General features: G+C 43.8%; 2 protein-coding genes across 3 annotated transcripts; both read right to left on the bottom strand.

The window, feature by feature from the left end:
• Positions 1 to 16,145: 16,145 nt before the first annotated feature.
• galnt12 (UDP-N-acetyl-alpha-D-galactosamine:polypeptide N-acetylgalactosaminyltransferase 12) lies at positions 16,146 to 47,436 on the bottom strand. Its single transcript, XM_071375208.1, is given in 11 exon segments — positions 16,146 to 18,806; positions 20,476 to 20,634; positions 21,955 to 22,068; positions 22,340 to 22,471; positions 24,931 to 25,107; positions 25,993 to 26,021; positions 26,024 to 26,109; positions 26,307 to 26,492; positions 32,557 to 32,746; positions 33,433 to 33,602; positions 43,975 to 47,436. Coding segments are annotated over 11 exon segments (1,740 nt in total). The 5' UTR covers positions 44,331 to 47,436; the 3' UTR covers positions 16,146 to 18,665.
• A 370-nt stretch (positions 47,437 to 47,806) lies between these two features.
• LOC139559316 (polypeptide N-acetylgalactosaminyltransferase 4-like) lies at positions 47,807 to 70,064 on the bottom strand. Of its 2 annotated transcripts, none has more exons than XM_071375205.1 (11): positions 69,712 to 70,064; positions 62,569 to 63,024; positions 60,864 to 61,033; positions 60,302 to 60,491; positions 60,026 to 60,211; positions 59,539 to 59,656; positions 55,297 to 55,473; positions 53,051 to 53,182; positions 52,532 to 52,642; positions 51,052 to 51,204; positions 47,807 to 49,822 (listed from the first exon to the last, which is right to left on the bottom strand). In XM_071375205.1, the coding sequence occupies exons 2-11, from the start codon at positions 62,955 to 62,957 to the stop codon at positions 49,682 to 49,684; spliced, it is 1,767 nt and encodes a 588-aa protein (XP_071231306.1). In that variant the 5' UTR covers positions 62,958 to 63,024; positions 69,712 to 70,064; the 3' UTR covers positions 47,807 to 49,681. The 2 variants fall into 2 exon arrangements, with proteins under 2 accessions (XP_071231306.1, XP_071231307.1); XM_071375206.1 differs by lacking the exon at positions 69,712 to 70,064 and adding an exon at positions 69,478 to 69,616.
• Positions 70,065 to 72,089: the final 2,025 nt, after the last annotated feature.

The raw sequence follows: 72,089 nt of genomic DNA, 5'->3' as shown, positions 1-72,089 counted from the left end.
CGTTTGAACTCACGGGCTAGAGCCCAGTGTACGACAGAGGTAGAAAAACTAGTCATTTTTTCAGTAGACTGAACAAGGTGCTGTGAGAAAACGTTGATTCAGAAATCTCGAAAAGAACATCCAACACAATATGCTTTGGAGGCAAATAGCTCAACAAATGAAAGTCATGAAAGATGGATGAGAAAATCAGTCGTTCATTCATATTTAATCGGCAGGCTTAAGATGTATTACGCAACCAAAACCAACAACCTACGGACAGAGGAGGAGAGACATAATGAGGTGTGTGGATGGAAGTACCTGCAATATGCTGCTGATATCAGCTCTAACACAGTGGCCAATAGTGTGGTATCCAAATACTTCACTGTAACACCAATTAAACCCTGTCTCTTTTCTTATGTAGAGGCAGTGATGACATACAGGTACACAATCATGCACAAATATGCACATACCCACACAAACACACTCTTACAGTACACACAAACACACACTATACACACACAGTACACAAACACACCTGGTGCTCCCCTTGGTATTTCCTCTCTCAGTGTGTCATCCCATCAGGCCATTAATGGGCCCAGCCACGCATCAGGTGACTGAGTCAATCGATAAAGCACACAGACTCTCTTCATTAGAGGCCCCACGGCTAGGCAACCTGCCACTCTGCTGCTCTGGCACACAGGGAGATGGAGCACTGTCACCCACTCTCGCTATGTCTCTCTCGCTATGTCTCTCTCTCTATGTCTCTCTCGCTATGTCTCTCTCTCTCTCTCTCTCTCTCTCTCTCTCTCTCTCTCTCTCTCTCTCTCTCTCTCTCTCTCTCTCTCTCTCTCTCTCTCTCTCTCTCTCTCTCTCTCTCTCTCTCTCTCTCTCTCTCTCTCTCTCTCTCTCTCTCTCTCTCTCTCTCTCTCTCTCTCTCTCTCTCTCTCTCTCTCTCTCTCTCTCTCTCTCTCTCTCTCTCTCTCTCTCTCTCTCTCTCTCACACACACACACACACACAAACACAAACACACACTGACTCACACACGCATACTCTGAAAGACTTATCAAGGTGGACAGACGGGTGCAGAAAGAGTAATTGAGAAAGTGAGAGAACAAAAACAAAACATAAGGAGAGAGAAAGAGATGGAGGAGTGGAGGAAAAACAGGATGACTCATTCAACAAAGTTGGTAAAAGAGAAAAAGATTTGGAAAACAACATGTTACATCACATTTGTCTGGTGGTGGTGAATAAGAGCTGTCTGGTGAATAAAACCTGTCTGGTGGATAAGATCTGTCTGGTGAATAAGATCTGTCTGGTGGATAAGACCTTTCTGGTGGATAAGACCTGTCTGGTGGATAAGATCTGTCTGGTGGATAAGATCTGTCTGGTGGATAAGACCTTTCTGATGGATAAGATCTGTCTGGTGGATAAGATCTGTCTGGTGGATAAGACCTGTCTGGGGGATTATACCTTTCTGGTGGATAATATCTGTCTGATGGATAAGACCTTTCTGGTGGATAAGACCTGTCTGGTGAATAATATCTGTCTGGTGGATAAGATCTGTCTGGTGGATAAGATCTGTCTGGTGGATAAGACCTGTCTAGTGGATAAGACCTTTCTGGTGGATAATATCTGTCTGATGGATAAGATCTGTCCAGTGGATAAGATCTGTCCAGTGGATAAGACCTGTCTGGTGAATAAGATCTGTCTGGTGGATGAGATCTTTCCGGTGGATAAGATCTTTCGGGTGGATAAGATCTGTCCGGTGGATAAGAGCTGTCTGGTGAATAAGATTCAGCTCACTAACAATGGAGTGGTTCATAATGCAATCCATTAAAGATGTTGATTCAGATGTGGGGGTTAAGGAAGCAGGGCAAGACATGCATCAATCTCAGGGTGTGCTAATGAATAACGTTGTCTGTTCGTTTACAGATCTTGGACACCATAATGGCCTTACTCTTCAGGCTGATGAAAGGAGAATATAAACTAGCGGCCACTCTTTCAAACAGCCAAAGCTCTCTTTTGTACTGAGCTGACTCAATGAAGGAGATTCTATACTACATGCATCATTTCCATAGCAATACCCACTGAGTGCTAGAGCGCTTTGAAGTTTCATTAGACAATGCATTACATGATGTGATGTAACAAGTGACAGTTTACTATGCATCGTGGGTTAAGGTTGGGAGTATTTCTAAAAGATAGATAGTGTTAAGCCTATACAGTAGCCTTACCTTTTAGTGACGGGTTGGATATCTGCTGGGCGGGTGGGTTTAGGGTCATGAAATGCGGGTGGCATAAGTGCTTAAACCTACTGTACGAGCGCCAAATAGCCTACATGCCGATCGCCTAATCCTTTTGGAAACGGGCCGAAAAAGTTAAGGTCATCCATGGAGGCAAAAGGACAATGTCGGAGTTTAATTCAACAAGAGAAAAGCAGCGAAATGGAGAGTTAAAAATAAAGAGAAGGGCAGAAAAGTAATGTTTGGTGAAGTGGTAAAAGAGGATGATGGCTGTGTTATGTGTGATGATTGTGAGGCGCTATACAAATTCGACAGTGACAGGACTGAGACTTCAAATAGGCCTATGGCACATGAAGGGAACTGTAGCCTACTGTTCAGATGGGTTAAACGGAAACTGAAATCTGGACACTGACTGTAGGTCTGTAACCTCTCAGGTAGCCTTTATTAACTCCTGCAGAATTAAGCATTTCTTGCAGTAAAACGATACACCAAATGTAGGCTAAATTTTGGCTCGGGAACAGAAGAAATAGGATTTCTTTCTTTCAGCATTTTGAGAGAATGCAAATGGAAGTTAGATACTGTCTGTAGTGGCGTGATCTTTATCAGCATCATAAAAGCTGATAGTATTTCAACCACATAAAATATGCATCCAAGCAGAACTGAAATCTTATCAGAAACATGTTGGGTCGTTGAAACAGCATTATATTGTCTTACAACCGGTCTAACAGATGTAATTTAGACATATTGCAAATAAAATCTTTAGTTTCTTTAGAGTCATTGCATTATCTCCCCGGTCCCTAAACATCTTTGTGCCGCGAAAGAAGCAGAGAGAGAAAAATGAACTTTCCAGACGTCAACTAGATTGAAGCATTCATCCTATCCATTGATGACATTCTGGTGAGGAAGGGTTTATTTAGTCTTCTAGGGCATCAATTAATAACAGAAGAGAAGCTGCATGTATCTAATTATAGACAAGTTGACTAACAAATAGTCCAAAATATCAGAAATTAAAAGCAGATATATATCTAAATCAGGCAACAACAAAAAATTGCCTGCACCCCCTGTTATTTTGTTTTCGCTGTCTGACTTTAGCCTGCAGCGCATTTTCTATATTAGCAGGTTAGGGTCTGGTGCAGGCCTGGTGCAGGCCTTATCACCTATAGTGGGGCGGTTGCTAATGGGTATTTAGCAATTGTGGTCGGGTGTGGGTGAACAAACAGCTGACCCTCGCATCACTTTTACCTAAAGAAATTAACCTCTGTGTGACAATGGCAGACATTTCACTGCTATCCCCTCATTTGGCACCAAATTCAGATCGTAAATGTTTGCTAATGTTTGTTCATGTTTCTAGCGTTCTCAAGTAGGCCTACATTTCTATTGCTAAACATGTCCTATAGTTGTTATAGGCTACAAACGTTCACATACAAGAAGGACTGTTTATCACTGATACATTATCAGAGTTTATAGTTGCTTTATCGCTGACCTGTACTCACCACCAGAGTGAGCGCAGGTCATGAATATATAGTTATCCAGCAGGTGCGCGTGCTCAGCAACTAGAACATTTTATCTATGTCATTTCCCCCCCTAATATCTATCTATGTTTATGTGATATTATGTGTTATTATGTCCTTAACTGTTCAAAATATTGATTATAGAGTGACATATTAATGTTAATTGATGAAATACTTGTTTGGACTTCTAACCTGTTCAGGTTGCTCATTTTGAGGAGAGCTTAGGCTGGAGGGACATGTTGTCCCAGGGCTCTCTTAAACTCAGCTGTGTGAGGATTTATCTAAACTCAGTGTTATAGGTTCTCTGCCTAGTTTAAAGGTGCTCTGCCTAGTTTAAAGGTGCTCTGCCTAGTTTAAAGGTGCTCTGCCTAGATTAAAGGTGCTCTGCCTAGATTAAAGGTGCTCTGCCTAGTTTAAAGGTGCTCTGCCTAGTTTAAAGGTGCTCTGCCTAGATTAAAGGTGCTCTGCCTAGTTTAAAAGTGCTCTGCCTAGATTAAAGGTGCTCTGCCTAGTTTAAAGGTGCTCTGCCTAGATTAAAGGTGCTCTGCCTAGATTAAAGGTGCTCTGCCTAGTTTAAAGGTGCTCTGCCTAGTTTAAAGGCCCCAGTCGTAACTTCAGTTATTGGCCATTTAGATTATTGTTCGTTAACTTGTAAGTCTACATCTATGTCAGTGTTTGTCAGCATCTTGTAAATGTCCTTTGAGCCAGCTCACCTTTTGCCCCTGTAAATAAATACCACCTTCAGAACCATTCTGTCTGACCCCCCCGAAACTCAGTAAGCCCTGGTTCATACCACCAGGACAGGCCCAGCGGGGATCCCTTCTTAGCATCCACAGGCAATTAGCACTTCCTCATCTCTGACTGTTTGTGTGAGCTTCCTGCCTTCCTCCTCTCCCCCTCAGCTGAGAATGTTCCGGTGTCCCCCAGCGATGAGCCTTATCGATCATCTCCTTTGGAAAAGGTTGATACCTTGGCTACTGGCTGGGCACCGGGACCCCCTGCCAACGCCCACACCCTGCCAACCCCATGCTCATCAACACCCCCTACCTACTGCACTGAGGATATTGTTATTCCTCTCTCTCTCTCTCTCTCTCTCTCTCTCTCTCTCTCTCTCTCTCTCTCTCTCTCTCTCGGAGTCAGACAGGTACCTCGGCTGTAGTCTGTGACCACGCACTGTGCTTTTAAAACCCCATTGAATGTGTGTCTCTGTGGTGCCACATTGACCATTTTACAGGATGTTGTAGGAATACACTGCAGGCTCAGATGCAGGCTTGGTACAACATCTTTTTCCAAGTGGCTAGAGGATATTGTGGGTAATGTACCCATGAAATATGATAGCAACATTGCCTTTTAACACCCAGTAAAAGGAAAAATATTCTAAAGTTGCCACCATCAGCAATGTAAAGACCATAGAGTGCATAGCTGCTTAAACAAACAGTTGTTTGTCATTTTATAAACCAATCATTAAATTGTGTCAGTGATGAATTATGCATGAAAAATCTTCCTACAGCTGGATAGGCCTACATCTCATATCTGAGGAAAATTAACGTTGTGCTCTCTTAAATGAACATTATCTGAAGCTCCTCTACTTGGATGCCTGGGCTTTGAGCTTGGTTGATTCCACAGCTCCTTATCCACTCTGCCTCTGCTACAGTAGATAAGATTAATAGACTAGAATAATTAATTCCACAGTGGGCAAATTATTTTCTAAAACACTTTTCAAATCCTGTAAGCCCAAATATGTTAATGTTGTTCAATTGAGTGACTCATACATTCAATTGAGCAGAATGAGAAACAGATGGGAAAAAAAGAAAGTTTTGGCCAGGGTCTGGTATGAGGAGGGTACATGCTCACGAGACCAGAACTATTTAGCTCTGGTCAGCAGTGATGGGATTTGAATTCACACAGACAGCAACTGATCTTCTTGTGAGAAAAAAAACATACAAGTCCCACCGTCCCAGAGCAAATCCTCCAGGTCAGCAATTACACCTTGCCACTGAGAAATTCAATGCCAATAATCTTTCTCATTCAGTGAAACTGAGGAATCAAAAAGATGGATGCCTTGAAAGCTCTCTCTGGCAACAGGGTGACATCAGGGATGAGGTAACCGTCGATCTCATTCAGCCAATTGTGAAAGGTGCTGTTCCTTCTTATTGTGTCCACCAACTCCTGAGTCAACCTCTGGCTGGGTGTTGTCCCTTCCTCCTTCCTTCCTTCCTCCCTCCAGCTCCAGGAGCCTGAGCCCCCTGCTTCTGCCTTGTCTGCCCTCCACTCCTACCAGAGGCGGACTGGCCATCTGGCATTTCGGGCAAATGCAAGATGGGCTGGTTCACTTTTATTCTAGTGGGCCTGCCTAACTAACGTTTTTTGCACACAATGATAATTATCTGGATAATGGGCCAGTGTGCCTCGAGGGATAAAAAAAATGGGCCAGTGTGGGGGCCTCAAGGGAAAAGAAAATCTGGTTTGTCAGAAATGCCAGAGCTGATTTCTGGTCCCAGTCCATCTCGACTCCGACCCTCTCTAGCAAGGCCCAGGTCTGCCCTGCATGTGGGGGGACTCAGCTGTTTCTTGCCACCACTACTCACTAGCACCCTCTCGTGGAGCTTCCTGGTGTCGTTCCTGTGGCAGACTTCCCTCAGCTTCCTGTAGAAGACGCAGCTGAAGCCTTCCATCCAGCTGAGGCTGATGTGGTTCTGCAGCACAGTCAGGCTGGGGTAGAGCCACAGGCACCCAGCACACTGGTACTGGAGCTCCCCGTCCACCTGTTCCATGGTAGAGGCCAAGCGCAGGAAGTTGAAGTCCAGGTTGGTAGCCTCGTGTCTGGGCTCTACTGACTTGAACCGCTCCTTGGCTGAAGAATGAGTTGGATATGGTGGATGTCCCTGTCCCTGAGGCCTGGGTGGGGTGTGCTTCGGGGGGATGCAAGGAAGGTGAACAGGGGTCTGTCATACTGGTGGCTCTGCTGTCCTCAACACCTGGAGGGAGGTTGGCTGTCTCATTGAGTCTGAGACAGAAAACAAGAATTGAGGAGAATGTATGTATGAAGAACCTTGATCTATAAAAACATTGCTAGGTGAACACAAATCAATGCCCCTGACTGGCCATTGCAGTTTTCAGATTTCTATTCAGTACAGCATTTGAGAGGTAGGCTAAACTCAAGAAAGCAGGCCATTGAAAACATCTAGCATTTTGAAGACACGGAAGAAGTGCTCTAACCTCACTAATGAAAACTACACAAGAATGTTATCAATGTTGTTCTGTCGGAGGAGACTCTAAATTCACAAACTACAGCAGTTGTGAGAAGAAAATAACATGTTTTTTCTCTACACACCAACCTTTCATGTTAAATGTTTAGCACATGGAACTGGATAGTTGGACTTGCAGACTAAAGTTTGGTGAGCAAGTGTGATATGTGTTCTGACTGTTCTCATCCCTCCATCACCATGGAGATGCTTCTCAAAATAAATACGTGTGACGTCATAAACCTCATACAAGCAGTGCCTTCTACATGGAAGCATTGTCTTCCGACAGGTGGCATCATTCCTCAATCATCAGTGCAGACGGAATTGTTGCACTATCTGACGTAAGCCAGTGACATGGAAGATGGCATGGAGATTTGAACCTTGGTGAATGAAAACCTCTTTTCATCTCTTCAATTAAGATCATTTCAGATGTCCTAATTTCTGAGTAAAACACATTTAACAGAGAAGAAGTAACCTACAGTACATTATGTTTGTGTATTATTTTTATTTTAGACAAGTTAACAACACCCTGTCAGTTCTAGACAACCCAGCAACAATACTACAGTACACACATTCTCCAACCAACTCATACATAACTGCCTCAGTGAAGTGATGCTGTCACTTCTGTCTTCTGCAGCCACTTTTGGATCATGTCTCCCTTATCGCTTGTCTCAAGACCCTTCCTCCCAACGCTGTCGGCGGGCTGGGGTGCCAGAGCCAGCGAGGCCGACCCCAGGTATGTGGTGGAGGAGCTGGAGGGCTTAGGGTCGTTATCCATGGCAAGAGACTCCCTGCTCTGGCAACTCATCATGACCATGGGCCTGCGGTCCTGCATGCTCTTCAGCTTCCTGTAGAACACCCTGCAGCTGAAGCCCTCCCTCCAGCCCTGGTCAATGTGACCCAGCAGGGTCCCCAGGTGATCGTAGTACCTCAGGCAGCATGAGCACTTGTACTTCCTCTCCCCACAGACTAGTTCTGCGGTCGTGACCTTGCGGATGAAGAGAGGATCCAGCTCGCCGCACAGTGATCTCTGGGAGTCGGAGGTGTGGTGGCAGTACATGGTCTGCGGCGGCCGGGGATGAGGGTCGGCGCCAGTCGAGTTGTTGGACCCTACCGGGGTTGGAGTGGCTGGGTTGAGGGAGTAGTTGTGGACCATGGCGTCGTAGTGGAGGTGGTGGTCGGAGGGTCTGCTGGCGGGGTGCTGGCCGTGGCCCGAGCTGGTGGTGCCCAGTCTGGACAGGAGGTCTGAGATGCTGGGGTTAAGTCTGGAGGGTGTTGTCTCTATGGTCTTTGACTGCACCTTCAGGCAGTCTGTGAGACTATCACAACCTGTACAGACAGCATGCAGTTTTCAATTCCAAGGTTTCATTATGGGTCTAAAATGTACTCAGTGAAAAGAAAAACATGACTGCATGGCCACTAAAAGTCAGTCTAAATGGAAATAAATTGAGTGTTTTGAGGGGTGGAAGTGAGTGAAAAATGTCACTACTTTGTTCCATAGCTAGAGGTGGGAAATGCGTTCGATGCACTACAGTTCACTAAGATATGATGGCCTTCATCAAGCCAACAGCATCTAATGGATAAATCTTTTGAGTCTATCTGTACTTTTACCAAGATTGATTCTGCTCAATCACCAGCTTCCCTTTATAAATGTCATCAAGGTCATCCTATCATCTGATAAACACGTTTATATGTTGACATTTCATCATGTCACATAACTAGTGGCATAAAAAGTTAACATACCGGATGATTCTTCTACAATATTTGTCTTTTTTTCCTTAGTCCTTCTCAGAGCATCCATGCTTATGACCATTTAGGTTCTCATACCTACAGTGTTTCAACAGCTACTTTGAGCAGATAACACCCTTGTGGTTTTCTCTGTTCTCTGAGTAACCATCATGTATCATCACAGGCCAGAACAGTGATGTCACAAAGGGAACTCTGACTGAACATTTCACTGTGATGAACATTTTTGATAAACCAGCTAAAATGAGAGTAATATTGAGTATCAGAACAAGCATTATTTTTCCAGAGGTAATTTATCTATCACAATAATTACCGTAGCTACAATATGTAGGCTACATCTGTTGTGGGTAACAATGCCAATATAATTTACCTCTCTCTGCAGCCCTAGTGTTATCAGCAAAGTCATCTGTGGGATCATTCTTTGGAGAGTCAAGTTTCCTATAGTGTCCCCTCATATGATACCTGGAGATATCCAACTCTAGTCAGACAGAGAAGGATGCAAATACATTACTGAAACACTCAGTGGCCATGATAAAATAAATGTAAGTGCACGTACTACATTTAAATAAGTAAGGCTACATATTAAAACAAACAATAAAGAGAGGCATATTATTTAAAATCTTATATTGAGAGATGGGGGAGTATTGAGGGCAAATTGAGAGCATAATGCATGTGTATTCAGGGCCAGATAAATAGCAAGCTAACATTCGCTCCGATAGTCATTTGATTTTATCAGCAAGAGTTCACTGTACCCATAAATGTTTTCATAAACAAAACATCCCACTCAGCTATCAGATTCATGACTGTAAATGTACCTTGAATCTTCTTCACAAGAAAGTCCATTGGATTTCCCCCGTCTACAATTTTGTGTACAATTCTGTTTAGAGTTCTTGAAGTCCTAAAATGTTGCATGCTTCAAATACTTTGTTTCATTGTTTCCTTGTTCCCTGGGAAACCAGAATTATATGAGATCAGAGGGTTCCATTCAGAGAAGAGATACAAATTAGGGATTCATAACGGTAACCGGGATCCGGGATTGTCCCGGGACCACTATTCACATTTCCCAAATTTTTTAAATAAAAAGACCTGGGAAATTATGACATTCTAACCCAATGTCACACTAACGCAATTCTAAGAAATAAACAACATGCGCGGCAGTAGATTGGCAGAAAAATAATTATAACATATTATACAAACTGGTGGTCGCATAGTAGCCTTTAGCCTAGCGTATTTACTTCACACAAAGTAGCCGTAAATTCAAACCACATGCATAATTGACACTGCCGGACTGCACACGAGAACCGAATTGCAGTTTAGAGTTCTCATCAGAAGCAGAACTTGAAATTCATTCCTGGTCAGACTCTGGTGAGCTGAAATTAAATGAAAGAATAGCGCGGCGGAGGCAAGTGGCAGCGGAGACGAGGAAACAGCCATTGGACAGTAGTAAGATGGCGCTGACAGATATGGCAGCTCTGCTTCTAGCTCCTAAGAAACTTTGCTGTATTTTTTTGTGTGTTATTTCTTACCTTATTAGCCCAGATTCTTTTTGTGTTATTATATACAGCCGGAAATAACTTTTTGGATATCAGAGCAGTGGTAACTCACCAGCATTACGACCAGTAATACGACTTTCCCAAATTGGACCCTTTGTTTGTACCCCCCAGGGCAATTTAACTTATTCCAGAGGCTGCTCCAAAACACCACTGGCGGAGAAGAGGTATGCGGAGTGAAATTCTAGTCCGACTCAGGAGGCGTGCACTCCATCCACCGCTTCTGAGTATATTACTGGCTACTGTTCAGTCTCTGGGTAATAAAGTAAAGTAGACAAGCTCAGGGCGAGGATCTCCTTCCAGAGAGGCATCCGGGATTGTAACATACTCCGTTTCACGGAAACATGGCTCTCTCGGGATATACTGTCCATACAGCCAGCTGGGATCTCAGTACATCGTGCAGACAGGAATAAAGAACTCTCTGTGAAGAAGAAAGGCGGGGGTGTATGTTTCATGATTAACTACTCATTGTGTGATTGTGATAACATACAGAAACTCAAGTCCCTTTGTTCACCCGACCAAGAATACCTCATAATGAAATGCCCACCGTATTACATCTCAAGAGAATTCTCTTCAGTTATAGTCACAGCCAAGTATACTCCCCCTCAAGCCGATACTACGACGGCCCTCAAAGAACTACACTGGACTTTATGCAAACTGGAAACCACATATCCTGAGGACACATTTATTGTAGCTGGGGATTAAAAAAACACTAATCTGAGGAAAAGGCTACCGAAGTTCTACCAACACATCGACTGTAGTACTCGCGCTGGGAAAACATTGGACCACTGCTACTCAACTTTTAGACATGCCTACAAGACCCTCCCCCTCCCTCCCTTCGGACAATCTGATCACGACTCAATTATATCCTTCCTATAGGCAGAAACTCATACAGGAAGTACCTGTGCTCAGGTCTACTCAACACTGGTCTAACCAATCGGAATCCATGGTTCAAGATTGTTTTGATCACGCGGACTGGGACATGTTCCGGGTAGCCTCTGAGAATAACATTGACGAATAAACGGATACGGTGACTGAATTCCCCAGGAAGTGCATAGAAGATGTTGTTCCCACTGTGACTATTAAAACCTACCCAAACCAGAAACTGTGGATAGATGGCAGCATTCACACAAAACTGAAAGCACGAACCACCGCATTTAACCATGACAAGGTGACCGGGAATATGGCCAAACACAAACAGTGTAGTTATTCCCGCCGTAAGGCAATCAAACAGGCAAAACGTCAGTACAGAGACAAAGTGGAGTCGCAATTCAATGGCTCAGATATGAGACGTATGTGCCAGGGTCTACAGACAATCACGGACTACAAAGGCAAAACCAGCCACGTCACGGACACCAATGTCTTGCTTCCGGGCAAGCTAAACACCTTCTTCCCCCGCTTTGAGGATAACAGTGCCACCAACGCGTCCCTCTACCAAGGACTGTGGGCTCTCCTTCTCCGTGGCCAACTTGAGTAAGACATTTAAATGTGTCAACCCTTGCAAGGATGCCGGCACAGATGGCATCCCTATCCACGTCCTCAGAGCATGCGCAGACCAGCTGTTTACGGACATATTCAATCTCTCCCTATCCCAGTCTGCTGTCCCCACTTGCTTCAAGATGTCCACCATTGTTCCGGTACCAATGAAAGCAAAGGTAACTGAACTAACTGACATTCGCCCCATAGCACTCACTTCTGTCATCATGAAGTGCTTTGAGAGGCTAGTTAAGGATCATATCACCTCTACCTTACCTGACACCCTAGACCCACTTCAATTTGCTTACCCTCCAAGTTCATCGTTAAGCTCACGGCCCTGGGTCTGAACCCCGCCCTGTGCAACTGGGTCCTGGACTTCCTGACGGCCGCCCCTAGTTGGTGAAGGTAGGAAACAACACCTCCACTTTGCTGATCCTCAACAAAGGGGCCCCACAAAGGTGCGTGCTCAGGACCGTTGTACTCCCTGTTCACTCATGACTGTGTGGCCACGCACGCCTCCAACTCAATCATCAAGTTTGTAGACAACTCAACAGTAGTATATCAGGGGTGTGTACTTAGTCCCCTCCTGTATTCCCTGTTCACCCACAACTGCGTGGCCAAACACGACTCCAACACCATCATTAAGTTTGCTGACGACACAACAGTGGTAGGCCTGATCACCGACAATGATGAGACAGCCTATAGGGAGGAGGTCAGAGAACTGGCAGTGTGGTGCCAGGACAACAACCTCTCCCTCAATGTGAGCAAGACAAAGGAGCTGGTCGTGGACTACAGGAAAAGGCGGGCCGAACAGGCCCCTATTAAGATCGACGGTGCTGTAGTGGAGCGGGTCGAGAGTTTCAAGGTCCTTGGTGTCCACATCACCAATGAACTATCATGGTCCAAACATACCAAGACAGTTGTGAAGAGGGCACGACAAAACCTTTTCCCCCTCAGGAGACTGAAAGAATTTGGCATGGGTCCCCAGATTCTCAAAAGGTTCTACAGCTGCACCATCGAGATCATCCCCTGTATATAGCCTCGTTATTGTTATTCTTATTGTGTTACTTTCTATTATTACTTTTTATTTTAGTCTACTTGGTAAATATTTTCTTCTTCTTGAACTGCACTGTTGGTTAAGGGCTTGTAAGTAAGCATTTCACTGTAAAGTCTACACTTGTTGTACTCGGCACATGTGACAAATAAAGTTTGATTAGATTTGATTTGAACTGCACAGCCCGCAACTGCAGGGCTCTCCAGAGGGTGGTGCGGTCTGCCCAATGAATCACCAGGGTCAATCAACCTGCCCTCCAGGACACCTTCACAGGAAGGCCAAGAAGATCATCAAGGACATCAACTACCCAACCCAAGCCAAGCGGCCTGTTCACCCCGCTATCATCCAGAAGGCGAGGTCAGTACAGGTACATCAAAGCTGGGACTGAGAGACTGAAAAACAGCTAGACGGCTTCCACCCGGTTACGCAACCCTGCACCTTAGAGGCTGCTGCCCATACATAGACTTGGAATCACTGGCCACTTCAATATTGTAACACTAGGCACTTTAATAATGTTTACATACCGCTTTACTCATCTTATATGTATATACTGTATTCTATTCTACTGTATTTTAGTCAATGCCACTCCAACATTGCTCAATCTAATATTTATATATTTCTTAATTCCATTCTTTTACCTTTAGATAAAGCATTTCGCTACACCCGCAATAACATCTGCTAAATATGTGTACGTAGTTTCCTTCAGTGTTTCTGTGAGAGGAGAGACAGGGAACACAGCTCTAACTCTAAGGTTCTAATCCCCTTCCTTTCCGCTCACCGCCCCAGAGAGCCAGCCTAGGCAGATGACACCACACAAAGGAGGCCCACGCAGGCACCCTATGAAATATCAAACAGCGGAGCTTCATGAATGAGTAATTGAGGAAGACTGCAGGGCATTGCTGAGGCACAGGGGGAACAGAGGGACTTGGCGTGAGCTTGACATTTTGCCATCTCACACAGCAGCTGGTGTTAAAACCAATCAGATATGGTTTGAACAGAACGAACAGAACTCTCACTTATTCTCACTCCATCTCGGAAAGAGGATGACAGGAATGGATCCACCAGCATCAGTCTATATTACTATCACTGGGGCGCATGAGTCATATATGGCAAAGGGAACAAACATGAAAAATAGAAATTATATGTGTAGTTACTAAAATAAAATATTATGTTTTTTTTAATGGAGAGACGTTTTTGAAAGGAACAGTACTAGAGAATACCTGCATGTGCGTCGGCCCACAGCAGAGTACAATACTGTACTGGTATGGTATGGGGAAAGACTTCAGGTGTTTGATGTATGTGCTTTGAAGTGAAGACATACCAACCAAGAATACATTACCTAAAAGTTTTACCTTGTATTATTATTCAGACATTACACATTTTAGTTAAAGAATAGAAAATGGTACCTTAATATTTATTTTACCTTTATTTAACTAGGCAAGTCAGTTAAGAACAAATTCTTATTTTCAATGACGGCCTAGGAACAGTGGGTTAACTGCCTGTTCAGGGGCAGAACGACAGATTTGTATCTTGTCAGCTCGGGGATTTGAACTTGCAACCTTTACAGTTACTAGTCCAACGCTCTAACCACTAGGCTACCCTGCCGCCCCAATAAGAATATGAACACCAACACTGAGTGTCATCAAATCTACTCCAGTTAACGAACAGTTGAACAGTTCCAAGCAAAATATATATATATATATAAATAAATTAATCCTTCATTTTCTGATGATGGTTAAGGCCACTTGGAATGATGAACAGCATAAAAAAATACATGTGACATGAAATTGGATCCAGCATATTGATTGACCAATCTCTTTACAGTGAAGTATTTCACAGTATTCTTTCAACTTGGATTGGGACAAAATCTTAACAATCTTAAAATGCGAAAATCAAGTAAATATACAGTACCAGTCAAACGCTTGGACACAGCTACTCATTCAAGGGGTTTCCTTTATTTTTACTATTTTCTACATTGTAAAATAATAGTGAAGACATCAAGAATTATGAAATAACACATATGGAATCATGTAGTAAACAAATAAGTGTTAAAACAAATCAAAATATATTTCTGAGATTCTTTAAAGTAGCCCCCCTTTGCCTTGATGACAGCTTTGCACACTCTTGACATTCTTTCAACCAGCTTCATGAGGTAGTCACCTGGAATGCATTTCAATTAACAGGTGTGCCTTGTTAAAAGATAATTTGCGGAATTTCTTTCCTTCTAATGCGTTTGAGCCAATCAGTTGTGTTGTGACAAGGTAGGGGTGGTATACAGAAGAAAGCCCTATTTGGTAAAATACCAAGTCCATATTATGGCAAGAACAGATCAAATAAGCAAAGAGAAACGACAAGTCCATCGTTAATGAAGGTCAGTCAATACGGAAAATGTCAAGAACTTTGTGAAAGTTTCTTCAAGTGCAGTCAGAAAAACCATCAAGTGCTATGATGAAACTGGCTTACCTGTGGACCGCCACAGGAAAAGAGTTACCTCTGCTGCAAAGGATAAGTTCATTAGCGTTAACTGTACCTCAGTTTCCAGCCCAAATAAATGCTTCACAGAGTTCAAGTAACAAACACATCTCAACATCAACTGTTCAGAGGAGACTGTGAATCAGGCCTTAATGGTTGAATACCTGTAAAGAAATCACTACTAAAGCCACCAATAAGAAGAAGAGACTTGCTTGGCCCAAGAAACATGAGCAATGGACATTAGAATGGTGGAAATCTGTCCAGAGTAGGTGAACGGATGATCTCTGCATGTGTGGTTCCCAGTGTGAAGCATGGAAAAGGAGGTGTGATGGTGTGGGGGTGCTTTGCTGGTGACACTGTCTGTGATTTATTTAGAATTCAAGGCAAACTTAACCAGCATGGCTACCACAGCATTCTGCAGTGATATGCCATCCCATCTGGTTTGTGCTTAGTGGGACTATCATTTGTTTAGGAGAGTGATGGAGTCCTGCATCAGATGACCTGGCCTCCACAATCCCCCAACCTCAACCCAATTAAGATGGTTTGGGTTGAGTTGGACCGCAGAGTGAAGTAAAAGCAGTCAACAAGTGCTCAGCATATGTGGGAACTCCTTCAAGACAGTTGGAAAAGCATTCCAGGTGACTACCTCATGAAGCTGGTTGAGAGAATGCCAAGAGTGTGCAAAGCTGTCATCAAGGCAAAGGGTGGCTACGTTGAAAAATCTAAAAAATTAAATATATTTTGATTTGTTTAACTTTTTTGTTTACTAAATGATTCCATGTGTTATTTCATAGTTTTGATGTCTTCCCTATTATTATACAATGTAGAAAATATTAAAAATAAAGAAAAACACTTGAATGAGTAGGTGTGTCCAAACTTTTGACTGGTACTGTACATGTCATAGAACACTGTGAAGAGAAACAAAACAGAATTGCATAGTGCATATATAGTATGTGAAAGTGGAAGAAGTTACTTAACAGAGGTTGTGTCCCCTATAGGCCCTGAACAAAAGTAGTGTACAACATAGGGAATAGGGAGTCATGTGGGAGGCATCCAGAGTACTGTGTCCCATACAGACAGAGAACATCTGGACAGCTTGCAGAACATCCCACTTTAGGACGTACGATGATAGAGAAGCGCCGCCCTATTCTATGATCTGTCAGAACGATACTGTATGTGTGTGGGTGTGTGTCACCGCTGTGTACCCAACATCCACCAAAAATGCAATGACTATGTGACCACACATCCACACTACTAGGCTAAATAGGGATCAATACATCCACAATCGGTCACAACCTCCTTGCATAAGATATCAATCTTTCATACACATAGGCTATAACTTTTGACACCTTATGCACTATAACTGTAGGGAATAAGTGGTATATTTTGTCCTTAAATCTTTTTTTATATCTCTTTTTGCATCAGGTGTGTGTTTTGGGGTAAAATCGCACAATTGACGGCCTAAAGGAACGTTTCTTATTCATTGCCAACAATCGCTGTCCTATTTGTTGTTGCAGTTGCAGGAAATAGAGTCAGTGGATTTTTTTACTAATTTCTCAATTAATAACAATATTAATCATTTCTGACATTAACAATGATTCATAAGTAAGTAAACAAACTGAGTAAATATATAATTTGAAATAGACATGAATGTAATGAAATTAACAGACACAGTATATATATATATATATGTTTAGTTTTGGGTCATTCCACCAATTCGGAACCTTTTGATTCCACCTAAAGAGCACATGTTCAACTTCATAAAACACACGTTTTCCCATCTTAAGTGGTTAAATAAAAAAATTACTATAGTAAGTGCCTATTCAGTGGCAAATAAAGTAACAGGGTTGACCGTAACAAGGTTAACGATTTCTTCTTAAATCACCATCAATCCTGTTGTGACAGGGGGAATGAAAGCTTGTTCTGTGCAACAGGGAGTGACAATTGAATGCAAGCTAAAAAATAAATAAATAAAGATCTATGGGCAACAGGGTTGACGTTCTATAATCTACCCACTCAGTTTTCCACCACAAAACACTAGAAAATGGCCAAAAAGAGTAGAAGCAGCTTTTTACTCTATGATTTGACAATTAGATGATCAAAAAAGGTAATAGTTTCAAGTATTAAAACAAGAGTTCTGTTCACAAAACAGGGTTGACCTTAAAATGAGGGACAGACATAAATGAATCACTAATAAAAATGAACTATGCACACACGTCACTGAGCTGAGAACATATTGGTTGGAGTGGGAAAAAGATCAGCACACAAGATGGAAGCTTTGGCGCCCTCTAGAGGTTGAGTCTGAGATATCCAGCTGCAAGAACACTGCAATGCCAAAAACATCCACTACCAGGGGCAAAGTGGTCCTGGGTTCAAGAGAAGGAGAGATGGAAAACTATGAAAGTGAGAATAAAAAGCAGGAGTGGATTTCAGTCAGATGAACAGATCGGTGGTATGAACCATGGTGCACCCATAGAGATAGACAGAGAACTCGTCTTTGTATCTGTGCCATTATAGCTTCTGGGTGGGGGGATGCCATTAAGGCAATCTCCATTTTGAAGTAGTACATTTCCTTCTTAACTATTTGCTGTTCCCTCCTGATGACATGAATCCAACAGGGTCACCAGGAGGGAACAGCCAATGAAGTTGGAATTCCCACCCAGTTGACTGCATTAAAATGGTGGAAGCCCTCAATGGTGTTGCCCATGCAAATACGACCTTTTGAGGCCTCTATCATTCTCTATGGGTGTACCCCTCATCCTCAAATGGGTGTTACCCCATTGAAGTGAGTGGACACAGCCCTTAACCAATGAAAAACAAGAAAAAAATAACTTACTGTACTGTAAATCACTGTGGATAAGAGCGTCTGCTAAATAACTTAAATGTAAATGTAAATAACACCATGAACAATTGCAACGGTTGTCATTAAATCCCACACTATACACTGGATGTAAAATTGTGTTTGAAAACCCAAACAATGTTAAAAAGATTTAATAAAAATATTGGAGAAGCAGATATGTGGTATGTGTTAATATCAAATATCAAACGTTGTCGAGCAAGTACACGTTGTGCATAGATACAGGAGGTAAGATAGCGGTTCCTCCTTCGACTGACTTGGGTAATATTCATTGGGGCACAACGATTCAAAACAGTGTGCAATAGAAAACAAAAACAAGTGATTCCAATTGCACTAATTCAATTAGTACCTCCCCGTTTCGGCAAGTGTTTTTCTGTTTAGTTCCTAGTGAATGCGACCCAGGCTATCTCCACAGCATAGGGACACTGGACCTGAGTATGGGTCTTGGGGCCTCCAGCCCTCTCTCTCAACTACAAGATATGGGTTTGGTTGGCCCTCCTCCCCAGTGTTAGAGATTTCGTCTGGCTCGCTCCATTATGCCCCCCTCTCCTCAAAGAACCACTTCTGGTTGGCGTGGTTCGAGCAGGGCCGCAGGGCGGGGGCACGGCTGCCATTGTCCGTCTTGTCCACGGCCTGGACACACTTCTCGGTCATCATGTGGTAAAGGGTGCCATCCTATTGGAGAAGAGTTATTTATAACATGTCACCTTTATTCATACAGGTTATTGAAATACAATCTCTTTTACAAGACAGACCAAATGAACCACTAGTATAGAGTAGTCCTTCAGGCCTGTTACCTAATGCTGATCTTCATCCTTGCCTTCTAACCAACTAATATCTACCTGAGCAACCAAGTGTGTGGACTCAATGATAAATGAGCACCAAAGGGATATTAACAGCAGTAGGACTGCATACAGCCCTGGAGGAGTGGAGTTGTGAACCACTGGTGTGTAGACTACATCCAGGAACACAAGAGACTATAGACATTACAGAGAGGGGAGCAGTGCAGTGTGAAAACAGCAATATCACAGTACATTGAAATCCTCATGTTTGAATATGGAGAGGGCCAAGAAATTGTCCCTCCGCCTTCTGTCGCTTGCTCTCTCTCCCTCTCTTCCTACCATCCATCCTCCCTCCCTCTCTCAATTTCCATTTAGATAGAATGCTTTAGCTCCAGCTATTAAGATGGCTACACTGAACACATACTGTATACTAAACAACCAAGTATGCACACCCAGACAATAGGCTACCTCAATGTTCTATGATCCATTATGTACAAACTGCTACATCAAAGCTATCCAAAAGACATTATTAGATTATGTGACCTCTACTCCATAGAAAGACTATGGGGATTTGATTTACTAAAGTGATACCCGGATGATTCTGTATCTGAGGGGAGTTGGAGTCTGTGGAGGCTAAGGCACTGGTGGGTGAGAGAGAGAGAGACATTTTATGAGAATGCTGAGAGAGAGCACTGACAGTGTGAAAATTTGAGAACTGTGAAGGAGAGAGAGATATCGCTGAGAGAGAGAACGAGAGAGATGAGAGCTGAGAGGGGAGGGCTTAATGTCAGTGTTTGTCAAAGATTTCCTTTGAGCATGCTCTGAAGGCCTCGAGGCCACTCCGACAAGAAGCTCAACGTCACACACACAGAACACAAGAGTGATTAGTGAAAACCAACATACCAGCATTTAGCTACACACTTACTGTATAGGTCCATGTGTGTTCCTCTGGGTGTTCCACTTCGCACTCCACTCTCTTTTCTCTACCCTCTTCAGAGGAGGGTGGTGGGCGGAGATATAGGAGTACTGGTTCATTGTAACCAATGGTTCATTGTAATCAATGAGACATTGTAATGGCTGAATGGAATGGTATCAAACACATCAAACATATGGTTTCCATGTGTTTGATACCCTTACATTGATTCCATTACAATGAGCCTGTCCTCGTATATCTCAGCCCACAAGCCACCACTGTCCCTCTTTCTAAGCCACCCTTTTCTCTCTGGCCCACAGTCTCACACTATCCCCCACCTTCTTTCTGTTACCAAAACCTCCCCATTCCCAACCCTCCCCCCAAACCACTTCCTCTCCTCCCTGTTTTCCTGTCCCACTTCCTTGTCGTTAAAGTCTGCATTTCCCTCCAAAAATTCCCATACTTCCCCTCCCCACCTCCATCCCATCCTCCCCAACCACCTCATTCACTTGAAGACAAGCTCTTGGCTGCGTCCCAAATGATACCCTATTGTCTAAACAGTGTAGAAAATAGGGTGCCATTTTGACCAGGGCCCTCATATATAGGGAATAGGTTACCATTTAGGATGCATAGTCCCTTTCCCCCTCACCTCTCTGAGGACAAACTTCTGGTCCTGTGGCACAGGCTGCCGGGGATTCTTGCACAGGTGCACAGTCAGGTAAGTGGAGACGGCGTCCCCCACAGCGCACCCTGCTGGGTCCCTGGTGTTATAGCGGATCTCACTTCTCTTACTGGAGTACTCAAAGAACTGCAGCAGGAGAGACGCAGGGTGAGACCAGCAGAGTGTGGGCAATCTGGGCAGTGTAGTGTGAGTTTTGTTGTGTCCATTTCAGTTGCCAGTACAAAGTAAGGCACCACAGTGGATACACAGAGGGGTGCTGAAATAACAATGCCAACTTTTAAGGGGCTCAATGTAGCCCACACTGGATATCACTTTTGTACAATACTCTCTTTTTATCCTTTGGGTGCAAAAATGATGTTTTATTGGTTCAACGTACCAAACAAAGACTATTTAAGTTTAAGGTTGAGCGTGATGGTAACTGCTTTCATCACTATCCTTTCAGTCCAAATTCACAAAGCAATTTTATACTTGTCAACTTAAATTATCATCTGAAGCCATGAGACAAACACTCTTTCCACTATCCACATGCTGTCTGCCAGGCCCAATCAAAAGCCAAATAACCACTAAGCCATGAAAGCTCTGTGAGCATTGTTTACAATGACAGCTGTAAGCTAGCACACCAGTGTATGGACCACTACTTAATGTTGGACATGGAGAGTAAGATGGAGTTATAACTACCTGGTTTTAAATGAAGGACAAGGAGAGTAAAGATGGAGTTATAACTACCTGGCTTTAAATGAAGGACAAGGAGAGTAAAGATGGAGTTATAACTACCTGGTTTTAAATGAAGGACAAGGAGAGTAAAGATGGTGTTATAACTACCTGGTTTTAAATGAAGGACATGGAGAGTAAAGATGGAGTTATAACTACCTGGTTTTAAATGAAGGACATGGAGAGTAAAGATGGAGTTATAACTACCTGGTTTTAAATGAAGGACATGGAGAGTAAAGATGGAGTTATAACTACCTGGTTTTAAATGAAGGACATGGAGAGTAAAGATGGAGTTATAACTACCTGGTTTTAAATGAAGGACATGGAGAGTAAAGATGGAGTTATAACTACCTGGTTTTAAATGAAGGACATGGAGACTAAAGATGGAGTTATAACTACCTGGTTTTAAATGATGGACATGGAGAGTAAAGATGGAGTTATAACTACCTGGTTTTAAATGAAGGACATGGAGAGTAAAGATGGAGTTATAACTACCTGGTTTTAAATGAAGGACATGGAGAGTAAAGATGGAGTTATAACTACCTGGTTTTAAATGATGGACAAGGAGAGTAAAGATGGAGTTATAACTACCTGGTTTTAAATGAAGGACAAGGAGAGTAAAGATGGAGTTATAACTACCTGGTTTTAAATGATGGACAAGGAGAGTAAAGATGGAGTTATAACTACCTGGTTTTAAATGAAGGACATGGAGAGTAAAGATGGAGCCATAGCTACCTGGTTTTGTCCCATGCCATGACAGGGGTAGAGGATGATTCGGTGGCCCACCAGGTTATGGTCGTCAGGAGGATTGTAGTCAAAGCAGTAGCTGGACATGCCTCTGTTCTTCAGCTAGAGGGAAACAACTCATTGGTATAGTTTAGATATGAGTATGGGGAGTCAAGAGGATGTTCAACATTGTCTATGGTAACTGACATTTGAGTGCACTATCCCTTTAATAAAAAAGGTTCATGTGGTGCCAATGTGAGGTTCATTAAGGCACACTGTCGTATAGGTAAACAATAACAAGCTTTTCTTATAGGACAAGTTCAGGTAGTTTCGGTCTGTTTCCGTTTGCCTAATGAATGCGTCCCTGGAGTCAAAATTGCAGCATTCTCCTCACCATTCCAAATGTCCCAGGCCTGTCCTCAGGAACGTGGATATCAGGATAGATGTTCTCCAGGTACCACTTGAAGTCGTTACATCCTAACTGGGTCCTGAGCTTCCTCCTGTCTGTCACATCCCCAAAGGCCTCCTGACAACAACAACGGCACAAGAAACTTTAGTTCCACATTTCTTTCCAATCTATGGACTAGAGTCTTCTATAAGCATAGACAGGACTAGCCTGGGTACCAGTCTGTTTGAGTTATCATTCCACTCCTTGCCATGCTAAACATGACACAGAGTAGAATGTTAGCAAAACAGCTTCTGGATTTCAGGCTAAGACAGAACATATTCTTTACCTGAAATGTAAACATCTTATTAGAAGGACTGTGTATCATAAAAGGGTATTTATTTTGAGCCAATGCTGATATGAGTTCAGAAATAAATGTGAAACCGACTTCCTGTCTGTTTGAGTCTCTGGGTATATTGTGTGCAATGACAGACAACAGCACCATATATGGTTTTTCAACATTTTTACATCTCTCTCTCTCTCTCTCTCTCACACACACACATCACAAACCCATCACATACAGTACATTGACACATTACAAAAACAGACTTTTGCATCACACTCCTCTTCTGTTGCACACAACCCCAAATCACACATAATCACTTCCACCTGCCTGTGAACCACTGCATCCTGGTCACTATTAAAGGATAGTTCACTCAAAACATGCATAATCATCACAGGGTGTGCTCTCTACTGCTCTGTATCTTGAAAACTTGACAGCTGACATGCAACATTTTGGGGGATTGTATTAACAGTGGACTAATAAAAAAAATGCAAAAACGTTTTTTGTGTGTGATTTATCCCTTTAACACAAATAAACTCTACAATCCACAGCATTCTAATATCATCATCAGCATTTCTTTATTTCTGCGTGGTGGTTTACTGTGCTTTCCCTCTCCAGAGGGGTTGTTAGGTGTGAGCTATGGTCCACAGAGGAACATCTGTTTGGAGTCAAGCCCCTGTTGGAGGGGGGTGAGCAATGCCACAGGATGATGGATGCGAGCGGCACGCCTGAACACAGCTCTAATTGGTTGCTCATCAATTTATTTAGACCCAACAGAAGGAAGTGAACAGTCACGGGGAGAAGGGGGGGGGGATTAGCATAAGGGGAATAAGCAGGAAATCTGGGAACCCTCCAACCTGAATTTCTGGAAAACCAAGGATTTTGGTAAAGTACTGAAATTTTGCAACCCTACTCACTTCTGCTATAAGTACTGATAGGCAGATTTCAACTGGAGTGAATTAAAAGTTGAACAGGAAACAACAAGTACCTACTGAGAGATATTAGAAAACAACATCACATTGCTTGACAAAAGCTTTATCAACACGAGTCACTAGATTCTTGAGAGGGATTGTCTCTCAGATTGTGTACTACTGAAAAGGGCAGAATGAAATATTCCCCTTCATCTGAATAACAGGCAGAATATGTTCTAATACATTTGACTTCTGTTAGTAAACCTCCAACAAACATAGAGCAGAGAGGGAGATAAGAATATTGTAGAGAGACAGTGAAAGAGAATGAGAGAGAGAGAAAGAAAGAGAGAAAGAGAGAGAGAGAGCTAGAGAAAGAGAGAGAAACACAGAGAGATGTTGTGGCAGAGGAAGAGAAAGACAAAGCGATAGTGGGTCAGAAAAAGACAGAGGAAACAAGAGAGACAGTGAGAGAGAGAGAGAGAAGAGAGAGAAGAGAGAGAAGAGAGAGAAGAGAGAGAAGAGAGAGAGAGAGAGAGAGAGAGAGAGAGAGAGAGAGAGAGAGAGAGAGAGAGAGAGAGAGAGAGAGAGAGAGAGAGAGAGAGAGAGAGAGAGAGAGAGAATGGGTGTTTGTGGAGCGGATAGTGTTCTGCCTGGCACTCCCCACTTGGCAGTTGGCACGTCCACCTCCTCTCAGAGAGATGAGTGCCATCTGATCTGTGTTCAGTCCAGAGGGCCGTTCCCTTTGATGACACACACTGGCAGCCTGGTACCCTGGCAGGCCTCGGTTCAAACACTTTTAGCGTTTGCTTTAGCCTCCTTCAAGTGCCAGATGGACGGCCTTTGCACTTTTGCAACTATTTTGTTGGTTTCATTGTGACAGCTCAATCAAGCCCAGCTGAGGTATATGTAAACATGTTATTTTATTTGAACCTGTTGGCAACCTGGCACTTGGGTTTTCCCGGGACGGAGCGTCTCTGACTCACTGAGCTGTGCCTCTCGATGGTAATCTCACACCTTACGGAGTGTCCCCTCGGGTGACCCCTACGTCCTTCTGCATCACAAGTGTCACTCAATCAGGAGAGCATTTACAGAGCAGCGCGCGGGGAGCGGTGTGTGTCCTCAGAGGTGAAAAGATGTGATTAATCAATCATTCTGATAGGCCTCTAGTCTACAGTCAGGGAAAGGCATGAGTGCATTTGATCAATACTTTGAAAGCTGCCCATGCATGCAAAATATGACCACCTCCCCTACAGATCCTAACCAACAATCTCAGCACCATAAACTTTCAATCTCTGCAGTCACACATTTTGCTAGCTTTCGCTAGTCCCTGTTCAGGGCTGGCCTACCAGGCGAGCGTGGGGGTTACGGTGGTAGTACAACTCCTTGTACTCGTCCATCCAGACCTCGGCAGCACGCACGCTGTTGGCCAGGGCCTTGCTCCGCGAGTAGGGGGCGTTCTTGGGGAAGACGTGGCCCACGTGGGAGCAGGGGTGGATCTCCAGGCTGCCCCAGCACTGCAAGATCTAAATAACAACAACAGCAGGAGCAACATTATCAGCTACACACCATGATTCAATCAGGCAGCACAATGAACAGCCTGGTATGTCCTTTTAAAACGGGAGGGAGTTCTGTTGTGGCGGTTTTGTTTTCTATCCCACAGGAAGTAACCTAATCAAGGAAAACATGAGCTCTGTGCTGGTTTAAATTCTTCAAAATGTGCAACTTTATTGACTGTGAGAACTTTTGGTCCCGAGTTCTTTAACGTGATTTTGATTAGGTGAATCCAGGTGAAAGCTATCATCCCTTATTGATGTCACTTGTAAATCCACTTCAATCTGAGTGGATGAAGGGGAGGAGACAGGTTAAAGAAGGATCTGAAGCCTCGAGACCATTGAGATATGGATTGTGTATGTTTTTTCCACTCAATAGTTTCCTGTGTGTATCTAGAATGTTCCACCACCCAGAGGACATCCAGACAACTTGACACAACTTTGGGAAGCATTGAAGTCAACATGGGCCAGCCTCCCTGTGCAACTCAATATTAGGAAGGTGTTCTTAATGTTTTGTAAAACTCAGTGTATAGTGAATCACCACACATATTTCACAACGATATGGTGACCATCCGTTACAGGTTTCCAGTGAGTTATGACAGCAATGTCAGAAAGAAGCAGTCCTGCAAACACACACGTATCACACAAAGTACACACACATACACACAGATCACAATCTTTCTCACACACACACAAAGTCCACACACTATCTCACACACACTGTCGCTCACACACACTCTTGCCTACTCACTCACTCACTCACTCACTCACTCACTCACTCACTCACACACTCTGTTGATCAGACACTATGCTCACAAACACTCTCTCTCTCTCTCTCTCTCTTTCACACACACTCACCCTGAATGAGAACTCTAGGTTCTCTCCTCCCACACCTCCATGCCTGTGTCATACGTGCCCAGGTAATGGAAATAGTTCTTACTGACAGCAAACAGCCCACCAGCCATAGTAGGAGACCTGGGACCAAAACAACACACAGCTTACAGAGCAGATCTTGAAAACTTGTTCCATAATTATCATAATTTATACAGTATATGGTGTTTAAAACAATTGTTGATCTCTAATAATATGCATGTCATTTTAAAGTACAAAGTTCATTTAGGATTGGACTATTTTCCTCTCCGATACACTGGGGATTTTAAGGTACCACAGACCTGATGACATCGATGGCAGAGCGTCTGTGTTTCTGCTCGTACTCTGGCACCGGGTGCCAGGTGAAGACCAGCCGCCAATCAAATCCTCCGATATGGGGTTCCCCAGAGTTGCCTAGATACTGAAAAGTGTTCCAGTCGATGACATCGATGACGGGACAGACCACAGCCGATGGCTTCTCCTTTATCCTGGGAGGAAAAGGAGAAGAATGCAGAAGTAAGCACGGGAGGTTGCAGTATAACAGGGTTATAACAGGGTTGGAGGCAGGTAGCAGGGGGTTACAGTATAACAGGGTTATAACATGGTTGGGTGGCAGGTAGCAGGGGGTTGCACTATAACAGGGTTATAACAGGGTTGGGTGGCAGGTAGCAGGAGGTTGCAGTATAACAGGGTTATAACAGGGTTGGAGGCAGGTAGCAGGGGGTTACAGTATAACAGGGTTATAACATGGTTGGGTGGCAGGTAGCAGGGGGTTACAGTATAACAGGGTTATAACAGGGTTGGGTGGCAGGTAGCAGGAGGTTGCAGTATAACAGGGTTATAACAGGGTTGGAGGCAGGTAGCAGGAGGTTGCAGTATAACAGGGTTATAACAGGGTTGGAGGCAGGTAGCAGGAGGTTGCAGTATAACAGGGTTATAACAGGGTTGGAGGCAGGTAGCAGGGGGTTACAGTATAACAGGGTTATAACAGGGTTGGGTGGCAGGTAGGAGGAGGTTGCAGTATAACAGGGTTATAACAGGGTTGGAGGCAGGTAGCAGGAGGTTGCAGTATAACAGGGTTATAACATGGTTGGGCGGCAGGTAGCAGGGGGTTACAGTGTAACAGGGTTATAACAGGGTTGGAGGCAGGTAGCAGGGGGTTACAGTATAACAGGGTTATAACAGGGTTGGAGGCAGGTAGCAGGAGGTTGCAGTATAACAGGGTTATAACAGGGTTATAACAGGGTTGGTGGCAGGTAGCAGGGGGTTACAGTATAACAGGGTTATAACATGGTTGGGTGGCAGGTAGCAGGGGGTTGCACTATAACAGGGTTATAACATGGTTGGGTGGCAGGTAGCAGGGGGTTGCACTATAACAGGGTTATAACAGGGTTGGAGGCAGGTAGCAGGAGGTTGCAGTATAACAGGGTTATAACAGGGTTATAACATGGTTGGGTGGCAGGTAGCAGGGGGTTACAGTATAACAGGGTTATAACAGGGTTATAACATGGTTGGGTGGCAGGTAGCAGGGGGTTGCAGTATAACAGGGTTATAACAGGGTTATAACATGGTTGGGTGGCAGGTAGCAAGGGGTTACAGTATAACAGGGTTATGGGTTGGAGGCAGGTAGCAGGGGGTTACAGTATAACAGGGTTATAACAGGGTTATAACAGGGTTATAACAGGGTTGGGTGGCAGGTAGCAGGGGGTTGCACTATAACAGGGTTATAACATGGTTGGAGGCAGGAAGCAGGGGGTTGCAGTATAACAGGGTTATAACAGGGTTATAACAGGGTTATAACAGGGTTGGGTGGCAGGTAGCAGGGGGTTGCAGTATAACAGGGTTATAACAGGGTTGGAGGCAGGTAGCAGGAGGTTGCAGTATAACAGGGTTATAACAGGGTTATAACATGGTTGGGTGGCAGGTAGCAGGGGGTTGCACTATAACAGGGTTATAACATGGTTGGAGGCAGGTAGCAGGGGGTTGCAGTATAACAGGGTTATAACAGGGTTATAACAGGGTTGGGTGGCAGGTAGCAGGGGGTTGCAGTATAACAGGGTTATAACATGGTTGGGTGGCAGGTAGCAGGGGGTTGCACTATAACAGGGTTATAACAGGGTTGGGTGGCAGGTAGCAGGGGGTTGCACTATAACAGGGTTATAACATGGTTGGGTGGCAGGTAGCAGGGGGTTGCACTATAACAGGGTTATAACAGGGTTGGAGGCAAGTAGCAGGGGGTTGCACTATAACAGGGTTATAACATGGTTGGGTGGCAGGTAGCAGGGGGTTGCACTATAACAGGGTTATAACAGGGTTGGAGGCAGGTAGCAGGGGGTTACAGTATAACAGGGTTATAACAGGGTTGGTGGCAGGTAGCAGGGGGTTAAAGTATAACAGGGTTATAACAGGGTTGGGTGGCAGGTAGCAGGGGGTTGCACTATAACAGGGTTATAACAGGGTTGGTGGCAGGTAGCAGGGGGTTACAGTATAACAGGGTTATAACATGGTTGGGTGGCAGGTAGCAGGGGGTTGCACTATAACAGGGTTATAACATGGTTGGGTGGCAGGTAGCAGGGGGTTACAGTATAACAGGGTTATAACAGGGTTGGAGGCAGGTAGCAGGGGGTTACAGTATAACAGGGTTATAACAGGGTTGGGTGGCAGGTAGCAGGGGGTTGCACTATAACAGGGTTATAACATGGTTGGGTGGCAGGTAGCAGGGGGTTACAGTATAACAGGGTTATAACAGGGTTGGGTGGCAGGTAGCAGGGGGTTGCACTATAACAGGGTTATAACATGGTTGGGTGGCAGGTAGCAGGGGGTTGCACTATAACAGGGTTATAACAGGGTTGGAGGCAGGTAGCAGGAGGTTGCAGTATAACAGGGTTATAACAGGGTTGGTGGCAGGTAGCAGGGGGTTACAGTATAACAGGGTTATAACATGGTTGGGTGGCAGGTAGCAGGGGGTTGCACTATAACAGGGTTATAACATGGTTGGGTGGCAGGTAGCAGGGGGTTGCACTATAACAGGGTTATAACAGGGTTGGAGGCAGGTAGCAGGAGGTTGCAGTATAACAGGGTTATAACAGGGTTATAACATGGTTGGGTGGCAGGTAGCAGGGGGTTACAGTATAACAGGGTTATAACAGGGTTATAACATGGTTGGGTGGCAGGTAGCAGGGGGTTGCAGTATAACAGGGTTATAACAGGGTTATAACATGGTTGGGTGGCAGGTAGCAGGGGGTTACAGTATAACAGGGTTATAACAGGGTTATAACAGGGTTGGAGGCAGGTAGCAGGGGGTTACAGTATAACAGGGTTATAACAGGGTTGGGTGGCAGGTAGCAGGGGGTTGCACTATAACAGGGTTATAACATGGTTGGAGGCAGGTAGCAGGGGGTTGCAGTATAACAGGGTTATAACAGGGTTATAACAGGGTTATAACAGGGTTGGGTGGCAGGTAGCAGGGGGTTGCAGTATAACAGGGTTATAACAGGGTTGGAGGCAGGTAGCAGGAGGTTGCAGTATAACAGGGTTATAACAGGGTTATAACATGGTTGGGTGGCAGGTAGCAGGGGGTTGCACTATAACAGGGTTATAACATGGTTGGAGGCAGGTAGCAGGGGGTTGCAGTATAACAGAGTTATAACAGGGTTATAACAGGGTTGGGTGGCAGGTAGCAGGGGGTTGCAGTATAACAGGGTTATAACATGGTTGGGTGGCAGGTAGCAGGGGGTTGCACTATAACAGGGTTATAACAGGGTTGGAGGCAGGTAGCAGGAGGTTGCAGTATAACAGGGTTATAACAGGGTTATAACAGGGTTGGGTGGCAGGTAGCAGGGGGTTGCAGTATAACAGGGTTATAACATGGTTGGAGGCAGGTAGCAGGGGGTTGCACTATAACAGGGTTATAACAGGGTTATAACATGGTTGGCGGCAGGTAGCAGAGGGTTACAGTATAACAGGGTTATAACATGGTTGGGTGGCAGGTAGCAGGGGGTTGCACTATAACAGGGTTATAACAGGGTTGGGTGGCAGGTAGCAGGGGGTTACAGTATAACAGGGTTATAACATGGTTGGGTGGCAGGTAGCAGGGGGTTGCACTATAACAGGGTTATAACAGGGTTGGAGGCAGGTAGCAGGAGGTTGCAGTATAACAGGGTTATAACATGGTTGGGTGGCAGGTAGCAGGGGGTTGCACTATAACAGGGTTATAACATGGTTGGGTGGCAGGTAGCAGGGGGTTGCACTATAACAGGGTTATAACATGGTTGGGTGGCAGGTAGCAGGGGGTTGCACTATAACAGGGTTATAACATGGTTGGGTGGCAGGTAGCAGGGGGTTACAGTATAACAGGGTTATAACATGGTTGGGTGGCAGGTAGCAGGAGGTTGCAGTATAACAGGGTTATAACAGGGTTGGAGGCAGGTAGCAGGAGGTTGCAGTATAACAGGGTTATAACAGGGTTGGCGGCAGGTAGCAGGGGGTTGCAGTATAACAGGGTTATAACATGGTTGGCGGCAGGTAGCAGGGGGTTACAGTATAACAGGGTTATAACATGGTTGGCGGCAGGTAGCAGGGGGTTGCACTATAACAGGGTTATAACAGGGTTGGGTGGCAGGTAGCAGGGGCTTACAGTATAACAGGGTTATAACAGGGTTATAACAGGGTTGGGTGGCAGGTAGCAGGGGGTTACAGTATAACAGGGTTATAACATGGTTGGGTGGCAGGTAGCAGGAGGTTGCAGTATAACAGGGTTATAACAGGGTTGGCGGCAGGTAGCAGGGGGTTGCACTATAACAGGGTTATAACATGGTTGGGTGGCAGGTAGCAGGGGGTTGCACTATAACAGGGTTATAACATGGTTGGGTGGCAGGTAGCAGGGGGTTACAGTATAACAGGGTTATAACATGGTTGGGTGGCAGGTAGCAGGGGGTTGCACTATAACAGGGTTATAACAGGGTTGGGTGGCAGGTAGCAGGGGGTTGCACTATAACAGGGTTATAACATGGTTGGGTGGCAGGTAGCAGGGGGTTGCACTATAACAGGGTTATAACAGGGTTGGGTGGCAGGTAGCAGGGGGTTGCACTATAACAGGGTTATAACAGGGTTATAACAGGGTTATAACATGGTTGGCGGCAGGTAGCAGGGGTTACAGTATAACAGCCTTATAACAGGGTTGGGTGGCAGGTAGCAGGGGGTTGCAGTATAACAGGGTTATAACATGGTTGGGTGGCAGGTAGCAGGGGGTTGCACTATAACAGGGTTATAACATGGTTGGCGGCAGGTAGCAGGGGGTTGCACTATAACAGGGTTATAACATGGTTGGGTGGCAGGTAGCAGGGGGTTGCACTATAACAGGGTTATAACAGGGTTGGCGGCAGGTAGCAGGGGGTTGCACTATAACAGGGTTATAACAGGGTTGGGTGGCAGGTAGCAGGGGGTTGCACTATAATAGGGTTATAACAGGGTTGGGTGGCAGGTAGCAGGGGGTTGCACTATAACAGGGTTATAACATGGTTGGAGGCAGGTAGCAGGGGGTTGCACTATAACAGGGTTATAACAGGGTTGGCGGCAGGTAGCAGGGGGTTGCACTATAACAGGGTTATAACAGGGTTGGGTGGCAGGTAGCAGGGGGTTGCACTATAATAGGGTTATAACAGGGTTGGGTGGCAGGTAGCAGGGGGTTGCACTATAACAGGGTTATAACAGGGTTATAACATGGTTGGAGGCAGGTAGCAGGGGGTTGCACTATAACAGGGTTATAACAGGGTTGGCGGCAGGTAGCAGGGGGTTGCACTATAACAGGGTTATAACATGGTTGGGTGGCAGGTAGCAGAGGGTTGCACTATAACAGGGTTATAACATGGTTGGGTGGCAGGTAGCAGGGGGTTGCACTATAACAGGGTTATAACATGGTTGGGTGGCAGGTAGCAGGGGGTTGCACTATAACAGGGTTATAACATGGTTGGCGGCAGGTAAAAGGGGGTTGCAGTGTAACAGGGTTATAACAGGGTTGGGTGGCAGGTAGCAGAGGGTTGCAGTGTAACAAGGTTATAACAGGGTTGGCGGCAGGTAAAAGGGGGTTGCAGTATAACAGGATTATAACAGGGTTATAACAGGGTTGGTTGCATGTAGTAAGGGGATGCAGTATAACAGGTTGATAACAGTGTTGGGCGGCAGGTAGCAGAGGGTTGCAGTATAACGGTTATAACACGGTTATAACACGGTTATAACAGGGTTGGCGGCAGGCAGCAGGGGGTCAAACTATAACAGGGTTATAAAAGGGTTATAACAGGATTATAACAGGAATGGGCAACAGGTAGCAAAGGGTTGCAGTATAACAGGGTTTACATTTTGTGTACTAAATGACTAATGTACAATGAAAAAGTAAACAGGCACCATATAGTTAATGTAGCTATACATATCCACAGGAGCATGATACGTACAACTGCAAGGTAGAATGAATGGAGGGAGGCACTACTGTACTACAGTCCCACAATTAGACTGAAGAAGAGCAGTCTTCACCTGGCCTGCTATGGGGTTTCTCACCTGTGGAGCAGCGGCTCCAGCCAGCCCTCGTGACATTCACAGTGGCAGTCCAGGAAGGTCAGCACGTCACCCGTGGCAATGGAGGCCCCCAGGAGCCTGGCCCGCACCAGGCCCTCCCTCTTCCTGGCCCGGATCAGACGCACCTTCTTCAGGCTGGAGATGTAGTTTTCCAACGGCTCCTTCAAATGAGCTGCGGTGGAACAAAAAGGGCTGTTGTTTACATTTCATGATTGATGGAAAGCAAGATTGTACATTTCCTCAACTGACAAAGAAATGTAGGTATGTGTTATGTTACCACAGAGTGGTTCAGCTAATAGGTGTGCCTGAACTTTGTGGTTAATTGGTAATTAATTAAATAATACAACCAACTGCTTGACAGAAATCTTATAAAATATTTCCAGTGAAATACATCGGTAGTATGGCCAATACTACGTCATGAGAGGTTTCAATAGTGACCGATGAGCAAGGCTGCATGTTAACCAACTGGCATTCAAAATTATTGAAATGTATTCAAAGGGATAGTTCACTCAAAAACTTAATTTTGTATTTTGTTTATTAGTCTACAGAAAACGTTGCATGTCAGAAGTCAAGTTTTCAAGAAAGAGCACTTTCTGTACAGAGCAAAAACTGTGCACTACACCTGTGACCTTAACATATTGAATGTCATATTCATCAGATATTGTCTCTCATTTGCTTTGGCAGGCAGAATGGCATATCATGTCTACTCTAGCCAAGCCTGTCTGTCCATCAGGGTCTCAGAGTAGGAGTGCTGATCTAGGATGTTGGCTTTTAAATCACAATTAACACAAATTGCATGGACAGGGGGGACCTGATCCTAGATCAGCACATGCAGGCCATGTATGTCTATGATTGTACCTCTGTCACTATAGTCGTCCACCAGCACCACCTCTCGTAGCAGTAAGTTAGGTGATGTCTCCAGGACACTGTGAACAGTGCGTAGCAGCGTGGACCACGCCTCGTTGTAGAAGGCGATCACCACTGAGGTAGATGGCAAAGACCTGTAGTCATACTTCAGGTCCTTACAACTGGAGAAGAGAGAAACATATCACTTGTTATAGATCTGTAGCCTGATCCCAGACCCGTTTGTGCCATCATGCCAGTCATTGGCACTCAATGGTTGAGAATGGCGCTGGAGGGGATGGCTGCCGTTTTACGGGCTCCCAACCAACTGTGCTATGGTAGTAACCCACCTCTACCATCCGTTCTACTGGCCAACTTGTAATCACTGGAAAATAAACTGGATGATCTTTGTTCGAGAATATCCTACCAACGGGGCATTAAAAACTGTAATATCTTATGTTTCACCGAATTGCGGCTGAACAACGACATGGATAATATACAGTTGGCTGGGTTTTCGTTAATCAGCAGGACAGAACAGCTACGTCTGGTAAGACGAGGCATGGGATGTGTTTCTTTATCAATAACAGCTGGTGCACGAAGTCTAATAGTAAGGAAGTCTCGAGGTATTGCTCGCCTAAGGTAGAGTACCTCATGATAAGCTGTAGACCACACTAGCTACAAAGAGGGTGTTCATTTATATTTTTCGTAGCCGTCTATTTACCATCACAAACCAATGCTGGCACTAAGACCGCACTCAACAAGTCGTATAAGGCCATAAGCAAACAAGAAAATGCTCATCCAGAAGTGGCGCTTCTAGTGGCCGGGGACTTTAATACAGGCAAACTTAAATCCGTTTTACCTAATTTCTACCAGCATGCCACGTGCGCAACCAAAAGGGAAAAACTCTAGACCACCTTTACTCCACACACAGAGACACATACAAAGCTCGCCCTCCATTTAGCAAATCTGACCATAATTCTATCCTCCTGATTCCTGCTTACAAGTGGGAAAAAACTACTAAAGCAGGAAGTACCAGTGACTCGCTCAATACGGAAGTGGTCAGATGACGGAGATGCTACGCTACAGGACTGTTTTGCTAGCACAGACTGGAATATGTTCCAGGATTCATCCAATGGCATTGAGGAGTATACCACCTCAGTCACTGGCTTCATCAATAAGAGCATCGATGACGTCGTCCCACAGTGACCGTACGTACATATCTCAACCAGAAGCCATGGATTACAGGCAACATCCGCACCAAGCTAAAGGCTAGAGCTGCCGCTTTCAAGGAGTCGGACACTAATCCGGACGCTTACAAGAAATCCCGCTATGCCCTCAGACGAACCATCAAACAGGCAAAGCTTCAATACAGGACTAAGATTGAATCCTACAGATTACAGATTACCAGGACGTGTACTCAGAGCATGCGCGGACCAACTGGGAAGTGTCTTCAACCTCTCCCTGACCAAGTCTGTAATACCTACATGTTTCAAGCAGACCACCATAGTCCCTGTGCCCAAGAAAGCGAGTAACCTGCCTAAATGACTACCGCCCCGTAGCACTCACATTGGTTGCCATGAAGTGCTTTGAAAGGCTGGTCATGGCTCACATCAACACCATCATGCTGGAAACCCTAGACCCACTCCAATTCACATACCGCCCCAACAGATCCACAGATGACGCAATCTCAATCGCACTCCACACTGCCCTTTCCCACCTGGACAAAAGGAACACCTATGTGAGAATGCTGTTCATTGACTACAGCTCAGTGTTCAACACCATAGTGCCCACAAAGCTCATCACTACGCTAAGGACCCTGGGACTAAACACCTCCCCCTGCAACTGGATCCTAGACTTCCTGACGGTCCACCCCAGGCAGTAAGGGTAGGCAACAACACATCTGCAACGCTGATCCTCAACACGGGGGCCCCTCGGGGGTGCGTGCTTAGTCCCTTCCAGTTTTCCCTGTTCACCCACGACTGTGTGGCCAAGCACGACTCCAACACCATCATTAAGTTTGCTGATGACACAAAAGTGGTAGGCTTGATCACCGACAACGATGAGACAGCCTATAGGGAAAACGTCAGAGACCTGGCAGTGTGGTGCCAGGACAACAACCTTTCCCTCAACGTGAGTAAGACAAAGGAGCTGATCGTGGACTACAAGAAAAGGAGGGCCGAACAGGCCCCATTCACATCGACGAGGCTGTAGTGGAGTGGGTCGAAAGTTTCAAGTTCCTTGGTATCCACATAACTAACAAACTATCATGGTCAAAACACTCCAAGACAGTCGTGAAGAGGTCACGACAACATATTTTCCCCCTCAGGAGACTGAAAAGATTTGACATGGATCCCCAGATCCTCAAAAAGTTATACAGCTGAACCATTGAGGGCATACTGACCGGTTGCATCACCGCCTGGTATGGCAACTGCGGCAACCGCTAGGCATTCGACCGTAAGGTGCTATAGAGGTTAGTGTGCACGGCTCAGTACAACACTGGGCCCAAGCTTCCTGCCATGCAGGACCTATATACTAGGCAGTGTCAGAGGAAGGCCCAAAGAATTGTCAAAGACACCAGTCACCCAAGTCATAGACTGTTCTCTCTGCTACCGCACGGCAAGCGGTACTGGAGCGCCAAGTCTAGGTCGCCGTTTATTATCTATGCATAGTCACTTTAGCCCTACCTACATGTACAAATTACCTAGACTAACCTGTACCCCTGCACATTGACTCTGTACCGGTAGTCCTTGTATTCAGCCTCGTTATTGTTATTTTATTGTGTTACTTTTTATTAAATTATTTACTTTAATTTATTTAGTAAACATTCTCTTAACTCTATTTCTTGAACTGCATTGTTGGTTAAGGGCTCGTAAGTAAGCATTTCACAGTAAGGTCTACACCTGTTGTATTCGGCGCATGTGACAAATACAATTTGATTTGATTGTCATTGGCATGACAAGGAGTGGAATTAGAGCACAAACAGGGCTGGTACCAAAGTTAATAGATCTGGGCCAGTATTCAACGTGTTTAAGGCTGCATTTAGACAGGCAACTCAATTCTGATCTTTTCACACATTTTGTTACTTTACAGCCATATTCTAAAATGTATTAAATAGATTTTTTTCCTCAACAACCTACACACAATACCCGATAATGACAAAGCCAAAACAGGTTTTAACAAATTGTTGCAGATTTCTGTCAGGACCCAGTGTGAGAAACAGTCACTTAGTAAACTGAGTCACTAATAGTCGGCATACCACCCTGCATACCACTGCTGGCTTGCTTCTGAAGCTAAGCAGGGTTGGTCCTGGTCAGTCCCTGGATGGGAGACCTGGTGCTGCTGGAAGTGGTGTTGGAGGGCCAGTAGGAGGCACTCTTTCCTCTGGTCTAAACAAAGATCCCAATGCCCCAGGGCAGTGATTGGGGACACTGCTCTGTGTAGGGTGCCGTCTTTCGGATGGGACGTTAAACGGGTGTCCTGACTCTCTGAGGTCATTAAAGATCCCATGGCACTTATCGTAAGAGTAGGGGTGTTAACCCCGGTGTCCTGGCTAAATTCCCAATCTGGCCCTCAACCATCACGGTCACCTAATAATCCCCAGTTTACAATTGGCTCATTCATCCCCCTCCTCTCCCCTGTAACTATTCCCCAGGTCGTTGCTGCAAATGAGAACGTGTTCTCAGTCAACTTACCTGGTAAAATAACGGTAAAAAATAAATAATAAATAAAAAATAAATAAAAAAAACCCAGAAGATGAGGCAGACACAGCAGTACTTGAGACGGTGATTTAATAAAGAAAAAAGGAAAAGAACTTCAGGCAAAAATATAAATCCACAACGTCAAAAGTAAATCCAAGAGAAAAAATGTATATCCTCCAAGACACAAGGAAAATCCAAAAAGTGGTAAGAACAGCAGGGAAAAAACAAACCTCAAAAGAATAAACAAAAAATAAACAAGAACAAAACCAGAGTACCTCAAGAAAATCCAACTGGAGAAACAAATGTTCACAGCATGGCTGGGGCAGGGTGCTAACATACAAACACAGAGCAAAGAACTGAGGAACACTAAGGGTTTAAATACATTCAAGGGAAATGAGGCACAGGTGCAAATAATAACTAGAACAAGGGAAAAACAAAAGGGTCAAAAAAAGCATAATGGGGGCATCTAGTGTCCAAAATCTGAACAATCCTTGCCAAATCCTGACAATTTCAAAATTTCTTTAAACTGAAATATCACATTTACATAATTATTCAGACCATTTACTCAGTACTTTGTTAAAGTACCTTAGGCAGCGATTACAGCTTCGAGTCTTCTTGGGTATGACGCTACAAGCTTGGCACACCTGTATTTGGGGAGTTTCTCCCATTCTTCTCTAAAAATACTCTCAAGCTCAGTCAGGTTGGATGGGGAGCGTCGCTGCACAGCTATTTCCGGGTCTCTGCAGAGATGTTTGATTGGGTTCAAGTTCGGGCTCTGGCTGGGCCACTCAAGGACATTCAGAAGTGTCCCGAAGCCACTCCTGCATTGTCTTGGCGGTGTGCTTAGGGTCGTTGTCCTATTGGAAGGTGAACCTTCGCTCCAGTCTGAGGTTCTGAGTGCTCTGGAGCAGGCTTTCATCAAGGCTCTCTCTGTACTTTGCTCCGTTCATCTCTCCCTCGATCCTGACTAATCTCCCAGTCTGCCACTGATAAATATCCCCACTTCATGATGCTGCCACCACCATGCTTCACCGTAGGGATGGTGCCAGGTTTCCTCCAGACGTGACGCTTGGCATTCAGGCCAAAGAGTTTAATCTTGGACTCATCAGACGAGAGAATCTTGTTTCTCATGGTCTGAGAGTCTTTAGGTGCCTTTTGGCAACTCCATGCGGGCTGTCATATGCCTTTTATTGAGGAGTGGCTTCAGTCTGGCCACTCTACCATAAAGGCCTGATTGGTGGAGTGCTTCAGAGGTCGTTGTCCTTCTGGAAGGTTCTCCCATCTCCACAGAAGAACTCTGGATCTCTGTCAGTGACCATCGGGTTCTTGGTCACCTCCCTGACTAAGTCCCTTCTCCCCCGATTGCTGAGTTTGGCCGGGCGACCAGCTCTAGACCTGTTTCCGCTTTGTCATTATGGGGTATTGTGTGTAAATTGATGAGGGGAATTTTTTTTAAATCCATTTTAGAATAAGGCCGTAACATAACAAAATGTGGAACAAGTCAAGGGGTCTGAATACTTTCCGAATGCACTGTAGGCCCAGGTCCTTACAACTGGAGAAGAAGAAAGAAAATCAGTTATTTGTTGTTGGTTACTGTTGTTGGTTACCATTGTGCTTGGATGTCTCAGATATGGCGGCAGAACTTTATTGTTTGTGCATGGCTAAAATGGCACTAAGTCATTTGAGACTTAATTTCCTGCCCTATAGGATACTCAAAAGGAACAGCTTTACAAGCTTTGTTAGTGACTTTATCCAACATGACAAAATAAAGCTTTATCTTGTCTGATTTTGGCATTTAGAACTAGGCAAAGGGGCATAAAATCATCTTGAGCTGTTTCAATGTGGCATAAAATCAACAAATCATCTTGAGCTGAGGAGTGAAGCGTTAGCCACTATGGGTTAATGGAGTGTAGGCAGAGGCGTCATGCCCATAGGGGTCACAGGGGGCACATGCCCCCTCAGATTTGTCCAGTTAAATTTTTTTTTTGGGGGGGGGGGGGAGTTGGCTTTAGCTTGCCAAGATATTTTCCCAATCTCCCAACCTCCTAACTAGCTACCAGGAAGCCATTTCAAGCTATAAATCTGTAATGGATACACTGGGAATCGGGAAGCAGGTGCAGAAGGTGAGTTTTATAATAAAACAAGGCAGATAAACAAAACAGGAGAAGCGTACTGCACATGGACACAAACCATCACTGCCTGATGACAGAGGGCTAAATAAAGGGAGAGTAATCAAGGTGATGAAAGGGCTGGGGGGTGCGGTACTGCTGCCAGACCCTGAGCTCACCTGAATTAATTGTTGGTTTGTTTCTAGTTATATCGTTCAATTTTGTTTTGTTTTGTCTAAATCCAAGTACGTCGCAAGTTTGAAAGTGGATTGTATGTACCATGTGTAACGACCTTAATCCTAATCGCTGTAATATGCAGAAAACTGTACAATCACTACCGGAGGTTGTATGGATTTAGTGAGTAAATCAACCACCATCACCTACCCCCGTGAGTTTCTGCTCTCTTTCTGAGATAAAGCTCACACTCTCCAAAACAACATTGCCTTGCCTGATGGTTGTTCTACAAAGTCAAAAAGGGAAACTAAGAAGAAGCGAGGCTCAAGAGGTGGTGTCAGGAACAGACTACGGAAGCCGTCACCAGCAAATGTGCGGTCATTAAATAACAAACTGGGAGAGTTAATGGCAAGGGCTACATTTGAAGAGGACTTTATAGGAGAAGTAATTGAATCTGCTTTACAGAAATGTGGCTCAAGCAGGACAATGTTGATGTGAACATTGATGGATACACTGTCATTAGAGCAGATGGAAACAAAACAACGTCACATAAATCAATAGGTGGGGGGCTATGTATCTTTGTAGTTAATACTTGGGCCACGCAGTGTAATGTGATTGAACAAGTGTTTACAAGAGACTATGAGATTCTCGTTGTATCATTCAGGCCATTCTATCTACCACACGAGTTTGGACAAATTACCATTATTCTGGTCTATGTGCCTGGACCTAACAATAAGGAAGCTGCTGACAGGATTACACACTGTTTCAATGCTGTGCTTTCACGATCAACTGACCAGCCAGTATTTGTGCTTGGGGATTTTAATACACTCTCCCTTTCGCACATCTCCCCACTCTGCAACAGTATGTCACCTGACCAACTTGCTCAACTCTCATCCTGGACCAGTGTTATGGCAACGTAGAGGACGCATACAAGGCAGTGTGCACAGTACCCATCGGGAAATCAGACCATAACGTTATCCATCTCCTACCGAGATACAGGCAGCAGGTGAAATGCAAAAAACCTGATAAGAAATCCATTCAGGTATGGACAGAGGAGAGTAGGGAGGAGATCAAGGATTGTGTTCTTTGACTCGTGCAGGGATCCCCTTGAGTTGAAATACAGTATTACATCATGCATCCAGTTCTGTGAGGATACTGTCATTAACACAAAAATTGTCAGAGTATTTTCCAACAACAAGCACTGGGTTCTAAGGACTTGAAAATGTGCCTCAATGAAAGGAAGTTTGCATTCCTGAAAGGGGATACTGATGCTGTAAAGGAGAAAGAAAATGGATTCAGGTCAAAAATATGGAAACCAAAAAGGACTTCAAGGATAAAGTGGAGCAGAGGTTCTGTACAGGCAATCCAAGACAAGTATTAAAGACAAATGTAAACAAATATGTGAGAGCATCCCCAAATCCTCTCCTGTCCAGATAAGAAAGAACGAGGGGTCCTATTGCTTGTCAAATATTAAGCCACACAAAGCACCGGGCCCAGGAGGACTACGGGGCAAAGTACTGAAGGTCTGCGCCGACCAACTCAAGGGAGTTTTCACACGACTGTTTCAACTCCTGCTGAGCACCTGGACAGTGTCAAACTCCTGGAAGGTGTCGACCATTGTACCGGTGCCTAAGAAGTCAGGGGCCAAATCACCAAATTACTTTTGACCTGTGGCCCTCACGCCCCTTTTGACCAAATGCATGGAAAGGGTTGTTAGTAAGCACCTTACCCTGTCCATAGCAGATCAACTGGACCCATTACAGTTTGACCTTGGTGAACATGGTGGCAAGTCACCTTCAACATGCAAAATCATATGCACATATTTTATTTATTTATTTTAGTTCAGCTTTAAAAGACAATGCAAATACACACACTGCTGAAACGACTACTGGACCTGAATGTCAACGGAGGCCTTGTAGGTTGGATCAAGGACTTCATGAATGGGGCCCTCTCTGATGAACTGACCCTGAACACAGGGGCGCCCCAGGGGTCTGTCCTTTCACCGTTGTTGTTCTCTATCTACACTAATGAAATGAAGATCCAAGGAAACAATGTGAGCCTTTTCAAGTACGCGGATGACATGGCTCTGGTAGGACTATTTTTTAAAGATGCTACGTCAGATGGGGACAGCTATTTTAAACAGACCAACAACCTTCAAGAATGGTGCCGGTCAAGTGCCCTCCACATCAATGTGAAAAAGACAAAGGAGCTGATCATCAATAGCAAGAACTTATCAATATCCCAACCACTCTCTCTGAACGACCAACCAGAGGAGGTGGTTGACTGTTTAAAATACATAGGGACACAAATTGATAACAAGCTGAGTTTACAGACTGTATTTTTTAAAAGCAAGCCAGCGCCTATTTTTTAATCAGGAAATAGAAGGGGTTTGGGGTCAGCCAGGATGTTCTGGAGACGGTGTACAGCAGCTTGGTGGAGAGCATCCTCACGTTCAATATGACAGTCTGGTATGGTAATCTGAGCTGGTAGAGAACAACCTCACGTTCAATATGACAGTCTGGTATGGTAATCTGAGCTGGTAGAGAGCATCCTCACTTTCAATGTGACAGTCTGGTATGGTAATCTGAGCTGGTAGAGAGCATCCTCACGTTCAATATGACAGTCTGGTATGGTAATCTGAGTGTGAAGAGCAAAAGCAAACTGACCAGAATAGTAAACACAGCCAGCAAAGTAATTGTTCGACCACAGGCACATTTGAGCATTCTATTCCACAAGGCAACCAAAAAGAAGACACTGGCTGTCGTTGGCGACCCCTCCCACCCTCAGTTCGAGGCTTCCCTCTGGCCGGCGCTTCAGAATGTCCATGGTCAAGCAGAACGCGTTCAAACGTTCATTCGTTCCTTGTGCTGGTGGACTACTAAATGCAAAGTAAATTGTATCGGTATATGTACTTATCTATCCAGTGCAGTTGGGACAGTGATCGGTTGTGAGTGAATGTATTAATGTCCTCTATGTTGTTAGTGTATGCAACATGATGGACTGACTGGTTTAAATGTGTCTGATGTGAGAATGTATGTGTTTGTGATCCTTTTAATGGAATGTGATGCCAAAGAAACATTTCCACCCTGGATGGACAATAAAGTTGTATTCCATTGTATTTTATTCTATTCTATGATGAGGTCCAGTTGTGCGTAACGATGGGGAGCAGGTGTGCGTAATGATGATTGTCGGGGGGGGGCGGTGATTAGTAGACCGGCGACGTTGAGCACCGGAACGTTACATTACCTACAGCATGGTCAAGCAAGTTAATGTTTCCAACATTTTTGGACTACTAAACAACTATTGATTTAGAACCAAGGAGAGTTACCGCAAGTCACAAAGAAAACAGGAGCTGCCGCCACTCTTCCAGCCTCATTTCAACATCTAATCACCTATGCTTAGTCTAATACAATGATAACTAAAAGGTATTAAAAAAACAATTTAGTCCAATCAATGTAAGCTAAATATGATGTGGCTGTCCATGGTTCTAATTTATGTGTGTGCGTGTGCGTGCGCATGCGTGCAACAGGAAGAAAAAACATGTTGACTCACACTACTAGTAGAGAAACGACAATGACATCCTCCTCTTTCATGTTGACGAAACAGTCTATGACTCTGTCATACAGTACGCGCTTAAATTCTTTTTGTCCTAGGCTATCTGGCTAAAATGCTTGCTTGCTAGAATAACTTCCTTTCATGGACAACTTTAGCTAGTTAACATTAGCCTTCTACATCTAGCTAGATATTGAACTTCCATCCTCTCAGTCCAGGGGCACAATGTAGGAATTTATGTTTGGATCAGAATCGCTGTTATTATCATTGGCCAGTACGGAGAACTAAGTAAAACTACAAGTCCAAATCCCTATCTCCATCCATGGCTAATTTAGGAAAAGGACGATTTTAGCTAACTAGCTAGCCAACGGAGGACAACAACACAACGAAATGCAACAATTCAAGTTGTTTCTGTCAATTATGTATTTATCTTGATGCGATGTGATAGGAGTGAAGCCAAATCCAAACTGGCTTCCCTTTACACTTTTTTTTGGTGCGCCAAGACCATTCACAGATGAGCTCACTCAGTTTAGCTCAACGCTGATTAGCTATTATTTAAAAAAAAAATTAACATGGGAGGCCAAATGTTTGCTGGCTTCCCTTGCATTCAATGCTATGAATTGAAGGAAAATTATGAAAAGACGAAAGATAAATAATTGTATATGTTTTTTTGGTGGGGGGGGGGCCTAGCTTCCCTTGGCATCCATGAATGCACGCCACTGACAGCTCAAAAGGTATGCTTAGATATGTTTCACATAGATTTAACGACAATGATTATGTCTCTAGATTGCTGAAAAAATCTGTTTCAGGTGTTTGATAAATGAAAATTCTAGCTTCCCTCCAGACCGCCCCCCTCAGATTTTTCCCCTCAGATTTTTGGGATGCATGTTGCCCCTGAGTGTAGGCCTGTACAACACTTATTTAGTCAGTCATATTTTTTGAAAAGCTTTATAACACTCTTACATCACAAGACGAATGCAGGAAAATTATCATAAACAACACACTGAAACTCACTGTCAACTTACAGAGGATTCCATCTTTCAGGTAGGCTGCGGTGGAGAGATATCATATCACTCACATAGGTATTAATCTGGTGCTTCTTAATACTTTCCTCTTCGTTTTTCTTCTCCTCTCCAACGAGGTTCAATTTGACAGCTCTGCCCAGTTCTCCTAAGGCATTTAAGTCCAACGGCGGTTTGTCATAAACAGGCTTTTTAAGCAATTCATTTCCAATATCTTGCTCAGTGGGAACTTCTCTTATGCTTGTTCCACCTATGTCACCTGGATTATTATGCCTGATAAAAATATAATATCCCACTATAGAAGCCCCGAACAGGCAAACTATCAACTCTGATCGATTCCTTCCCCTGCAAAGTGCCATCGTGTCTCCCTTCCTCACGGGATGTTTTCATGCCCCGTGAGCTACAACAGCACAATGCAAGTGCATGACCAAACCAGGGGTGTAAATATTAGTCCACAAAAATGCGTTTTGCAACAAAAACGATAGTTTCTATTGGACAAATTAATGTTTGTCCCGCCCCTTTATGTTCCTTTTGCTTCCGTTTGTGAAACGTTTTGCAACACAATCGTCGTAATGAATATGCCACAGATCAACGAAACAAAAAATAATAAAACCACAGAAACTGTGGTGCTGATAACTTTGCTCATTGTAAGAGTCCTCCTCCTATTTTGATTGAATCAACTTTTTATATCAAACACGCTAGGCTACTTAAAGTTGATCAACTGTGTTGACCGAATTTGAATAATCAAACAAGTGTCAAATTTCCCAACGCTCTTTTCCGTTATCCAGGGATCCAGCACTTGGCTTCCTTAGTCAAAGTTTATTGAAACAACTCTTCTCCATTAACCTACGTGATGTTAAAGAAGGATTTGCCCGATTAGATTAGCTATCTTGATGGATCAGCAGTAGCACCTAGAGAAAAAAATCCAGGTCAAATCAAAGAGCCTTATCCAGCGCTTCGGCGCCAGCAGCCTACTATTCCAAATCCACTTTGCGCTCCCTCCTCTATTCACACCAGTCGCATTAGACACACTGTTATCACATTGTTATAGCTTTACCTGCAACATCCACACACACCAGTGGAGGCTATAGGAGGGTGGGCTCATTGTAATGGCTGGAATGGCATTAAAAGGAACAGAGTCAAACATGTGGTTTCCAGATGTTTGATGGGTTTGATACTGTTACATTTATTCCATTCCAACCATTACAATGAGCCCGTCCTCCTATAGCTCATCCCACCAGCCTCCACTGACAGAGTTTCCGATCAAGCTGCACACAATTATTCAAGTCGATATAGTCACTGTAATCTTTCTCAAGTGTCATGAGTTGTACAGAACTGCAAAAGAAACTTTTTTTTTTCAGTGTAACAATCTTACAACAGTTTCGTTTCCCCTTACATAATTATACAAATGAAAGAAAAATCTGTTTGAAGTTGTAATCTTATGTGCACAAGTACAGTAAACCCAACAATGAGGTCATCAATATGTAGTACTAAAAACAACATCAGCTAGAACAAGAACATGAGAAAGAAGCTATATACAGGGTCAGTTCCAATAAGATATCTACAATGGGCAGGGATACTAGACTGAAAGAGGTAGATATGTTTAGGTGTAATGTGACTAGGCATCAGGATATATGATGAACAGAGTAGCAGCAGCATAAATTAAGATTTTATGTTTGTGTGTGTAGAGTCAGTATAAATGTGTGTGCGTGTTATTTTTGTGTTGGAGTGTCAGTGTGTGTGAGTGTGTAGAGTCCTGTGAGTGTGCATAGAAAGTGCAAAAATAAATACAAGTGTCAACTCAGATTTTGTTAGCTATTTAGCGGTCTTATGGCTTGGGGATAGAAGCTGTTCAGGAGCCTGTTGGTGTCAGACTTGATACACCGGTACCGCTTGCCATGCAGAAGCAGAGAGAACAGTTTATGGCTTGGGCCTTCCTTTCACACCGCCTGATATAGAGGTCCTGGATGGCAGGGTGCTTGGCCCCAGTGGTGTATGCGATCGAGGGCGGTGCTGTTGCCATACCAAGCAATGATGCAGCCAGTCAAGATGCTCTCAGTGGTGCAGCTGTATAACTTTTTCAACCTTGTGAGGGGGAAGCGGCACAACTGTGAGTGTGAACCATTTTAAGTCTTTAGTGATTTGGACCCCAAGGAACTTGAAGCTCTCAACCCGCTCCACTAAAACTGTACAATATCACGTGCCTGTAGTTTATACCATGGCACGTAGTCTAGTGGTTAGAGCGTTGGGCCAGTAACCAAAATGTTGCTAGATCGAATCCCCGAGCTGACAAGGTAAAAATCTGTCTTTCTGCCCCTGAACAAGGCAGATAACCCACTGTTCCTAGACCGTCATTGTAAATAATAATTTGTTCTTAACTGACTTGCCTGGTTAAATAAAAAAAAATGTAGTTTTCAAGGACACTCTTTTCACACCACTTTCATACAAAGTGATTTTTGTAGCAGGTTAGGAGAGCATTTTCACTAACCCTAACTCTAATCCTTTTCCTATCATTAACCTCAGTATCCTAACCTGCTACGAAAAAATGTACTTCCGTGTCGAGATGGTGTCTAAAGAGAGTTTCCTGTAGTTTTCATGCACTGATGTCAAAGAGACTACTGCTGTTCTGTGTTCTTGCATGAGTAGGGCTTGTGTTATTAAAAATAGTAACTTAACATTTACTTGTTGTCGTTCAACATTTACGGGTGCAACAAAGTTATCTTCATTATTGACAAATATTCTTACATTATTTCTCTTAGCACTGTCACAGGTCTATATGTAAAACATTTCAAGTTTGAAGCAAACATCTTTAAGCAAATTAAAATGATTAATAATTGAGTTAACTGTTCAGAGTGAGAAGGTAATTTGAGTGCTATACTGTTTGATTGAATACTGTTATTGTGAAAACAACAAAGAAACAAGGCAACTGGAGTGTTGTAATATACCACGGTACACTGACCTGTCTTTCTTACTATCACTGGGAGAAAATATATATTAGGCCACATTTTATGCAAGAGGACGTTTTCATACAAGACATAGTCAACACTCGTTGTAGCACAACAGGTAAATGTATTCTCTCTTCACCTATTAACAAAGAAAATATGTAAAACCGAGATACTGTTAATGCAAATTAAATTGTCCATACACTCTTTTCTCAGACGGTGGCTCATGTGGCATTATTCTCAAACGGCCAATAAATATGTCACTGCATCAACCCACAGCTAATTGGCTTCATTTCCAAGGTGCTTATGATGCAATACCCCAGGATGCTGTCCAGAGTAATGCACATGCTACAGCATTTTACAAGTGTAATTTACATAATTTATGTCAAGCAAAATTATTTTAGGTTTACACTTCACTGAGCCTAGATTACACAGGCAGCCTAATTCTGATATTTTTATAACTGTTTTTTTTTTCAGATCTGATTGATCAAGACTAATTAGTGAAAAAAATATCAGAATTGGGCTGCCTGTGTAAATGCAGCCAATTTCACAAAACGTAATGGAGTAATTGACTGGAGTAGTGAACACTGGAGCCGTTGGTGTACCCATGGCATGTAATGAACTCAAGAATGTTTAAAATCCTGATTGTTTAATTACTTACAGTAAGGAAAAAAAATAACACCTACCAATATTTATTGAACCACAAACCGCGTCAATTTCCCCATTTGACATTCAGGTTGGTTCCTTCCATGGCCACCAGATGGTGCTAGATCAGCATATTTGGAAATACCTATAGTGAAGAAAACAGTGAAGTAAATATTTATTACTTGCCAGTCAATCTTCAATGGAGTCTTGTGTCAGTGCTAAGCAAGAAGAAACACAAAATCAACACCTTTGGATTCTTGGTTTTAATAGTCATTGGTCAGTGAGTTAAAAAGGCATTGATTGATCTACAGCAGTCCTCAAACTCCAACTTTATTTAAACCCTTTCATGCTTCACTGGTACAAACAATCACCACCGTCTCTTATGCTTATTAATCAGTACAGTAGTTCAAATAAGCCCCATCCCATTCAGGTCCCTTTATACCAAAAAGTATCATTTACAAAGGAAATAAAAAAAGAGAATTCATAGAATCATATAAAATCTTTGAAAGATCAACCATTCAGTACAAATATTTGATTTAAAAAAGGCCCTAGTGCAAAGCACCACAAAAAGACTCTGCATTAGGAAGAGCAGTCTTCGGCAGTACAGCTGATTTCAATAATAAGCACTTCAATGGCAACACACACGATTATTAATCTCCATTGGTCGTAGAATCCCAATCAAGTGAACCAGAAAAGTTATTTTAGGAAAAGTTTAGGTTGAGTAGAGTGAGCAGAGTGCTGGTGCTGTCGAAGTTTCAAGTACTGATACAAACGCTGCATTGATGTAAGTCTGGGGAAGGGAAAACTAGCTGTTATTGGCCGAGAGGTTTGGAACTCTTTGTTATTGATCTATTAACTAATTTACCACCTGGTGATGTCACCAGGCAGTCAAAACTCCATCCATGCAAGACCTGCTGTTTAGAAAGTCCTGTGTAGATTTTATTTTCAATCAGCAACTATCAGGAACCAACACTGATCAAATTTTCTAGCTTTTACAGTGTTCGTTTCATCAGCAGTTGTACAATATGATACAAAAGAAGTTTGACTGCATTGGGCTTTTAAGAGAATCAAGCCCTTGAGAGATCAACAATTGATGAAAGCTACAGTAAGCAATGCCATGACATGTGCTAGCTGAAATGGTGAGGCTATGGAAGAGAGCAGACAACATTGCTGCAGACAAACACCCATATGAGAATAATGCTACTATGAAAGTGAAATTAACATGATTATGCTTTTATGTTAGGCACAGTAGATTTTAGTTTTTTAGGCACATTGTAGACACAGTAAATCAGCCTGTGTAAAGAATGTTTTTTGCACAGCACAGTGAAGACTACCAAACAACCATGTCAAATGTCCCACCACCCTCAGGCAATGGTGACATTGTACTTAGCGCACGCTTAACAGTGTTTCAACAGCCCAATCTGATCCTACCTTGAACACAGTCTTCAAACAGAGTCAGAAGCTGATGAGTAGAACACATGTAGCCTACTAGAGTGACAGAGTCCACTTCATTCACTCACACAAGATGGGGCTTGTATAGTAAGTCTCATATGATACCAAGCTTTTTGACTTATTTAGCTATCTCAAAGTGTAAACTTTGAGTAACAAACCCCAGATTAACAACACCTAGGAAACACTAATCCTTTAGACCCTTAAATGAATCATATTTGTTCAGCAAACATTTTAGTTTTTCATTTCAAACCCCAGAAAACACCCTTAGATGACTTGTTGTGTGGTTTACCTGTAAAAAAAAATTAAACAAAAAAAACAACAAAAAAAACACTAAAATATTATTTTAAAAACATTGTGCAACGCAAGAGTATTTGTTAGCATCTATGCTTATCCCACTGAATAAAAAAAAACGGAATTCTCATGACGACATTGTTCCTCTTTCAAATCAGTCTTTAAGAACTGACACCACATGTTCAAGCTTTCTTATTGTTTTTCAGCCCTCACAGTGAGAGGAGGTAAACTGTAAAGGAGGAATTTCAACAGACAGAAATATTGTCACCTCAGGTGTGGACCCCATTTGGTTTGCAAAGGCACTTTAAATTAGGACATTTGTCAAGTCTTCAGTAGTGTGCAGAGAGAGTCTCTCCCTCTAAAGGTCACTTAGGGTGAGGTTAGTCCCTCCCATTCTCAAACTTCCAGCACTGTTGCTTGTCCCCGGGCGTGCACATTTTCATCTGGACGTCCGTGCGCCCCTCGGCTGTGCGGTAGGTGGTGAGACACATGTCTGAGTGAGGGTGGTAGATCGTCCCGTCCTGAAGTGGTAAGAGACATCAGGTCATAGGCTGTGTGTGAGTTTCAAGCTAATTATCACGATAAAAATGCACCTTTATAATAAACCATTCCATGCATCATCGTATTTGCAGACTTATGCAAGATATCCTACTATTCCTAACATGATGATTACATTGGAGAGTCATAATTTAGGCTAATAATAGAACTCAATCATTGTTCGCAAAAAAAGACGGCCTTTTATAATTACGACACTTTATATGACTGAAGACATCAGCAGAATCTTTTTGAATACGATAAAAATTACAGGGTGGCCTACTCTGCTGATACTGACAAACAGATCAATAAAAACGCCGTTGTCTGATCCATATAATAGAACTACAAAAAAGGGGAGACAAATACAATATGACATGATCGTCCAAAAACAAATGTGGCACTGACCCAATGATAAAGAGTGAACAATATTCATAACATATATGCGCACTCACCGGTAATATGGCCGATGCTCTCCGCTAGTGCCGATAAGATAGGCTATGACGTTCAATCAATTAAGTTGAGAACGAAAAGACAGATTATAGTATTTTCTATTGTTTTCTCTTTACAGCAATAGCCACTTGCTTTCCAAACTATGTTTTCTCGCAATTGTATTTTTGAATATTGCGATATGCTTGACTGGGCCTCTACTTGTCATTGGGTCGCAACTAAACAATGATCTATTTGGTATATGCCCCGCGTGCAGGCCTTTCTGACTGCGGGCAATGCGATTTAAAACAATCCACAGGTTATTATTCATTTTTTAAGCTCATGATCTTCTATGGCCAAACCATGCTTTCTGTTGCAGTAGCCTATTTTGAATGATTGTATTTATGTCTGTATAGACTGGAGTAGGCTAATTACAGTATATAATTTTGGCAATTCAATTTACTTTAGGGGAAGCTTAGCTTCTCCTAGCCATATGCGCGCGCCACCAATGATCCAGGTATAAGGCATTATAGCAAACTGAAAACTAAATGTAGTATGAAGACCACTAATAATACATGGGACTTATATAGCGGTTTTCAAGGACCCAAAGTCGCTTTACAACTGTAGAAATTAAACCCAAAAAACTGTAATGTCTTTTCAAATTCGATCAGCCCAGTTGTCCATACTCAATACTATAGATGCTTTGTTTTTCTGTGAGTGAGTGAGTGTGTGTGTGTACGAGCATTCCTCTGTTTACATGAATCTTTATGCTTGCGTCTGCATCACTCACCTCTCTGAACTCCCAGATGATGGTGGGGGGTGTAGGGGTTCTGTCGTGGGGGCAGTGTGTCATCCCAATGTAAATCTGTCCCTCGGGGACCTCGGCACACAGCTCCGTCACAGAGTTATAGCGGATCTCCTTATGGGTCGTATACTCAAAGTACTGGGGGGAAGGAGAGAGAGGCATTTACATGCATGCTTTCTGAATTATAGTAAATCACTGTCATCCTGGGGAATGGATCAATGTGTCCTCGCTGTGCTTCTGCTTATCAAATCAGCAGCTCTGAACATTAGCGTTCCACAGCTATAAGAGATTTCACCATAATAATCTCTTCCCTTTGAGAGATTTAGGACTGGATTTAGGTCAAATTAATGTCTGTTGACCAAACATTTGTGTGCACCTCTCTCCCCCCTCTCTTTTTCTTCCCTCTCTCCCTCTGAGAAATGGCTGCTGGATGGATCTCCATTGAGCCAGATTTTAGTGTGTCAGTGGGGTTCATCATGCTAATAAGAAGGCTACCAACCATTTCAATCACTCTGATATAAACACTGAGTTTGTGTGCGTCCCAAATGGCACCCTATTCCCTATATAGTGCACTACTTTTGACCACAACCCATAGGGCTCTGGTCAAAAGTAGTGCACTATTTACACAATAGAGTGCAATTTGGGACATAACCTAGGCTGATTCTCCACGGGTGTCATTTCCAAACCCAAGCCTCAGAGAGACAATCAGACAAAGCATCTTGGGTGCCCATTAAACAGACAGAGGGTAAATCAATCTTCAATGGTACGATCATTTGCTTCATTCTCCTCACATCCTATGTATCTTTCAGACGGGGTAAGTGTGATTTCTATTAAAAGAAAGAGTTCTCCCTCCTGTCTTGAAAAAATGTATTTATCCAGTCTAGGCCACTGTCTGTGGCTGGGGGTCTCATGTATCTTTTAAATGGAACTAGGGGGGACCTCTAAAGAGAAGGTAGAGGTTCCTGTTTGTTTCAGAGCAGGTTGTGGAAACAGATTTTCAGTCACACACATGTTGCTTTTAGAAGCGGTGTACACCTGATGCAATGCATCAATGAGTAATCAGAGAGATATAGCTGGTGGAGATTGCCTGAATGCCTGAGGCCTCCACTACCCCCTGTTAATGACTGGACATTAAATATACATCCATACAGCCCAGCAAGTCTTCTTGGCTATTAACTTTCTATAAACTAACTTGGCTAGAAAAGTTATACAACTTAGTTGAGTGTTTAAGATATCTGTAGATTTAGGATTAAAATATTATTTAGGACAATGTCTGGTAATACTAAAACAAAGTTTAAGATGTCTTCGTATCTCGCTTTGAATCTAGATGAGGTGGATATTCTCCCATGGTCACCGGATATCGTTGATATTCAGAAAAAACACTCCGTCTGTCCATCAGGGAGACAGACGTGAGTCAGGGAGGGTTGAGAGACAAAATAAACAGACGTGAAATTTTAAAAATCACCTGGTTGCCGCCCTGCCCATGGCAACCGAAGAGGGAGACGTGCGCCCCCGTGGGACTGTGTTCCGGAGAGTTGTAGTCCAGGCACTCTGAATGGATCCCAGAGCTACGCAACTGTGATGAGGAGAATGATCTGGATTAGCATCATGAGATCTGCCATCCATGTCTCTGCATTGCTTTCTCTTTGGGGGTTTAGGCTGGGTTTCTGTAAAGCACTTTGTGACAACTGCTGATGTAAAAAGGTCTTTATAAAATACATTTGATTGATTGATTGAAACAATTGCCTGGGGTGAAGTCAACACCTCAAGTCCACACCTAGATACTGTTATTGATGCCACCTATATACATTTGAAAGAACAAAGTGCTGGATTATGCTGCCTGTCTTTACATTTTTTCAAGTGGTACTCAAGATTTTCAATTGTATTTATTACATACGGGGGGGGAAATTTACTTGATTATGACATGGAGACAGAGACAAACTGACAGAAACAGACAGTGACAGACAGACAAACAGAGACTCACCGCCCCGTGCCAGCCCTCCCGGTCCTCTGGGACATGCAGGTCAGGGTAGATGTTGTTCAGGTACCAGTCAAAGCTGTTACACTTCAATCTCTCTCGAAGGACCACCCTCTCTGAGATGTCCCCATATGTCTCCTGTGGAAAGTCAAAGTTGACAATCCTAGGAGTGGTTTGATATGACACACCATGTCATGACTGTACAAATACACTACATGGCCAAACGTATGTGGACACCTGCTCGTCGAACATCTGGTCCCCCTTTTGCTGCAATAACAGCCTTTGCGGTGGGGACTTGCTTCCATTCAGCCACAAGAGCATTAGTGAGGTCGGGCACTGATTTTGGGCGATTAGGCCTGGCTCGAAGTGGAAATTCCAATTAATCCCAACAGTGTTCGATGGGGTTGAGGTCAGAGCTCTGTGCAGGCCAGTCAAGCTCTTCCACACCGATCTTGACAAACCGTTTCTTTATGGACCTCGCTTTGTGCACGGGGGCATTTTCATGCTGAAACAGGAAAGGCCCTTCCCCAAACTGTTGCCACAAAGTTGTAAGCACAGAATGGTCTAGAATATGCTGTAGCGTTAATATTCCCCTTAACTGGAATTAAGTGGCCTAGCCTGACGCATGAAAAACAGCCCCAGACCATTATTCCTCCTCCACCAAACTTAACAATTCAGGCAGGTAGCGTTCTCCTGGCATCCGCCAAACCCAGATTTGTCCGTCAGACTGCCAGATGGTGAAGCGTGATTCTTCACTCCAGGAGAACGAGTTTCTACTGCTCCAGAGTCCAATGGCAGCAAGCTTTACACCACTCCAGCCGACGCTTGGCATTGCGCATGGTGATCTTAGGCTTGTGTGCGGCTGCTCAGCCATGGAAACACATTTCATGAAGCTCCCGACGAACAGTTATTGTGCTGACGTTTGGAACTCGGTAGTGAGTGTTGCAACTAAGGACAGATGATTTTTACGCGCTTGGCGGTCCGTTCTGTGAGCTTGTGTGGCCTACCACTTCGGAGCTGAGCCGTTGTTGCTCCTACATGTTTCCACTTCACAATTACAGCACTTTCAGTTGACCGGTATAGCTCTAGCACTGACTTGTTGGAAAGGTGGCATCCAGTCACAGTGTCATGTTGAATGTCACTGTGCTCTTCAGTATGGGCCATTCTACTGCCAATGTTTGTCTATGGAGATTGCATGGCTGTGTGCTCAATGTTACACACCTGTCAGCAACGGGTGTGGCTGAAATAGCCTAATCCACTCATTTGAAGGCGTGTCCACATACTTTTGTCGATGTAGTGTATGTAGCTACATCCTGGGCTGTTATCTTGAATATGTTTGAATCCTGGTTGGGGAATTGCTGTTGTGTTCTTAAGAAAAGGATTTAACATATGATAGGTGTGAGAGATTGTTTAAGGAGGAAACGTTTGCCAAGGTGGCGAGTGATACCTGTTGTACTAATGGGAGCAGTGGAACTCCCCACCTTGAACAAACCAAAGGGAGGGAATTCAAACACACGTCAGATTGTGTGACACTAAAGTTGGATTATGTAGTCCCTGATCAACCAGGGGTGTATGCATTTGTTATTGGACAGATTCAGGTAGGTCGTACTCCCTCCCTGTTTTGGCCCATTTGCTTCTTCAGTTTGATTGGACAAAAACTACTTTGGTGGTTTAAACCAAAACCACATTTCTCTTCAAACAAACCACCTTGATAAAGGCCTATATGTAAATGACGCCCAAGTGAATTCAAACCTGCCAGTTCCCACTGGCACCTGGTCTCCATCTCCCTTTGGTAAGGTAATGTTTTGTTTGATCAAAGATCCCTGGCATTAATAATGTAATTCATTTCAGAGTGGTGAAACCAAGAAACATGAAACCTTGATGTCAGCCAACACACAAAAAAAAGAGGGACACACACACAGATGATTCCTCTCACACCCAGACAGCACCTCATCAACACTGCTGACACCTAGACAGGTGAAGCAACACCTCCAACCAAGTTAATCCATTACAATATATAGCCAAGTCTAAGGTGTTCCTTCCTTGGTATAGCCTAACCATCACAGCTTTAACTAGAGCATGCCTACTTCTTAACACCTGCTGGAATTATGCACTTTACAATAAGTTACTTTGTCGCTTTATTACAATACATCAAGTTTGTTTATTGCTTTATTACATTACAATAAGTTAGTTAATCACTTTACAATAAGTTAAGATAGCATTTTATTGTAAAGTGTACTACAGTACTTTACCCTTCTGGCCGGTGGGTTTCTGTTGTAGAAGTGCTGTTTATAGGTGTCCATCCACACCTCTGCAGCACGGACCGTGTTCTGGAGGAACTTGGGCCTGGCATAGGGTGCTTTCTTAGGGAAAACGTGTCCCACGTGGGAGCAGGGGTGGATCTCCAGAGAACCTCCACACTGCCACACCTGTGGAGCAGGAGAACCGATGATTAAAACATAGAAAATGACATGATATATCATTGTAGAGTATCCCTCCACCTAATCGTTCTGGCAAAAATCCAGACAAGATGCATGGGACTCAAACTTTCCCATAAGATTTGTGGAGAAGTTTTCCTTTCCACACAAGTCAAATTAGTGCCTCAAATGTTCTCCAGACTATGGAAAAGGATCCAAATTGGGATGTAAGTGGTGTGATAATGCGGGCAGAAACCACGATGGACATTGTCTATGAATAATCAGCAACACTACCACTCTTCTTCTCTGTCCTCTCGGCTATTATACAAATGACAGAGTCAAAAAACTGTTTGTTGGGGAACATTTTTAATTGTATCTATTTCCTGCAGAACATTTTATTTATAGTATGAACTTGCATCTTATAAATTGCTTGTTTTCCACTACGGCCAAGAAAACAGCTTGGGGGAAATGACACGTAGCTAGGCTACCTTGCTATTTGCTAACTACATTTAGCGACTTCCTTGAGTTATGCCCCAATTACCAGACAGATTCTCTCAGTGTAATGGATACTTAGCTATACCTCGTAGAACCCTATTCATTCTCATCAAAACATTTAATTGCTGTGCAATATTTATTTCTTTGTAGTCCCAAAAAACTGTTCATCAACTGTTCAAACATCAATTATGAATGGGGATTCGCAGAGGCATTTTATTTCTACTTACATAAAACATCACTTAACCCCATCCACCTTTAGTTTAACACACACAAAGAATATCAGCCTATATGCATTTTCCTCAAATAAAATGTTTAAACCTTTTTATGCACCATCTTATAGTTTCTTCTCCCCAATTGGTAGTTATGACCTTGTCTCATTTCTGTAACTCCCCAACGGGATCGGGAGAGGCAAAGGTCGAGACTTGCGTCCTCCGAAACATGACCCGCCAAGCCGCGCTGCTTCTTAACACACTGCTCACTAACCCGGAAGTCAGCCGTATCAATGTGTCGGAGGAAACCGTTAGACTGACAACCAGTCAGTTTGCAGGCGCCCGGTTCGCCCGCCCCTGCCACAAGGAGTCACTAGATGCGCGATAAGGCAAGGAACGCCCTCCGGCCAAACCCTCCCCTACACGGACGGCACTGGGCCAATTGGGCGCCTGGGATCGAACCTCAGGCTGTAGTGGCACCTCAGCATTGCGACGCAGTGCCTTAAGACAGCTGCGCCATTCGGGAGGCCGATAGACTTTTAGTAAACCTTTTTGCGAGCATAGATCAGAACGCAAGTAAGTGTCCATTCTATTTTTAACCAAGGACCTGAGAGGTAATAAACAATCTCACTGTCAAACTTAACATGTGCAAATATTTGTATGAACATAACAATATTCAACAACTGAAACATAAACTGAACAAGTTCCACAGACATGTGACTAACAGAAATGAAATAATGTGTCCCTGAACAAAGGGGGGGGGGGGGGGGTGAAAATCAAAAGTAACAATCAGTATCTGGTGTGGACACCAGCTGCATTAAGTACTGCAGTGCATCTCCTCCTCATGGACTGAACCAGTTTTGCCACTTCTTGCTGTGAGATGTTACCCCACTCTTCCACCAGGGCACCTGCAATTTCCCAGACATTTCTGGGGGGGAATGGCCCTAGCCCTCACCCTCCGATCCAACAGGTCCCAGACGTGCGCAATGGGATTGAGATCCGGGCTCTTCGCTGGCCATGGCAGAACACTGACATTCCTGACTTGCAGGAAATCACGCACAGAACGAGCTGTATGGCTGGTGGCATTGTCATGCTGGAGGGTCATGTCAGGATGAGCCTGCAGGAAGGGTACCACATGAGGGAGGAGGATGTCTTCCCTATAATGCACAGTGTTGAGATTGCCTGCAATGACAACAAGCTCAGTCCGATGATGCTGTGACACACCACCCCAGACCATGACGGACCCTCCACCTCCAAATCGATCCTGCTCCAGAGTACAGGCCTCGGTGTAACGCTTATTCCTTTGACGATAAACGCGAATCCGACCATCCCCCCCTGCTGAGACAAAACCGCGACTCGTGAGTGAAGAGCACTTTTTGCCAGTCCTGTCTGGTCCAGCTACGTTGGGTTTGTGCCCATAGGCGACGTTGTTGCCGGTGATGTCCAGCCTCTCTCAGCCTACTGCAGGCAGTCTGAGCACTGATGGAGGGATTGTGCATTCCTGGTGTAACTCGGGCAGTTGTTGTTGCCATCCTGTACCTGTCCCGCAGGTGTGATGTTCAGATGTACCAATTCTGTGCAGGTGTTAAACGTGGCCTGCCACTGTGAGGACGATCAGCTGTCCGTCCTGTCTCCCTGTAGCGCTGTCTTAAGCGTCTCACAGTATGAACATTGCAATTTATTGCCCTGGCCACATCTGCAGTCCAGATGTCCAGATCTGCAGTCCACACGCAGATGAGCAGGGACCTGGGAATCTTTCTTTTGGTGATTTTCAGAGTCAGTAGAAAGGCCTCTTTAGTGTCCTACGTTTTCATAACTGTGACCTTAATTGCCTACCGTCTGTAAGCTGTTAGTGTCTTAACGACCGTGCCACAGGTGCATGTTCATTAATTGTTTACGGTTCATTGAACAAGCATGGGAAACAGTGTTTAAACGCTTTACACTGAAGATCTGTGAAGTTATTTGGATTTTAACGAATTATCTTAGAAAGACAGGGTACTGAAAAAGGGCCATTTCTTTTTTTGCTGAGTTTAGATGAACAGCAAACGCCACAGGCACTGAGAAGTTGATGCCATATTGAAAGACTGTGTCCAGGCACTGAGATGCTGATGCAATATTAAATAGACTGTGTCCAGGCACTGAGAAGTTGATGCCATATTAAATAGACTGTGTCCAGGCACTGAGAAGTTGATGCCATATTAAATAGACTGTGTCCAGGCACTGAGAAGTTGATGCCATATTAAATAGACTGTGTCCAGGCACTGAGAAGTTGATGCCATATTAAATAGACTGTGTCCAGGCACTGAGAAGTTGATGCCATATTAAATAGACTGTGTCCAGGCACTGAGAAGTTGATGCCATATTAAATAGACTGTGTCCAGGCACTGAGAAGTTGATGCCATATTAAATAGACTGTGTCCAGGCACTGAGAAGTTGATGCCATATTAAATAGACTGTGTCCAGGCACTGAGAAGTTGATGCCATATTAAATAGACTGTGTCCAGGCACTGAGAAGTTGATGCCATATTAAATAGACTGTGTCCAGGCACTGAGAAGTTGATGCCATATTAAATAGACTGTGTCCAGGCACTGAGAAGTTGATGCCATATTAAATAGACTGTGTCCAGGCACTGAGAAGTTGATGCCATATTAAATAGACTGTGTCCAGCCACTGAGATGCTGATGCCATATTAAATAGACTGTGTCCAGGCACTGAGAAGTTGATGCCATATTAAATAGACTGTGTCCAGGCACTGAGAAGTTGATGCCATATTAAATAGACTGTGTCCAGCCACTGAGATTCTGATGCCATATTAAATAGACTGTGTCCAGCCACTGAGATTCTGATGCCATATTAAATAGACTGTGTCCAGGCACTGAGAAGTTGATGCCATATTAAATAGACTGTGTCCAGGCACTGAGAAGTTGATGCCATATTAAATAGACTGTGTCCAGGCACTGAGAAGTTGATGCCATATTAAATAGACTGTGTCCAGCCACTGAGATGCTGATGCCATATTAAATAGACTGTGTCCAGGCACTGAGAAGTTGATGCCATATTAAATAGACTGTGTCCAGCCACTGAGATGCTGATGCCATATTAAATAGACTGTGTCCAGGCACTGAGAAGTTGATGCCATATTAAATAGACTGTGTCCAGGCACTGAGAAGTTGATGCCATATTAAATAGACTGTGTCCAGGCACTGAGAAGTTGATGCCATATTAAATAGACTGTGTCCAGGCACTGAGAAGTTGATGCCATATTAAATAGACTGTGTCCAGGCACTGAGAAGTTGATGCCATATTAAATAGACTGTGTCCAGCCACTGAGATGCTGATGCCATAGTGTCAGTGACAGTGTCCAGTACTCACCCTAAAGGACAGTTCTAGGTTCTCTCCTCCCCACACATCCATGCCCATGTCATATGTGCCCAGGTGCTCAAAGTACGCCTTGCTCACTGCAAACAGCCCACCAGCCATGGTAGGAGACCTGAGAGAGAGAGAGCACAGTGGAACATGGAGTTGAGCCCCATCAACAGTCACAGAGAGACTTGAAGACTTTTAAAATGACCTGTCACCTGGCCAAGAGGGCAGCTAAAGTAAAAGCAATGTTTTGGTCTAGTTGCATCACCAATCAAACTAGATGACTGATTAACTCAAGGATTGGAGGAGAGAAGGAAAGATGCATTTCAAAACATTTCAAACAAGGCCGGAGAGTATTTGAGTTGGGATTATAACTTTTAGTCAGAGCATTAGGGTCCTGGTCAAAAGTAGTGCACTATATAGGGAAAAGCTTGCCATTTTGGACACATACAGAGATCTAATATTGTAAACAAACTGATGACCAGACAGTACCGACCTGATAGGTTCGATGCGGGACTTGCGTTTCTTGCGTTCGACCTCAGGGATAGCGTGCCACTGGAAGGTCAGCCTCCAGTCGAAGCCTCCGATCATGGGCTCATCTGTCTGCATGTAGAACTCAAACGAGTTCCAGTCGATGGTGTCAATCACCGGACACACGATGGTGCTCTCATTCTCACCAATCCTGGAGAGAGGAGAAGATACACATGAAACTAACACACATGTAACTGTAATCACATTGTCAATATGGTGGCTATGTAACACACACACACACCTCTCCAGCAGCGGCTCGATCCAGCCGGGGACACACTCGCAATGACAGTCCAGGAAGGTCAGTACGTCACCCGTGGCGTAGGTGGCGCCGATGAGCCTCGCCCTGACCAGCCCCTCCCTCTTGTTGGTGCGGATGAGGCGGACACGCTCCCAGTTACTGATGTAGTGCTCCAGCTGAGACTTCAGATAGACTGGGTTTCACACAGAGATAGATGGTCAAGGCTTCACTCTTTCTCCCTCCCCTTCCCTCGCTCACACACTACCCTCTTCTCTCTCCCTCTCACGCACTACCCTCTCTCTCACTCATGCACTACCCGCTCTCTCACGCACTACCCTCGCCCTCTCACTCATGCACTACCCGCCCTCTCACTCATGCACTACCCGCCCTCTCATGCACTACCCTCTTCTCTCTCATGCACTACCCTCGCCCTCTCACTCATGCACTACCCTCACCCTCTCATGCACTACCCTCGCCCTCTCACACACTACCCCCTCATGCCTTCCCTTTTCTCCCCCCCAAAATTCTTAAAATCAGGCAAAGCCAGTTTCATGCCCCGTCTCACCTCGGTCACTAAAGTCATCTATGAGGATGATCTCCCTCAGGAGGACAGCGGGTGTGCTCTCCAGAACACTGTGGATGGTCCTGAGCAGGGTGGACCAGGCCTCGTTGTAGAACGCTATGATCACGGACGTGGTCGGCAGACGACGGTAGTCAAACTTCTTAGCTCTGCATCTGTACTCAAATGAGAGTTGTTGTTAGGAAAATCAGGTTATAAACTGACTGCAAGACTGACCACACAATCAGTGGCTCATTGGAGTTGTTTGAGAGTTGCTTTGGTCAGTGCAGGAGGTGCATTTGGTGTCATTCCTGTCGGGAGCTGTGGAAACAGCAAGAGGCAGAAATGTGAAGGGAAAGAAATCACACCGATGTCCCACATGCCTGAGCAGTTCTCATGTAGAGACGAAAGAAAGAAAGAAAAGAAAAGCCAGTCAGGGAAGTAGGCTACTCTCTGTAAAGTAATGGACACAGACAGCTCGAATGCCTTAAAAAAAGATCTTGGCCTCACTCCAAGCTGACCGCAAGCCCAGACAGATTCAGTGTTTATTGGAAGCTGACAGTGAGCCCAGACAGATTCAGTGTTTATTGGAAGCTGACTGTGAGCCCAGACAGATTCAGTGTTTATTGGAAGCTGACAGTGAGCCCAGGCAGATTCAGTGTTTATTGGAAGCTGACAGTGAGCCCAGACAGATTCAGTGTTTATTGGAAGCTGACAGTGAGCCCAGACAGATTCAGTGTTTATTGGAAGCTGACAGTGAGCCCAGACAGATTCAGTGTTTATTGGAAGCTGACAGTGAGCCCAGACAGATTCAGTGTTTATTGGAAGCTGACAGTGAGCACAGACAGATTCAGTGTTTATTGGAAGCTGACTGTGAGCCCAGACAGATTCAGTGTTTATTGGAAGCTGACAGTGAGCCCAGACAGATTCAGTGTTTATTGGAAGCTGACAGTGAGCCCAGGCAGATTCAGTGTTTATTGGAAGCTGACAGTGAGCCCAGACAGATTCAGTGTTTATTGGAAGCTGACAGTGAGCCCAGACAGATTCAGTGTTTATTGGAAGCTGACAGTGAGCCCAGACAGATTCAGTGTTTATTGGAAGCTGACTGTGAGCCCAGACAGATTCAGTGTTTATTGGAAGCTGACAGTGAGCCCAGACAGATTCAGTGTTTATTGGAAGCTGACAGTGAGCCCAGACAGATTCAGTGTTTATTGGAAGCTGACAGTGAGCCCAGACAGATTCAGTGTTTATTGGAAGCTGACAGTGAGCCCAGACAGATTCAGTGTTTATTGGAAGCTGACAGTGAGCCCAGACAGATTCAGTGTTTATTGGAAGCTGACAGTGAGCCCAGACAGATTCAGTGTTTATTGGAAGCTGACAGTGAGCCCAGACAGATTCAGTGTTTATTGGAAGCTGACTGTATGCCAACAGTATGTTTCTGCAATCAGTACAATAACAGATGGTTACTGGTCTAAACTACTGGTCCAGATGAATGACATTTTAGTAGACACTCTTATCAAATGTTACAGGAGCAATTAGGGTTAATTGCCTTGATCAAGGACATTTGTCACCTAATCGGCTCGGGACTGAAACTAGCGCCCGTTCGGTTACTGGCCCAACGCTCTTAACCGCTAGGCTACCTGATTGTACTGCCGGGAGGGGCGGGGCTCTCTATACCCTGTGTGGAGATGAAGATCATTTGGCTACTCACTCTTTCATCCTGCTGTCCTGGATGTGTCGGTGCAGGGAGATCTTATCACTGACAAAGATATTAATAGCGTATCTCTCCACGCTGTCCTCTTCCTGCTTCCTCTCCTCCGGGCTGAGGTTCAGGCTGGTGGCCTTGCCCCACTCCCCGTGTGCGTTGGCATCCGCTGGCGCCTTCACGTACACGGGCCTGGCCAGCTGCTCACCTCCCTGCTCCTCCACGGGGGAGAAGTGCCTGACCAGCAGGTTGTGGCCCCCTCTGTCCTCCCCTCCATCGGCCCCTGTGGAGGAGGCGGTGGAGCGGGCTAGGAGCATGTAGCCCAGCCATAGCACCCACAGCAGGAAGAAGGTCTTTGCTAGGAAGCCCAGCTTCCGGGACCAACGCACCCTCATCGCCCCCAGCAACCAGTCACGTGGAGTCTCACCAGCTGCCACTCAAGAGTGCCCAGGCCACACAGCTCTGTGGAAAACACAACAAACAGCAAGGAGGGCTGAGAAAAGGTTGAGGTCCAGTTTGAAGTTTGGCCTACGATGAAAGTATTAGACACCTTGAGCTGAGTTATAAGTGGATCCATGACAGCCTTGAACCATGACAGTGAACCATTAGACATACACCACTTAAAACAGGCTGTAATAGGAACTACCAGGTGAACAAAAAGGAGAGCAGTCGTAGTTAATTTAAAAAATCCATCCGGTTTATTACAAGTTGCAACAGGGAGACACCTCCAGCAGAGACATGTCTAACTGGCCTCTTGGAGACTGGACCTTTACATCCTATTAAGACCACACCAAATGCTGTGTAAACACTAGCCTGAGAGGCTTGTAGGAAGACAAAACTAAAAGGCAGTGATTGTCAGCTGCTACAGAATCAGCGTTCATAGAATGTCATCAATAGGACAGTGAATAATCAGTGTGTCCTCGGTCCATGTACCTCCAGTCTGGCGTCAACCACTATCAACAGATATGAAAATAATCCAGAACAAATCTGGCGACCATCAACCTGCACCTTGAGTGTTACAAATAGAACACTGGAAATGCTGTATTACAGAAAGTCCAACACTGTGTTGATTACTCTAAATGATCATCTTAAATATTTCCATTACAACAGCTGAAAAATACTGATTATAACAAGTTATGCATAACTGTGATAGAAATCATTATGACAGTGGAGGTTGGGGACAGGCCTATCTGTTGATTAAAAATATGTTGATTAATTAAAATTCTCACTCAGAGCATTCCACATGACAACAAGATTTGATTAAACACAAAACGCTTAAAGGCTAATGATTTGATGCTAATTTCATTCCACTCCGCGGCAGCGCTAATGCTCGACAGAGACGTCTGTTTACTGCTAAATGAGAAAACACTGCTAATGATGCCGCACAAATTGACTAAACTGAGGACAATCATCATCATCCAATATCAAGAATGACAAATTCAGGGCTAAATGAGAGCTGAAATTAAATAGAAATAGCAAAGATAGATCACTGGTGGAATTATAGGCTGCTACGCTGTGGTGTTGAGATACTTCAACATGTAACTTTTTGGGCGACCTGACCAAATTCACATAGAAATGCGAGTTGTATCTGTAATTCTCATTGAAAGCAAGTCTAAGAAGAGGTAGATCTGTTCTATTGCTATGCTTCCTGTTCTTCAGTTGTTTTTTCATTTTAGTTTTGTACACCAGCTTCAAACAGCAGTGAAATATATTTTCCATAACAAAAACATATTGTATTTTCAGTGGTTTAGTTGGTACAATGATTCTCTACACTGTTTTGTCACAAACTGAAATGAGGCAAACAATTTGACTTTTAGCAACCAGGAAATGGCGGAGCGATTTCTGTACATTGCATCTTTAATCAAATCCAACATTTTATACAGGAGGCAACACATATTGTACACCCTAGAAAGTTTTGAAACAAATGGTTCCAAAAGGGTTCTTTGGCTGTCCCGATGTGAGAACCCTTTGCAGAACCCTTTCCACAGAGGGTTCTACATGGAACCCAAAAAGGTTCTTCAAAGGGTTCTCCCATGGGTACAGCCAGAGAACCATTTTTTCAAAGCGTACTATATAGCCAAGGTTCTCTGAGGTGATAGGGTTAGGCAACAGTCTAAGCCTAATGTTATTCTAATGTTCTTTTAGTAGTGACAACATGTAGGCTTAGATACAGTCAGATAGCTCAACTCAAAAGACAGGCAGACCAGAGGCAAATCAAAGAGGGCAGATACTGCTAAACCCGTCTCCAGCATCACTGTCATTGAGTGTAATCACAGCATTAATATTTCAGCAGGGATACTCAGTACAGCAGCAGTGACAGACTGAGGCTTTAGACAGTAACTTCGACACGCTTTTATCCACTCTGTGCCTTTCCACTCTGAAAATAGCCTACATGTGATGTGTTCCATTCACACACACACACACTCCAGCTTCCTACTCTACCATTGAGATTTTTTCCATTATCAAGACTAGACTGCTTTACTATAACGTTGTACATTTAACTCTGGAAAATATTAAATCTTTGATCTTGACAGGGAAATTCTGATAGGATGGCAACGATGTTACCCCCTAAATATATTTTTATATGATAGGCCTAAGCCAAGACACCCTTAAAACATTGTCAGATTCAGGTCTTTCACAAACTGAGGAGAGTATTTGCTTGATGTGCGCTGCAGCATTGTTGAGTCACTAAGCATGAGTCTCCATTTCAGTTTTTCGAGGCGTTACCAGGCCCATGCCTCTTTCACACTCAAAGCTCTGGTCACTGGCCAAGGGACTCCGAGGCCTGGGGTTACAAAATAGAGAACGCCACTAAACAAAACCTCCTTTATATTAGCAGTCCATCACAACTTCCTCCCACTGAATCTGATATCCCTCCCTCCCCAGCCCCACCAAGGGCTTTGACCAGCAGCCTAACAGAAGGCTTAGGGAGAATCTCTGCCTCCTCTTTGGAGTAAGACTGTGGGAGTTCTGCAGAATCCAAAACAAGTAGGACTAAGCCACCAGCTCCAGGAGGCTTTGGGTCCGCCATCGCTGGCTGGCTACACAGCCCCGTTGTTACACTAACACTAATCTAGATACCACCATCTAGCATCTTCTGTCAGAGGCGATTTTAAAAAGAGAGTCTGGACAGCCCTAGCTGTGTTTAATCTTATGAAGGTCTGACTGTCCACAGCGCAGATGGATGGTTTGCTGCTGTTAAGAGTATAGGGACTATAGAGTTGAGTGTACAGTAGGCTATAGAGACTATAGAGTAGTGTACAGTAGGCTATAGAGACTATAGAGTAGTGTACAGTAGGCTATAGAGACGATAGTCAAGTGTACAGTAGGCTATAGAGACGATAGTCAAGTGTACAGTAGGCTATAGAGACGATAGTAAAGTGTACAGTAGGCTGTAGAGACAATAGTAAAGTGTACAGTAGGCTATAGAGACGATAGTAAAGTGTACAGTAGGCTATAGACAATATAGAGTTGTGTACCGTAGGCTATAGAGTTGTGTACCGTAGGCTATACAGTTGTGTACAGTAGAATATAGAGACTATAGTAAAGTGTACAGTAGGCTATAGAGACTATAGTAAAGTGTACAGTAGGCTATTGAGACTATAGTAAAGCGTACAGTAGCCTATAGACCCTATAGAAAAGTGTACAGTAGGCTATAGAGACGATAGTAAAGTGTACAGTAGGCTATAGACACTATAGAGTTGTGTACCGTAGGCTATAGAGTTGTGTACAGTAGGCTATACAGTTGTATACAGTAGGCTGTAGAGACTATAGTAAAGTGTACAGTAGGCTATAGAGACTATAGTCAAGTGTACAGTAGGCTATACTAAAGTGTACAGTAGGCTATTGAGACTATAGTAAAGCGTACAGTAGGCTATAGAGACTATAGCAAAGTGTACAGTAGACTATAGAGTTGTGTACAGTAGGCTATAGAGACTATAGTAAAGTGTACAGTAGGCTATAGTAAAGTGTACAGTAGGCTATTGAGACTATAGTAAAGTGTACAGTAGGCTATAGTAAAGTGTACAGTAGGCTATAGGGACTATAGTAAAGTGTACAGTAGGCTATAGAGTTGTGTACAGTAGGCTATAGAGACTATAGTAAAGTGTACAGTAGGCTATAGTAAAGTGTACAGTAGGCTATTGAGACTATAGTAAAGTGTACAGTAGGCTATAGTAAAGTGTACAGTAGGCTATAGAGACTATAGTAAAGTGTACCGTAGGCTATAGAGAAGATAGTAAAGTGTACAGTAGGCTATAGACACTATAGAGTTGTGTACCGTAGGCTATAGCGTTGTGTACAGTAGGCTATACAGTTGTGTACAGTAGGCTATAGTAAAGTGTACAGTAGGCTATAGAGACTATAGTAAAGTGTACAGTAGGCTATAGTAAAGTGTACAGTAGGCTATTGAGACTATAGTAAAGTGTACAGTAGGCTATAGTAAAGTGTACAGTAGGCTATAGAGACTATAGTAAAGTGTACAGTAGGCTATAGAGTTGTGTACAGTGGGCTATAGAGACTATAGTAAAGTGTACAGTAGGCTATAGTAAAGTGTACAGTAGGCTATAGTAAAGTGTACAGTAGGCTATAGTAAAGTGTACAGTAGGCTATAGTAGTAGTGTACAGTAGGCTATAGAGACTATAGTAAAGTGTACAGTAGGCTATAGTAAAGTGTACAGTAGGCTATTGAGACTATAGTAAAGCGTACAGTAGGCTATAGAGACTATAGTAAAGTGTACAGTAGGCTATAGAGACTATAGTAAAGTGTACAGTAGGCTATTGAGACTATAGAGTTGTGTACAGTAGACTAGAGACTAGAGTAGTGTACAGTAGGCTGTAGAGACTATAGTAAAGTGTACAGTAGACTATAGTAAAGTGTACAGTAGGCTATTGAGACTATAGTAAAGCGTACAGTAGGCTATAGAGACTATAGTAAAGTGTACAGTAGGCTATTGACTATAGAGTTGTGTACAGTAGACTAGAGACTATAGAGTAGTGTACAGTAGACTAGAGACTATAGAGTAGTGTACAGTAGGCTGTAGAGACTATAGAGTTTAGTGTAGACTAAAGCCATCTGGAGAAGGACTTTCATCCAGCCATAATCCTGTATTCATTTGTGTGGTGGAATGAATTCTGCTGCTATGCACAAACCAGTTGGGCTAGAACCAGTTGGGCTAGCCTAGCTCTAGAATAATGTTCCAACATAATTATCATCAGCCTCTTCTTCTCTACTAGCACACCACTAGGAATGGATTTGGCATGCATTATTAAAGTTATGCTAGTATGGACATTGGAATGTAGCCAATGTCTTCATCTGCAACAGCTAAGGAGAAGAAACATCCCTCTGACATTGACAGAGAGCTAGAGTAATCTACAAGGATGTTAAAGTACAAGCACGGAACAGGGCTGTGCTTTTGCTGTGACACCCATCTCAGAGACCAGTCAAACAAGTTGCACTGACAACAGTAACTGCAAGTTAGAAAATAGGTGTCAGTACATTCCTACACACTACTGTGTGATTGTATCTGTGTCACTGAATGGTACAGTGATTGGATTGGTACACTGCAGATGAACAGCTGGACAACCTGAAACATGAGGGCCAATATGTGAGAGTTTACTCGCTGTTAACTTATTTCCACAATGGAAATAAGTCTGACTTGTTTGTGATATCCCTGTCACGTTTTTAAAATGTATATACTGTGTGTGTTTTTTCAACCAGCAAATAAAATCAATCAATCAACCTTCAGCACTGAAAAACCTCTGACAAAATAGGTACTAGTACATTCTGTATTTTACCATGATGTTATCAGTGTCACTGAATGGTCTAGGTTAAAGTTGCCCCCCCCCCCAACGTTGATCTTGGGTCAGTTTTGCATTTACCCCCCTAATGGTTAGAATTGGGGGACGGGATGCTGATCCTAGATGTGTACCTAGGACAGTGACACTCCTCCCCCCCGGAGTGTCACTGGTACACCAGAGAGGAACAGCTGGCCAGCTTCAACTACGAGTGTTGGCTTATGTGAGCATTTACTCAGTGTAAACATCCCTCAATGACACAAACGACTCCTCAGTGATTACACTAGACCGAAACACTATAGTAAGACCGACGGCTGGCCGTATCAAACTGTATCAGGAGGTTGATAAGTGTTATATAAAATGTATTTCACAGACATCCATCACACTGACGCAAATAGACTATAGCCTACAGGGAAAGCTTGTAGTTCAGCTTCAGCCTACTTTCTCTTTAATAGACGTGATGCATTTTGCATGCTGTTGACCCAAACTGTAAAATGATAACTGATGTCTTCTTGTATGTTGGCAGGTTAAGTTTAGTTATTGTTTTCCCAGATGTTTAGGTTGTGGTCTGAGTGCAGGGAGTGAGCAGAAGATCCATCTTCAGCAATCAGCATGACTACCTTTTGTTCCAACAGACTACATAGCTAGTTCAAGGAACTTGACAGGCACCAATTATAGGCAATACAGAATCACTTATCACCGTAATGCAAATATGCTGAGAATGTTGAAACTGCAGAGAATCTAGATCCTCTTCAATTCAGATTAGACGAGGTTTACAGTGAGCTATAATAACTCGCTCAAAACTGGGACTGGGAAGGGTTTAAAAGCATTAATATGAACACCAGTATCCATGTGAAATCAGGGAATAGAAAGCACACTTGCTAAATCAATCCTGTTGTTACAAAGGGTTTGAGGGTTTTACAAAATAACATTAGTAAAAGTGATTTACATGGATATGGGTTAGGTTAGCCTAGTTCAGCAGTCAAGAGAGAAGTTCCTACGTTAACAAAGTAGCTAAATTAACTAGCTATCAGATCTGAGAGATTAGTTATCTAAATCAAAGAAACTCAATGTTAGATAGCTTGTTATACACCTAACGTTCGCTAGCGTATTACTCACTTGGAGCTGGATGCCCAGTCAGTAATTTTCGAGAAGAAGAGACTTAAACATCAACTAACGTTAGCCACGTTTAGCAAAACGTCCTGTAGCAAAAGAGAAAGCTATCTGCTAGCCAGCTGACGGACCTCCTTGATAGTTAGCTCTGGTCCAGGGCGACCATTGGTGCTAGCTAAATTACCTTGCTAGATAGATTACACCTGATTAGCCAAGTGTGCAAGTTAATATAATTCTTACCTTATCATTCCACTACATTCCGTGTTCTTGGAAACTGCTCAGCATTTTCTCTAGTTTGCATCTGTCTTCTAGCTCTGACTACAGCTGTCAGTCAGCACAAGGCACAACCACGTCCTCTCCACGTTGATGAGCGCTGGCTAGCTGGGGATGTCACTTTTACGTTCTGGAATTTAGGTAGCCAGCTCTTGTTTTCACTCGATTTCAATGGAAGCTTCTTCAAGCTGTGTAATCAATTAGATACCAGACTAAATGTAGGCGTACTGGAAAATATGTTTACATTAAAACCGCTTGTTATTCCAGAAATTCAGGTTTGCTGACTGAGCAAGTGTAGTTGGTTGGTCACCAGGAAGTTAGAGCTAAACATAAAATGTTTTTTTAAAAACACGTGAGCATAGCATTGCGGGGGAAAATAATATTTGATAATTTTATAAAACGTGATGTCCACTTGTAACACTTATTCTGTCATAAATAATACAATAAATATATATATACACACTACTGTTCAAAAGTTTGGGGTCACTTAGAAATGTCCTTGTTTTTAAATTAAAGCAAATTTAAGACTGGTGTTTGCAAGACTGGTGTTTTGCATGTACTATTTAATGAAGCTGCCAGTTGAGGCGTCTGTTTCTCAAACTAGACACTAATGTTCTTGTCCTCTTGCTCAGTTGTGCACCGAGGCCTCCCACTCCTCTTTCTATTCTGGTTAGAGCCAGTTTGCCCTGTTCTGTGAAGGGAGTAGTACACAGCGTTGTACCGTCACTCTGAGTTGGACCGCAGAGTGAAGGAAAAGCAGCCAACAAGTAATCAGCATATGTCGGAACTCATTCAAGACTGTTGGAAAAGCATTCCAGTTGAAGCTGATTGAAAGAATGCCAAGAGTGTGCAAAGCTATCATCAAGGCTGTCACGTCTACTCCTGCTCCTCCTCTCTGGTGCTCGTTCTCGCCAGGTTACTCATTACTGTCACGCCCTGGCCATAGAGGCTTTTATTCTCTATTTTGGTTAGGCCAGGGTGTGACTAGTGTAACGGATATGAAATGGCTAGCTAGTTAGCGGGTACGCGCTAATAGCATTTCAATGCTGTCACTTGCTCTGAGACCTGAAGTAGGGTTTCCCCTTGCTCTGCAAGGGCCGCGGCTTTTGTGGAGCGATGGGTAATGACGCTTCGTGGGTGTCAGTTGTTGATGTGTGCAGAGGGTCCCTGGTTCGCGCGAGGGGACGTACTAAAGTTATACTGTTACACTAGGGTGGGCATTCTAGTTTCTTTATTTCTATGTTTTCTATTTCTTTGTGTTTGGCCGGGTGTGGTTCTCAATCAGAGGCAGCTGTCTATCGTTGTCTCTGATTGAGAACCACACTTAGGTAGCCCTTTTTTCCACCTGTCTTTGTGGGAGGGTGACTTTGTTAAGGGCACATAGCCTTTAGCGTCACAGTTTGTTTTTGTAGTGTTTATTGTTTTGTTCAGCGTCATTTTTATTAATAAAAGAAAATGTACGCTGACCACGCTGCACCTTGGTCCTCTTCTTTTAACAGCCGTGACAATTACGCACACCTGTCACCATTGTTACGTGCCTGCGCTTCATGAGACTCACCTGGACTCCATTGCCTTGCTGATTTCCTCCCCTATATCTGTCACTCCCTTTGGTTCTTTCCCCAGGTGTTATTGATTCTGTTCCAATGTTTTATGTCTGTACGCTACTCTTGTTTTGTTCCATTATTTATTAAATTCACTCCCTGTACTTGCTTCCCGATTCTTAGCGTACACGTTGCAAAGGTTGGCTACTTTAAAGAATATAAAATATATTTGGATTTGTTTAGAACTTTTTTGGTTACTACATGATTCCATTTGTGTTATTTCATAGTTTTACAATGTAGAAATAGTCAACATAAAGAAATACCCTAGAATGAGTAGGTGTGTCCAAATTGTTGACTGGTACTGTATATGTGTATATATATTCTATCCATGGTTGAGACTCAAATAGGTGTGGCTTACAGGTTAGAGCATGCATATATTAATGAGATGTTCATGTGCCCCAGTCTGAACTCTCAATATGTCTATGTAAGTGTGCATGCTTTTGAACATTAACATTATTTTTGACAACTTCTTAAAATTGACAAATAAAAAAACAATTGTTGAATACTTGTGGGAATAAACAAAAGGCACATATATGCATAAATGCGAAAGGATGTGAAACACCCCCTTAAATGTGCTTGGGAATGGAGGAGTTAACAGCATCAAACCTTTGGACCATAACTGTTTGGCTTTGACTTTTTTGTGGTCAGTATTTCACAACTGTTGGTTAAAGGAAGCCTTTCTTTCACGTCCTACAGACCATTGTTGTACCCAGCCTTTATTACCTGGTAAATATCCATCTACTG

This window comes from Salvelinus alpinus, chromosome 29 (genome assembly GCF_045679555.1).
Source record: "Salvelinus alpinus chromosome 29, SLU_Salpinus.1, whole genome shotgun sequence".
Taxonomy (NCBI): Eukaryota; Metazoa; Chordata; class Actinopteri; order Salmoniformes; family Salmonidae; genus Salvelinus; species Salvelinus alpinus.
This window is presented reverse-complemented; position numbering and strand designations above follow the sequence as displayed.

Bases quoted from the DNA above. Each gene is read 5' to 3' on its own strand.
- LOC139559316 (XM_071375205.1), bottom strand. From the start codon at position 62,957: ATGAGGGTGCGTTGGTCCCGGAAGCTGGGCTTCCTAGCAAAGACCTTC. The intron at 60,492-60,863 runs GTGAGACGGGGC...TGTGAAACCCAG, and splicing joins AGATGACTTTAGTGACCGAG to TCTATCTGAAGTCTCAGCTG. The intron at 59,657-60,025 runs GTCGGTACTGTC...TCTCTCTCTCAG, and splicing joins TCCCGCATCGAACCTATCAG to GTCTCCTACCATGGCTGGTG.